The 71,655-nt window shown below is 48.0% G+C and overlaps 1 protein-coding gene across 3 annotated transcripts; it reads right to left on the bottom strand.

Annotated features, from left to right (window-relative positions):
• Nucleotides 1–33,054: 33,054 nt before the first annotated feature.
• On the bottom strand, nt 33,055–54,280 carry TFAP2A (transcription factor AP-2 alpha; the record flags this gene model as incomplete). 3 transcript variants are annotated; one of them, XM_082847411.1, is made up of 7 exons in its annotated part: nt 33,055–33,343; nt 35,228–35,369; nt 37,290–37,408; nt 39,269–39,500; nt 41,597–41,648; nt 44,737–45,171; nt 54,248–54,280. In XM_082847411.1, the coding sequence occupies 7 exons, from the start codon at nt 54,278–54,280 to the stop codon at nt 33,055–33,057; spliced, it is 1,302 nt and encodes a 433-aa protein (XP_082703537.1). The 3 variants fall into 3 exon arrangements, with proteins under 3 accessions (XP_082703537.1, XP_082703536.1, XP_082703538.1); XM_082847410.1 differs by lacking the exon at nt 54,248–54,280 and adding an exon at nt 49,774–49,824; XM_082847412.1 differs by lacking the exon at nt 54,248–54,280 and adding an exon at nt 46,399–46,425.
• Nucleotides 54,281–71,655: the final 17,375 nt, after the last annotated feature.

Genomic DNA, 71,655 nt, shown 5'->3' with positions numbered 1-71,655 from the left:
CAGTTCCCCTGTCCAGACCGTGCTTCCCAGAGTCACTTCCTCAGCCCATTTTGGGGGTGACCAACTTTGCTGTTTAAGTAGCAGCCGCAAAACAATCCCGTGGCTGTTCATACGGCTGATGGAAAGTGCTGGGTCAGAAGAACTTCTAAAAGCAAACATGCTCCAGAAAAACTCAGGTTACCATGATGTACAACTGTGTACTACCTCCATGCCTCAAACAAATGGAGGCCAAAAAATGTTTACCTGAAACTAGAATAGGAGCTAACATTTCCAAGCCCTTCACCCATGCTAGACACCTTGCTCAGAGCTTAAATGCGTTCACTCACTTAATCTTCCCAAAAACCCTATGAAGGAATTACTATTATTATCTCATTTTATATGTGAACAGATTGATATGTTGGCAAATCAAGTAATTTGTCTAAAGTCATACAGCTATGAAGTATGGGAATCCGAATTCAGAGCCAGAATTCAAACACAAGCCTCAACCCTGGTGTACCAGCTGGGTTCTCCAGAGAAACAGGACCAATTAGATGATGATAGGTGGAAAGATAGATGATTAGATAGATAGATAGATGGATAGATAGATAATAGATAGATAGATAGATAGACAGATCATAGAGATTTATTTTAAAGGAATTGTGTGGGCTGACAAGTTTGGAATCTGTAGGGCAGTTTGGCAGACTAGAAACTCAGGCAGATGTTGGTATTACAGTCTTGAGGCAGAATTTCTTCTTCCCTGGGGAACCTCAGGTTTTGCTCTTAAGACCTTCGAATTATTGGACGAGGTCCACCCACGTTACCAAGGGTAGTCTCTTTTACTTAGAGTCAACTGATCGTAGAAGGTAACTACACCTACAAAACACGTTTGCAGCAACATCTAGACTCATGTGTTTGATTACGTAACTGGGTAACATGGCCTGGCCAAGGTGACACATAAACGAAGCATCACTCCTGGTCGTTTGATTAATGAGCTGCATTCTCATCCCCTGTACTATGCTGCCCAGCGATGGTATTGGTCTTCAAGCTGATGGAATTGACTGTCATTTCTGCATCTGGAAAAATGCAAAAGATCGGTCTTTTCACGCAAGTTGGGTATTTTAGCCAGTCTTCTATCATTGGCAAACTGTCCCCAAACTTTCAAAACCCAGTCCACATGTCACCTCGTCCTTCAGTAGCCCCAACAATAAGATAAGTTCAAAAAGACCATCCAGAAATTAAATTAAAGAAGGATGTTCTTTACCTTACTATTAAATACTCTTACTGAGGCACTGCAATGATCTGTCTCCCAAAGCAGAAGGATAATACCGCAAGAGAAAAGGACTCTAGCGATTTTGTCTCTCCATGATCCAGCAAAATACCTGAAGTAGTAGGTGATAAATAAATATATGCCAAGTCACTGAAAGAACAAATAAAAGCCCAAAAAAGTAGCAGGATTTCTGGCATAAAGTAAATGACAGAATCTCCAAATCAGAGATTTTTTTTTGGCCTTAAGTCCCTCCCTGGAATTTAGCTGGGTTTCTGGATTGGCTTCAGGGGATCTCCATGAAACCCCAAAACATATATGCACAATATTGTGAGCATGTTCCTATGTAAATTATTTAGAGAATGTTCAGATCTTTCCATTTTCATACTTCCTGGTACAGTCCCAATTTGTTCCTATTGTAGTTCAATGAACTTTTAAATTGTTTTTGGTATGTCCCGTCACTCTCGAAAGGATTCTTGTTTGTACAAGATTGAAAACCACCATATAGAGCTTTACCCACCTGTCTACCTTCACAGCCAGGTGAATTTAAGACTCCTGAAGCAAGAAGAAAAGCATTCCTGGCCTTTTCCTTCATTGACTTGTGTAGCCAGCACCTCCGTCTGCACTGAGGCTGGTGCAAGTTAGATCAAAGTTACAGCTTGGTAATAGGGGCCTCAGGTTCTCACCCAAAGCTTCAGACCCCAGACTCTGGTTGCACCCTTGACACTGGGCTATTGATCATAAATGAAACCAGATCAGCAAAAGAACCAACAACATTCCTGGGAACAACTGAAAATTACGTGTCCTGCTGACAAGGGATCAGTAAAACCAACGCAATAGCACATTCTTTTAAGGGAGGTGACCTGAGGCTTTTCTTCATGGAAACTTACCTTGATAGATGATGATGAGAATGTGATTTGCTGACTAGCAGAGAAGGGACCAGTGTGGACCACTGTGCTTGTTTCTCCCGTGGGAGGAGGGTATCGGCTGTTACAACTGACTTGGAAATTGTTCAGTGATCAACCCGTCAATAAAGATTGATATATCGGAGAAATTTCTATAATGAGGTACACTGATCATATTTTCTGGGTCAAACACTGACACTCCTGTGCTAAGCATTCATGGGAGAAAGTTGGGACTGTCTCAGTTTATCAAGAACCTAGAATTTCCAAGGATGACATATAGAAAAATCAAGTATTTATTAATTCATTCACACTACATGAAAGGCACTAAAAGGAAAACAAACAAGCAAAAATTAAATTAAAATATAGTCCCTACCACTAGATACTGTCAGTGCACTGGCGGGGGAAGATGAGACACAGAGAGAGACAATAAAATAGATAAATAGGGCTTCCCTGGTGGCGCAGTGGTTGAGAGTCCGCCTGCCGATGCAGGCGACGCAGGTTCGGGTCCCGGTCCGGGAAGATCCCACATGCCGCGGAGCGGCTGGGCCCGTGAGCCATGGCCGCTGAGCCTGCGCGTCCAGGGTCTGTGCTCCGCAGCGGGAGAGGCCACAACAGTGAGAGGCCCGCGTACTGCAAGAAAAAAAAAAAAAGATGAATAGCCAAGATGAGGGGTACCATGAGAATTAGTTCTAAAGATCCAACTAGGGGAAGATCAATGGATATTGGAATATTCAAGGAAAAGATTATGGAACTGGAGGAATCTTTAGAAATGAGCACAATTTGCACAGGCAAAGAGAAAAGGAAAAGGCAGACCCAGCAGTGGTCCCTGCAGAGTTCCCACCTGGGAATGCTTCATGAATAACGATGTGCAACAGCCCCCCTCCATGTTATACAGCGGCCATGGGTGCACCCAGGAACCAGGGAAATGAGGAGGGGAGACGTTTCCCCATTGTCAGCACAAGCTGAAACAACCCAGTCGGCCTCTGCCTGAGGTGGGGAAATTGGGCTCACCGTCTATCTATGCTTCCCAAGGCTCTGAGTAGTTCATCTGTCAAGATCCCAAACTCCTCCAACAGGTCTTGGGGCATATGATTCATGTCATTTCTGACTCTCCCAGGGATCAGTTCCATTTCTTCTTTGGTATTTAACCCCATAACAACACACCTGAAGAACTTTCTTCTTTCGAGCCTAGAAGACAACGACACATTCCACCAGTGAAGGCTCAAGTGCAGCATAAATGTTTTCGTCGACGGTTGTGATTCGTCGTTTCAAGCAGGAGGCTACTTCAAAGCTCATTGTTCAGTGTTTTATTTTACCTTTCTGCATGTTCAAGACTTTACATCTTTTACAACATAAAGGTACAATGCCAGAAAATGTCTAATATTTCAGTAGCTCGTATCCACACTAAAAGAATCCGGTCCATTTTACTGGTTCCTTGATCCCATCTTTCTAGAGATTTTTAGATCAAGGCTGTTGACCCTAAAGATAATAATTCATTGGAAGAGCTTGAAACCTTCTTATCTGATGTTTTTTCAAAGCAGTTATTGCTATCATACCCTAGAGAATAACATTCGTGATCAGAAGTATTCATTATAAGGAAAATGTTAAGGAGATCTGTTTTGTCATATAAATCAAAGAAATTCAACTTCAGGGATTGAAACAATAAGGTTGCACATTTCCATGAGAAAAGATCAGTGGTAGCCTTTGAAGAGTGTTAGAAATCAGATGAGGGCTTCCCTGGTGGCACAGTGGTTGAGAGTCTGCCTGCCAATGCAGGGGACACGGGTTCGTGCCCCAGTCCGGGAAGATCCCACATGCTGCAGAGAGGCTGGGCCCGTGAGCCATGGCCGCTGAGCCTGCGCGTCTGGAGCCTGTGCTCCGCAACGGGAGAGGCCGCAACAGTGAGAGGCCTGTGTACCGCAAAAAAAAAAAAAAAGAAATCAGATGAGCTTCTGGAAGATCAGATCAAAATATAGGTTTCTACAAAAGATGATACTCTGAAATTTTTAGATCAGTGAATCCGGCATCTTTCACTGGCAAAATTCTAGAAAAGTAAACAGAGGGGAGGGAAATCTTGTGAACACAGGAAAAATAAGATCACAGCAAATCAGTAAGAGTTCACTGAGAATACCCAAGAGAGTTCATTTCCTTTTCATGTAAGGTTATCAGCCTAAAGAATATTTTCAACAGCAATACCTCAACTTTCTAAATTTTGGATAAAACCTCTTACCCCTGTGGTGTTGATGGAGAAATGCAAGCTGGATGATAATATAATTCTAGGTGAATCAAACTTAGACAACTTTACGCAAGAGCACTTGCTTCCTGTGGGTGAGTTGTCCTTCGATGTGCATGAGGCTGGGGTTATCGCCAAGCCTCAATTTCTTCTGGGCTCTATATTATGGTCCAAGAGGAGGCTTCTCAGCTCAACTCTTGTCCAGGTTGTCCCTCCTACCCCATCCTCATGAGGCAAACTTGACATTAAAATGCCTGAGGACTGGGCTTCCCTGGTGGCGCAGTGGTTGGGAGTCCGCCTGCCGATGCGGGGGACGCGGGTTCGTGCCCCGGTCCGGGAAGATCCCACATGCCGCGGAGCGGCTGGGCCCGTGAGCCATGGCCGCTGGGCCTGCGCAGCCGGAGCCTGTGCTCCGCAGCGGGAGAGGCCACAGCAGTGAGAGGCCCGCATACCGCAAAAAAAAAAAAAAAAAAAAAATGCCTGAGGACCTAAGGTGTTGGAAATTATGACCCTGTAATGGGATAGAAGCATATTATTTTGACAATGTGAAATGCTGATTGATATACAAGTATGCTCACTCGGTGCTTTGTAACCACCTAGAAGGGTGGGATAGTGAGGGTGGGAGGGAGACACAAGAGGGAGGAGATATGGGGATATATGTATACATATAGCTGATTCACTGTGTTATACAGCAGAAACTATCACACCATTGTAAAGCAATTACACTCCAATAAAGATGCTAAAATATATATATATATATACAAGTATGCTCTTTTTAATGTTGTATTATGTAAATATACATATTCTATTTCTCAGACCTCCTAAGAGATTTTTCCTCATATAGCTATCATTCTTGAGAAGCCTAACATACACAAGTAACTCAGTGAACAGTGGCTGAATGAACAGACAAATGGTGTGTTGCTCATACTACTATCATTCTTTCCTTGAACTGATTTTTCCAAATATCTGAATTAAGGGACTCTTGCCCTAAAAAAAGATGCAAGGAGAACTTCTGTATAAGAATTTTTGAGGGTTTCAATTCTAATTACATTTAGTTTTAATGGGGATCATGAGATCCCCATTAAAGCATCTCTAAGAGATTCTTTGAAAATCCCTAAGAGCACATATTGTGAATTCTGTAGCTCCCCAGCCACTTGGCTGATGTGATGTTGAAAGGCAACATTTTTGTGAACTTATGAAGTGCTCTACTACCCGTTCTAGGCAATATGGAAGTTTACTAGAGCAGTCAGGATCTGAACAAAGGACAAACATGAAGATAATCACTGCAACTGGCAACGCTGTCAGTGGATGGTGGGTACAAAACGGACTGGAGGTGACGGCCCACCATGAGACATCAAAGATCAAGTGACCCAGCATCTTGTAGATGTCAAGATTGCAGAAATGGGACTTCCCTGGTGGCGCAATGGTTAAGAATCCACCTGCCAATGCAAGGGACACGGGTTCAATCCCTGGTCTGGGAAGATCCCACATGCCTCGGAGCAACTAAGCCCGTGCACCACAACTACTGAGCCCGCGCGCCTCAACTACTGAAGCCCTCGCGCCTAGAGCCCTACTAGCTCTGCAACAAAAGAAGCCACCGCAATGAGAAGCCCGTGCACCGCAACGAAGACCCAACGCAGCCCAAAATAAATAAATAAATTTATTTTAAAAAGAAAAGATTGCAAAAATGACCAACAATCATGACAAAAAATAACTGGTACTTATTTGCATATAATTTCTTATATGTTTCATAAGTCAATTGAGATCAAAATGAACGCAAATTCCTCTCTGTGTACCTTCATCTTATGTATCCCCAGTTCCCACCAGTTTCTGCTGAAGGAGATGAGGCTAATCCACTCCGAAAAAAAATCAAAAGACAAAACAACCCCTCCTTGGCCCAGCCTAAGCCACTGGCTCTCAGTTTTCATCCGGCAGCATTGTTGAGTGTCTTTTGCTCCAAGATCTCTGGCCTCACCTTCATCTCCCCATCACCACCTTGACATTACAGCGTCGAGAGAGTATTAACACTCAAGCCAGTGATTTCCTTTACTCCTCATCACAGTCCTCATTCTGCAGATGCTGAGTCTGAAATACAGAGAGGTTTAGTAACCAGGCCAAGTCATCCAGCTGCTAACAGGAATTCAAATCTGATTCCAATGCTTTTAATCAACCCCCGTGTTCTATTGTCCTCTTCCTCCTCAAATCAGAAAATCAGAAAATCTGAAGCCTACCATGATTGAATGGCAAAGATCTGGACGCCTGGTTCTCTCTGAGCATCCCACCTGAACATGAGGTCTCCCAGGAGACAGTGGAGACACAGAAGGCCAACTCATTCGTGCCCACCTCATCCACTACCACCAACCCCAAGAGGCTACTCGGGGCCTGGAAGCTTGAGTCCCACCCAATCCTGATTTCCCTGAATCTGTAGCTGCCGAAGTGAGGAGCCTTGGTCTCGGCATTCCAGCCTCGACTGACATATTCCTTCTACAGCCTAGGAGCCCATAAGTACAGACACTAGGAAGTCAGCCCAATTCTGAAGCTGAGATGGAAGGTGACCTTAACTAAGTCCACACTTTCTTTCTCCTTAACGCTGAAGCAGTAACAATATTTATCAGTTTCCATGCCAGAGCACTTTGATTGGAAAGTACTTGTTTATCAGAAAAAAATAAAGACAAAGTGAAGAACAATGGTATGACAGATTCTTGCTATGTAAAGGGGAGATAAAAATCTATAATATGTAGTGCATAAATTAACTAATAACGTGAATGGCCATAGTGGAAAGACAGCATAGGGCAAGATGGGAAATGGGCAGATGAGGGACAGAATAAGAGAGAGACTTTTTTTTACTGTATAACTTCTTGTGTATTTTTTTAATCGTGTAAGAAGGTTTATTAGTTTCCTTTTATCAGTCTTGAGCTTATGATATTTTATTGAGGTAATGTTGGTTTATAACATTATATAAATTTCATCTGGACAACATTATATTTGACTTCTGTATACACTATGGTTTCCATTCGTCACCATACAGTTGACCCCCTTTATCCATTTCAGCCTATGCCCACCCCAACCCCCGGTACCCAGTACTCTGAATCTATGTGCTTGTTTTGGTTTGGTTTGTTCATTTTTTTTTTTTTGTATTCCACATATAAGTGAAATTACGCAGTATTTGTCTTTCTCCATCTGACTTATTTCACTTAGCATTATACCCTCAATGTCCATCCATGTTATCACAAATGACAAGATTTCGTCTTTTATAGGGCTGACTATTTTGAGTAATTTTTTACCCATTTGAATGCACTATCTATTCAAAAATCAATCACATTGATTTTCAAATTAAAATAAAGTATTACCACCAGACATGTTAACATTGATTGCCTCTGGACAGAGAAACCAAAAGGCAAGAAGATGGTATATATTTGTTTTCTAGGGCTGCTGTAACAAAGTACCACAAACTGGATGGTTTAAAACAACAGAAATTTATTCTCCTACAGTTCTGGAGGCTAGAAGTCCAAAACCAAGGTATCAGCAAGGCCTTGCTCCCTCTAAAACTCTGAGTAGATCCTTCCTTGCCTCTTCCTAACTTCTAGTGGTGGTTGGCAATCCTTGGTGTTCCCTTGGTTTGCAACTGCATCACTCCAATCTCTGCCTCTGTCGACACATGGCATTCTCCTAGTCAGTGTCTATGTCCAAATTTCCCTCCTTCTCTAAGGACATGGATCATATTGCATGAAGGGCCCACCGTACTCCAATATGACCTCAACTTAACTAATCACATCTGCAATGACCCTATTTCCAAGTAAGGTCACATTCTGTGGTCCTGGAGTTAGGACTTCAACATATCTTTAGCGGGGACATCATACAACACATAACAGATGGAATGGGAAATTTTTTCTTAGCTATCTCCTTTCTATTTTTTCATGCCATGTGCAAAAGAGAAATGCACAACATTTAAAATTTGTAAAGACTACCATCACAAACAAACCAGTGCACTCTTGGAAAAAGGGTGGTCTCCATTCAGGCTGTATTCTGAAACCTTGCTGTATGAGAGTTCTGCCTGCACTTGTGCTTACTTGGGGATTGGGTTGTTTTGTTGTTGCTGTTTTTCCCAGCATGCTAAAAGAAAAGTAAAAAATACATGCTAGGGAAATGTATGCATGTTTACAAAAGTCCTCAGAAGCCCTGATCTTTTCATGACCTCAGTGCAGTCAGAGTGGGACCCCACTGGCCCAGAGTCATTTTAGTACAGCTGGCCCAAAGCATCCTTCATTTCTGGTTTACATTCCTCTTCTGTAAATACAAAAAGATGCACATATGTATCACCCAGGATCCCCCTCCCCAGCATTTATTAATTACCCAATAAAATCAAATGGCTTCATCATTAATTCAGATGATGTTCATTTACCTAGAAAGCCATAGGAAATTTCAGCAGCAAAAAGGCAATGGGCCACGCAGCAGTAGATATTTCAACTGCGATATCCTGGAGGAGTTTGTTTGTCAAAATGAAAAAGGAGTTAAATTGTTTACTGGCAACAATTCAAACTTGTAGGAGGTTTCAGGGAGATGGCAAGGCTGTGAGTATTCTCTGCTCACTATAAACCCAACATGGAAACACGGGGGTTTCCTTAAAAAGATCTCCTATTAAATTGAAAACTCAGGACCAATTTTCAAATGTAAAGAAATCTAATTAAGTCATATACTTTCAGGAGCACATCTTTTCTCAAAGTACAGTTGATCCTTGAACGGTGAGGGAGTTAGGGGAGCCCACCCACACGGAGTTGAAAATCGCTGCATAACTTTACGGTCAGCCCTCCTTATCCGTGGTTCCACATCCTTGGATTCAACCAACCACAGATCACATGGTACATACTTATTGAGAAAAACATGTATAAGTGGACCCGAGTTGTTCAGAGGTCAACTATATACCCACTTCCAAATCACTTTTGATTATTGCCCTTTGTTTAACATTTTTCACACCAAAAGAGCCAGACCTTCATAAAATGTACCTTCTTAACCTAATAGATTTTTGTTACTAATATATGCAAGGCTCTTTGCCAAATGCTATAAAGAACACAGATACAAAAGCATAGGCCCTGACCTCAATCTACTTGTCATTGGTGAAGGAGAGAGACATAAATAACTAACTGAACACAAAGTGGAGTGAGAATGTTCCTCGTGCTTCATTAAACAGGCCTCGCTGTACCTGAGGCATGCACAGGATTACGTTAATTAGCTTTATTATAAAGATATAGGATGTTCAACAAGTAATGATGATCAGCAAAGGGGGTTAAACAGAATTAAAGCGGGGTTAAATAAAGTTATGCTAAAAGAAGTCAGGAGAAGAGACAATTGTTTCTTTTTTTTCTACTCTTCATACCTTTTATTTTATGAGACAATTGTTTCTGACTGGAGAGATTAGAGATGCTTTGTGAGATGAATTTGTAAGCTGGGATTTAAAGCATGAGAATTAAGGCTTCCCTGGTGGCGCAGTGGTTGGGAGTCCGCCTGCCGATGCAGGGGACGCGGGTTCGTGCCCCGATCCGGGAAGATCCTGCATGCCGCGGAGCGGCTGGGCCCGTGCCCATGGCCCGTGCTCCGCAGCGGGAGAGGCCACAACAGTGAGAGGCCCGCATACCGCAAAAAAAAAAAAAAAAAAAACAACTAGTTTCCAGACTTCCCTGGTGGTGCACTGGTTACGAATCTGCCTGCCAGCTCTGCGCTTTGTGACCACCTAGAGGGGTGGGATAGGGAGGGTGGGAGGGAGATGCAAGAGGGAGGAGATATGGGGATGTATGTATACGTATAGCTGATTCACTTTGTTATACAGCGGCAACTAACACACCATTGTAAAGCAATTATACTCCAATAAAGATGTTAAAAAAAAAAAAAGAATCTGCCTGCCAATACAGGGGACATGGGTTCGAGCCCTGGTCCGGGAAGATCCCACATGCCACGGAACAGCTAAGCCCGCGCACCACAACTACTGAGCCTGCGCTCCAGAGCCCGCGAGCCACAACTACTGAAGCCCGTGCGCCTAGAGCCCGAGCTCCACCACAAGAGAAGCCACGGCAATGAGAAGCCTGCGCACTGCAACGAAGAGTAGCCCCGCTGGCTGCAACTAGAGAAAGCCCGCACGCAGCAACGAAGACCCAACGCAGCCCAAAAATAAATACATAACAAATAAATGTATTTAAAATAAATACACAAAAATAAAAAGTAGTTTCCTTTCGATGAAATTGCCTCTTGGGTCATTCTTGTGTGTGAGACACACACCCAAAACACTTTAACACCAAGATTTAAAGTGAAGCAAATGTTAGCAGTCAACTTTTAAACTTTTGAAAATGGTGTCATTAAAGGAATAACACCCACAATAACAAGGCTGCAGTAAGGCAGTCAATATTCATACGGTGTGAATGAGAAGAACTGTTTGTTACATTCCCTTAGGAATGTGGGTCAACCTTCTCATGGCTCCCCCTCAGCCTCGTCTGAAGCATTAACAAATGGCTTTTGTGTCCCCGTCTGTGTGACTGTGGTATGTGACTGGGGCAGCAGCGACTTCACACGAGAAGGGTTTATACAGAAAGGCTTGTATCTGCAGTGGCCACTTCTAACTTCTGACCCACTGTGCGGTCCCAGCCCCCTCCCTGCTCGGCTCCGTCTGGGGAGGTCACTGACCAGCTGGCCAGCTCTGTCCTCTGCTGGCAATGAGTCCTAAGCCAGCTTTTCTGCCAGCCCCCCCCCAACGTGTCCTTAGGACTACCCAGGACGTCATTGTGGGTGGTAGGGGCTTTTTATTGTTGTAAACTTTCATGGACGGGGGAACAGGAAGTTCTACTACAGTAAGTCCCCTACCTACGAACCTTCAAGTTGCGAACTTTGAAAGATGTGAACATGTGTTCACAAGTCCAATCACGTAAGTTAGTTCACATGTCTGGCGTACATTGTCACATGTGTGCATCCTTTACAAGTGGTTGTGCTTTCGTGTACTTTACTGTACAGTACTGTATAGAGTACAGTAGTACAGTATCTTTATTTCCAGCCCAGGATGTCCGGAAGCAAGTGGAAAAGCAGAGGTGATGTAGCTGGTACTGCTAAGCAGCACCAGCTGTTGTACTGTACTATGGTGCTTTTCAAGGTACTGTACTGTAAGGTTAAAGATGTTGTCTTTATTTTTTGTGTTTGTTTGTTTTTATGTATTATTTGCGTGAAAAGTATTATATTCAGGTAAAGCTATGTTTGTGACCATTTTCATCCCCCTCCCCCCTCGGGCCACCATACTTTCACTCAAGTGGGTCAGTAATTATCATCGTTTCTGCTCTCTTGATTGTTAGAGTCCAACTATTAGTACATTTTCCAACTAGTCTTATGTTCTTCTTATGTTCTACTACTGAAATGTCTTTATACAGTGAAAAATTCCTTCCAAAGCTATATCCAAAAATCTCAGACATTGGGCCCAACAATTTCTTAGGTTAAGCTTTGGGCAAGATATAGAAGTGGTAATTACAGTTACCCAAAGGATAAGAACTGCAAACCAAAAGAATAAATTACTTACAACCTTGTGAAGGGATTGTATTGCTTTCTCTGTGTATTAAAATCTGATATCTTAACCTCTGCATGAATGAAAGGAATCATGTTTGCAAATTCAACAACCATCTATTTGTAACTAATAACATAACATATCATCTGTGCAAAACTTCTCCCTTCTTGGGGTGTCAACATCTTATCTAGCAGCTTCCTCTTGCAGCAGGGAAACTGACACCAAAAGTTGGTCTTCCATGCTTCTCCAGAGTTAACTAATTTCTGAGAGAACAAGAAGAATATTGGAGAATTCACCTTTTTATTCTGAGACCCGGAGGGGAGTAGGGCAGGCATCTCTCTATATCAAGACATGAATCAGGAAAATTTTTATCAGTAAAATAATGAGAAAGTTTTGGACAAGTTAGCCAAACCAACTGCTGCTTTTTAACTAACTGAATAACCAACCTGGCAGTCTTAGACAGTTAGTAAGGGAAACTCACCTATCTAGCCCAGTGATTATCCATCTTTTTCTCATTATCATTCCCTCCAAGAAGAAAAAATAAGTTTGACTTAAAGTCTATCTAACAAGAGAAATTAAATACAAAGGAATAAGATTTTGTCGAGTATCACTGATCTTGGAGGATCACAAACCATTGTAATAGCTAAGAATTTTTTGCCCCGCCAAGAAACAACTTTTGCCTTTTTGAGGCCAACATCACTCCAACTGAGAATGCATGCTCTAGCCTAATTCCATATATCAAAATTATCAACTGGTCTCCCGATACTGTGCATATAAATTTCTATTAAAACCTACCTCGCCGGTGCTTCCCTGGTGACGCAGTGGTTGAGAGTCCGCCTGCCGATGCAGGGGACACGGGTTCGTGCCCCGGTCCGGGAAGATCCCACATGCCGCGGAGCGGCTGGGCCCGTGAGCCATGGCCGCTGAGCTTGCGTGTCCGGAGACTGTGCTCCACAACGGGAGAGGCCACAACAGTGAGAGCCCGCGTACCGCAAAAAAAAAAAAAACAAAACTTACCTCACTGTTCTGTAATTATATTTTCCCTCTTCTGCCTCCCCACCAGCCTGGAAGCTTCTCAATGGAATTTTTGAATTTCTAGCAAAGAGCTCGGAAGTGTTGGATAAATGAATGCACACATGAGCGAATGAAATATAAAGACTGGTTACTACAACAATTAAGAAGCCAGTATGTCCTTAATAGCTCTGCTTCTTTATGCCTTGGCTAACTGACCCAAGTTTCAAACATTAAAGACATCTCCAGGTGTCGCCCCAAACAGTGACTCATAGGAAAAGGCACTAAAGGTTTTCAAACACCCACAAGGTCTTGCCCACTTTTTGGAGAATGACAGGTGCAGTAGGCGGTGACAGAGACTTGATGCTTGTTTGATGTCTTTGTGACCACTTCTCTACCAGACACAATAAGGTGCGGGAAGTAGTAATTATGTTGTCTCAAGGCAGCATTGCAAACCTACTTACCAAAATGAACACTTAACCTTTCTCACCACTGTGCCCGGACTGGCTGCTATGAGTGACGGCCAGCAGCAGGGCTGATGGCCCAGGCAAGGCAGAAGAGAGCACCCTGCAATTGACAGGGAGGCTACCCTAGGGAAGACTGTGGAGGGTGGGCAGGGGGCCTCAGATCCACTCCTGCCAGACCCTGAGATCCCACAGGAGGGAGGGAGACTCAACAGGAAGGGCCAAGTCATCTTCAGTAGCATTTTCTCCATTTAACCAGCACATTAAATGTGCTCCCTCATTCCCACCAGATCCATCACCACCCGCATCCCAAAACAGCCACCTAGCCAAAGTTCAGCCAATTCCGGTGATCGCTGCTGCAGAGGAGGTTATGGGAGGTAGTAGCGATTATGAGTAAGGAACAGCATACAGCAGTGATAACAAAAACCGGTTGCACACTCATGCAGCATCTTAACATTTTCATAATGTTCCTGAATTTTATCTTCACCGCGCTGTGAACCATAGAGACTAGACAGGTATTAGTTGCATTTTATAGATAAGAAAGCTGAGGGCAAATGACCTGCCCTAGATCACAATGGCTGAAAGCCGTATGGTGCATTCTCCATTCTAGTGCCAGGGGTTCAAGATCGGGCATTGTCAGTTACTCACTGGTGGCCTAAGATTCATTACTTAGACTCTCTCAGCCTTGGTTCCCCATTTAAAAAATAAAGATACCAACAGTAGCACTTATTTCAAAGGGTTGTTGAGGGTTTGAACGAGGTAACGCCTATAAGGTACTGAGCACAGTAACTGGCGAAAGATAAGGGCTAAAAAAAATGAGAGTTATTAGTATTAGTACTCATATTTAGATGACATGAAATGTTAAGCAATGTGTGCGAAGCCAGAATGACTTGATTTCAGCAACTCTCAAAGGCAAGAGGAAAATACTCAAATTGTCCTAAGTATTTACAAAAATAAATAAATAAATCTTTTTTCTCCTTCAGAAATAAAGCCAGAAGACAAAACGATCACATTAAAGGAATATAAAGCATCTTCCTTCAAAAAATATCTTTTAAAATGTTGTGAATATTATTCAGCATTAAAAGAAGGCAATCTTGCCATTTGTGACAACATGGATGAAACTGGAGGACATGATGCTAAGTGAAACAAGCCAGACACAGAAAGACAAATACTGCATGAGCTCACTTATATGTGGAATCTAAATTAGTTGAACTCATAGAAGCAGAGGATAGAATGCTGGCTGCCAGGGGCTGTGGGGGAGGGGATGGGGAGAAGATAGTCAAAGGATACAAAGTTTCAATTTTGCAAGATGAGCAAACTCTAGAGATCTAATGTACAGCATGGGGACTACAGTTAACCATACTGAATTATATACTTGAAATTTGCTAAGAAGGTAGGGCTTAAGTATTGTCACCGAAAAGAAAAATAAAAAGATAACTATGTGAAGTGATGGATATGTTAATTAGCTTGAGTATTGTTATCATTTCACAATGAAGACGTATATAAAAACATCAAGTTGTACACCTTAAATACGTACCATTCCTATTTGTCAATTACATGTCAATAAAGCAGGGGGTGGGGGAGGAAGCATATTCTTTATATAATGAATTTCAGTAGTTGAGCTCACATCTCCAAAACTCCATTTAATAAAGCGGAATCCAGAAGGTGGAAATTGAAGTATTTTTCCAGAGTTAGTTAGGAGGCCATTTGCCCAGTCGTGTAAAACAATACATCTACAAAAACATCCCAAATCAAAAAGGTAAGCTTCATGAGGTGAGGGATTTTTGTCTGTTTTGTTTGTTTGCTGTGTCCCCGGGGCCAAGAACACTTCCACACATAGTAAGTTATCCAAAAAAAAAAATGTGTTGAATCTTGAAGGTATTGAGTGCTTGAGCATCTCAGTTAGATGTCATCAAGTAGATTGTCCATCGAGTTATTTAACTTTCTGTTATTGGTCCATTCAGTCATTCACTTACTCAGCACACACCTAGTCAACACCTACTGTGTACCAAACACTGGGCTGGGTGCTGAGGATAGAAATAGCAGAATAAGATGGCTTGCTCTAGGAGCTTACGGTCTGATGCGCAAAGAGGAAGGGAAAAGCAATGATGTCCCGCAAGCGGTGGAAGCCAACGAACTTGCCAGTCTCTCCTCTTTTTCTTCAGGTGTCTCCGTTGGGCTGCTTTTACAGCATGAACTTTGAGGACGTTTTAGTCAATAGTAAGCACTCTGTTGCAAAAGAAAAGAGACAGAGGAGCATTTCATTTTTCTTTTCACTCTGATCCACCAGCTGCTGCACCTCTACGTTTTTGGCTGTCGTTGCTGCGGCAGTCACGCTGTAGTTGGCGCTCCTTTCCGGGGAAACAGCAGCGGCCAACCCAGATCGGATCTAAAGGTGCGACGCAGGACGGGGCTCCAGCCACATTAGCCATAGGCCGTACTGTTGCTGCCGCTGCTGCTGTTACTTTTATGATGATTGTACGTTAACCACCACCTTCTTTCCTCTGCCTCCCTTCAGCTGCCATGATGTATGTTACTTTTTGGTAACTGGATTTCATTAACATTTATGAACTCTCACAAAGTAGTAGAAAAAGCAATTTGTGTGGAAAAATTTTCCACCTCATTAAACAGTGTTCTTTTGGGGGTCAAGCTGATACTTTGCTGTTGTTGTTGTTGGATTTTTTTATAGGTCCTTTGTCCTTCCCTGAGTCCGGGGTGGGGGGTGGGGGGGTGGCGGGGATGAAAGGAGAGCGGTCCACGCTCGGCGGGGCTGGTGGGACCTATAGAGGGCGCTAGACCGAGCGCGGGCTCCTCGCTCACTTCCGCCCGGCTTTCCCCGCAGGCCGCTCGTACGCCCCAGGTCCCTGGTAGCCACTCTGGGTTTCTGTGGCCTTGTCCCTCCTTGGCCAGGTCTGACACCTCTGTCTCCTGCGCTACAGAGGAGCCGGATGGTGTCGCCCGGCTAAGGAGAGCGTGCGGCTGGTCCTCGGGCCCAAATGCTGTTCACGCCTGGGGCCTAAGAGGATGCTCCGGACTTTCTCCGGGGCCGAGGTGCTGAGCATCCCGGCGCCCGGTGAGCACAGTCCCCAGCTCGGCTCTCGCCCTTCGACGATCCCCTTGGCACGAGTGCACTGGCTTCCCCCATCCCCTCGCCTTTGAACGCAGCTCCAACCCCGGGAACACAGGCCTGGGAAAGTGGGAGGAGAGACCCGACCGGGGCCCCGGCTCGGTCTTTTTAAAACCCTTCGCGGTGTTTCAAGCCTAGTTGCATCTTCTAGCCACGGTCTCCCGGCCCAAAGAGACTGCGTTTCTCCTCGACCCCGCCACCCCCGGGACTGCAGGCGGAGCCCGCCTCGGTGCGCCCGCAAAGCTCCGTCCGACCGCAGGCGACCACTCCACTCCCCAGCCGCCCCCCATATCCCTCATCCACCCTCCGGGCCTGGGCCCCGAGACGAGCCAGCGGGCGCGGTGGAGCCACTGAAGAGGGCGGGTCGGGCGGGGGGGGCGGAGGGGGGAGCCACGGCCGCAAGAGGAGCCTCCCCCCACGGCTGGGCCCGGGGAACTGGGGAATTTGGGGCGAGGGGCCTTGGTTAGGGCCGCGCTCTGTCCCAAGCTGGGCCCAATAACCCGCCTCCGGGCCCCGGGGAAAGAAGTAAAAAGGTCTCGGCGGCCTTGACGCTCGGGGGAATAAAGCGGAAACCCGAAGACGCCGAGGCCTGAGGGCGCAGTAAAGCAACCTTTAGGGGCCAGGTGACAGGTGCTGGGGGAAATTAACACGTGAGGACCGCCTTTCTCTATGCTAGATGTAAAAATGTACAGCAACAGTTCCAACTCAAGAATCTGCGCGTCTACCTCGATTAAGAAACAACACTCAGCTCTCCAAGAAACTGGTTATTTGGTACATGAGACGTTTTTTTACCAGACAGCTCCCAAATCAGATCTTGTGAAAGGAGGCCTCTAAGAGCCGTCTGCAGGTGACCCGGACAGGGGCGGGCCCGCCGTCCAGCCTCGGGAGAGGTGGTTCGCCTGGGCCGGTGTGGACCGGGTCCCGGAGCTTATCCGATTTGCTGAGTCAGCTGCCGGCGCCGCGGGCTCGGCTGTTTCCAACCCAGGCGACTGTTCTTCGCTGACTGGTGGGTCGGCTTGGTGGTGTAATTATTGTTTTGTTTTCTAATATGTAATTACTCTTTGTCGTCGCTATTATGAATCCGCCGAGCCGGACTCGAGCAGCAAGATGGATTCAAGTTTGGGGCTAGGATTCGATGCGTGGGAAATACTGGCTTCTCCCCACGCAGAGGACATTCGGCCCACGCCTCTTCTCCCCAGCAGCCCAGCAAGGAAGAGGGCGCCTGGGGTTCCCTCGCTGGCCCGAGGCCGCGAAGGCGATCCCCAAACGGCAGCTCCCTCTCTCTGAACAGGAATTGCCGAGGCTCTTTTTCTCTCCGGCATATTTATAAAGAGGAAAATAGAGGCAGGGAAGAAGAAAAGGGGGAGAGAAAAGGAAGATAGAAAAAGAGAGAAGGAGAGAGACAGGCTGGAGGGTTGAGGACAGGACGGGGGGTTGATTTAGAGAGTTAAGAGACAGAGTAGAGAGGAAGGGGGGAAGGTAAGAGATACACAGAGATGCTTGCTTATTTTTCAGATGTTTCCTTCTTGGACTTCAGATGAAATTCTGGAAAGTTCTCTGCATTGCCCACTTATTTACCACTCCCTGCTTTAGGAGACCCACCACCAGTGGCTCGCCAGGTCCCCCCCTCCTTGCCTCCCGCTCAGAGCCAGGCCCCCACGGTCAGGTCCCTCCATCGGACCGGGCGACCCCTCGCACGTCCCCAGAGGTGCTTCAATCCGAGGCCCTGAAAGTGCCAGAACAAAGAACTGACGCCGCGAGCGCCTCCCTGGGCTCCGCTCGCAGAGTCCCACCTCCGGGCTAAGCTCTGCCGCGGAGGCCCCGGACCACTTCGCGGACAGAAGCTCACGGCTGGACTGGGCACCGCGGACCCGCCCGGCCCGGCCTTGCCAGCCGCTCTCTGAGGCCCGCTTGGCACGCGGAGCGCAGCCGTCAGCCTTGCAGAGGGACCGACTGCCCGAGGCCGGGAAAGGGGGTCCCCGGCCAAGGAGAGCGATCCATTTTCTCTAACCATTTGCCCGAGAGCTGTCAGGTTAGCGCTGCCGCCTCGGCCGCCCAGAGAAGAATGCGTTTAAATTCTTTGCACGAGAGTCTCCCCAGACCCGAATATACCACGCAGTGGCATTCGCCGCGGCGACCGCCGGTCCCTAACCTCTGGCCACCTTCTCCCGTTGAAATATGCACATCGCTCTTCAATAATTTAGACACCTGGGAGACTGGACAAGTATAATTTTTTTTCCAAACACACGAGCATCGGGGTTGCAATCAATCATGCTTTTGTTTTATGTGAGATAGGCTTTGTGTGTTTAGCTGCCCGGCTCCATCCTATTTGCATGTGGCTATTTAATGGGCATTAATTTTAGCTTTGAAGATCTGCTTAAAAATCTAAACCCAGAGAAGGAGGGAGGGGCACCCCCCTTGTGGTTCGGGTGGATTTGCCTCCGGGGTCCCTTCCTTTGAGGAGGCGGGCCCTCAGATGAATTTTGATTCCGAGGTGGGACTCGTAATGGAACGGAAAAGATATGTTCTTTTTTCCTAAATCTCAGGGTTTCTTTCTAGCAAACAATGCTCCAGTCAGTATTTGTGTATGAGACAAGTAATTGTGCTCCAAATGTTGAAATAAATCATTGATGGGTGAAATTACACATGCTCACTTAAAGTGTAATGTGATTAAGAGATTATGAGATTGAAGCTAATATCTTGTCTCCCAGCTCCTGGCCCCAAATCTTGACACGAGAAATTTGTCAACTGCAACTGTCCTGAAATTTACAGATACAATAGGTTTCTATTGACAACGAATCAAAGACAACCTCTAAAAAATAAAAATATGTATGTGTGTGTCTCTGTGTGGTATTGGTCGTGGTTTTGTTATAAAAGGACAGGAGAAGAGAAGAAGATTGAGATGATGGGGAGGGGCTGTTTGCTTGTTTTATCTTTTATTTTTGAAAAGTAAACGTGTGGGCGAGGGTGGGCCGGGCGGGCGCTACGTCTGCGAGCTGATTACTCCTCGTCTGAAAGCGGCTCCATTTCCCGCACGGCGGGTAAGTCCTTTATCGGGGGACGGCCCGGCCTCGCCCGCAGCCATCCTCCGCCTCGAGGCGCGCGCTGGGCCGGGGCGCGGGAGCCGCTCGGCGACTCCGTAATGACCCGGGTTCGCCGCAGCTGCGCCCTGACCCTTTGTGATGGCGCCGATAGCGCTCGGATGAAATTATGTCCTTCTCCGGGTGTGAAATTACCATGTTTATTAATTGAGCCAGACATTAGCTTTACCTTTTCTTTTTAGGCCGTGGAAATTTGTGATTCAGGGCAAATGATTCTCCGACAGACGCTCGGCTCCGCGTCCCGCCCCGCCCGGCCGGCGCCCCCTCCCCTCGCGGCTCCCCTTCCCCCAGGTCCCGGGCAGTTGGAGAAAGCTTTCTAGGTTTCCACGCCGGAAAGCCCAAGGAGAAAACGCAGGCGGGCCTCTGAGTGTGAGAGCGCGTGTGTGTGTCAGTGCGCACGCGGGGTTTCTCCTCCTCGGGAAGTGTTATCAAACAATAATAACCACCCCGACTCCGAATTACAGCCTTTCCCCCAGAATTCTCCATCAGGAAAACCCAAATCGTTTTCAAGACAAAGAAGCATCAATCAGCGACAAGGACAGATTTAACGTATTAAATCTTTATTAAAGTGAAGTCATTCTTATTGAAATGATATATTGGGTGTGCAAAAAGATGGGAATTTTTTTTTTTTTTAACGATGCTTAAGATGGAGATGGCGGAGGCGAACCATAGCCGCGTCCTGCCCTTATTGTTCTGGGCTGGAGTTGGATTACTGGGGCCCTGCCCTGGGTCCCACGCCGAGAACCCCGCCTTGGACTACGGGAGAAAGACTGACCCGCTTCCTCCTACCGGTCCCCACTTTGATTTCCCGAAGAACAAGTGTCCCCGGTCTCCTCGAAAACTTCCTGGCTTGGTCCGCGCATTAGGGAAACTGAGGTCTCGCACGCAGCCTGGCTGCCCATAAGTGAACGGAGTCAACGGCTCGGGAGGCCTAGAGAGGGGAAGGGACGACCAGGGCGTCCCCTGGTTTTCGGGAACAAGACCCAGTCCTCGAGATGGTCTAAAGAAAGTCCTTGCGCCCCAGGTCTGCAGGGGACAGGGAACGAGCGTTTGCTCTCCGAGGCCTTTCGGGCCGTCCCCACAGTTCTTCCCTCCTCCCGGCAGACTGCAGGCAAGAGCTGACCGCCTTCCCGTCTGGAGTGGACTCGCAACTTTGGACCTCGGGTCCTGCCAGCGGCGAGGAAACCGTGACGAGAGGGAGTTCAGAGAAGAGTCCTTCCCCACCTCACATCCACCCCCCGCGAAGGGCTACCCAGAGTTTTCTGCATTGCACCTTAAATGGCTCAAATTCTTATCTCCCCAGGAGCCGGGAGAGGGCGGAGATCAAAACCTGTGAGCTGCAGCAGTGGCAGCCACAACTTCAACAACATGGATTTGTGTCTCCACCTTCAGACACACAGACATCCACCCAGACTGAAAATGAACTGTTGGAATCAATTTCCTTGGAATACCCAACTTTTTTTTTCTATCGTATTTCAGCAATGGGCTGAACGCTATAGCCCGTTGATTCAATTTAGTATTTGCATAACCAGGAGAGGAGAGGTGGCCTTGCAGACTCAATGAATAGGTCTCTTGTTTGTGTGTGTGTGTGTGTGTGTGTGTGTGTTGTAGGGTTGGATTCTTAAATACATGTAGGGGAGGAGGCCAATAGGAGGGCATTTCTAGGACTATGGAACTGCCCCACCAGTGAGAAACAGAGAAGTTGCTGCTAGGATGGTGACAGACCATTGTTTCCTTGATCCTAGCACTCTCTTCTCATAGCCACCCATAGAATCTTCTACATTCGATTATTCACTAATTGGATCTTTTCTTTCATTTGTTCCAGGCAGTCCTGCTTTTAAAGATAAATTGCTTTGGTAAACTGTGAAATAATTCAGTGCCAAGGAACGATGGCAATGCCGTTTTCCACTCTGCACCCAGGAAAGGAACAAGCAGATTTTTCAGGGCAGTCTTCAGAAATAGAGCCAGTTTTAATAGGATCCCAACCAGTGCACTAATTAAATATTTCACAGCTCCCAAAGTTAATGTGCTAACATTGGGATTCTTTTTCCACCAAATCATACAAATTGGCCTCTGTAACACCATCCCACTCCCACCCACACGCACACTCCCTGACACAAGCTCCTACCGACCTGTTTTCTGAATGGCATTACAAAGAATTTTGTTAAGAAAAGTCAGGCTAATTGCCGCCAGAAGACCCGTCTCTTAGAGAAGTCTGGTTTTCATAAGCCAGATTCAGTAAGGGCTGTGGTTAAATCTAAGCCTAGTAGAAGGTTCTTAAGGTTTTCTCAGCAAAGGAGGGAAATACAAAGAAACACTAAGTTCAACCAAAATATTCAGCAGGGAGAGAGGGAAAGATAGGGAGGGATGGGGATTCAAGAGGATTCTCTGAACTCTTGTTTCCTTCCTGAAGGAACTCTTCTTCTTGTTTCCTTCTTGCTTCCTTTCCTTAGGACTTTCTCCATACTTACTAACACCCACTGAGATAGTTTCCCTAAGTAGCTCTAGCTTTGCACAGTCACAAACCAGTGACTTGATTCTCTTAAAGTGCCACGAACTTCTAAGGGCTGGGAGTTATATTAGAGGGTATAGCGAGGAATTTTCCACCCCCACAATTCTCTGAGGCACCTCCCTGCTCCATGCTTCCCCTCAGACCTCTTGATGGAGTTAGTAGCAAAAGGCCCCTTCAGAAACAAGCAGGTGGATTCTCCCCCTTCCAAGCCACGTCACTGAGGAACACATGGTTTCTCTAGAGCCTAAAGGAGCAGTGCCAGTCCAGGAATCCCTGTCAGCACTCTGCGTGGCTTTCCTGAACCAACCCAGCAAGATGCTTCTCAGCGTTGTAACAGAGCTAGATAACAATGGTATCAGTGGTATTTGGAGAGATCAGTATCTCTTCCAGTGTTTGAAAAAGAAAAATCCCTCTAAGTAGCATCTCCTTATGAAAGGTCTGGTTTAATTTTAGATTTACCTCATCAGAGCTTTCCTCTATTCTCTTGTTCCTGGAACGTCTATAGGCACAGACCCAGGGATGGTTAGAAGCCGCCTGCAATTCATCATCTCCTCACAATGTCTCCCTCATCCCACCTTGTTTCAGGAGCCACCCGCTTATGTCTCATGATGCGAGAGGAGACGCCCACCCAGTTCCTAACCTCCGAACTTAATGGGAAACTTCAAGACCATTTTGCCTTGGAGAAACATCCTCAAGGTTAGAACTCATCACTTCTGTGCTCCCTGATGTTCCAGAAAACAGATTCCTTTCTTGGAACTCATTTTCCCGGGTCCTTCCATTCAACTGACCATGGAGGGTGTGATGAGAACTTGAGGGAATATGTAACAACTGTGTTTCCTGAGCATGGTCTCCCCCACTAGAGGGTCCTTACAGTCCTTGCCATCCTGATCTTTACTTCTTTCTCCTTCCCAAGATTACTGCTTCCTTCTAAATTCCCCTCCTGTCCCCCCTCCCCTCCCCACCTGACTGCAGGGGTGAAAAGAGGGTTGGAGGAGGTCTTCGTGTTACTATGTCTTTCTTTTGTTCAATAATTACAAAAAGATCATAATATCAGCAAATGAATAAAAACTTAAAAATCACTCTCCTTTTCCCTCTGATGATCCTCGTGGTTTAAATTGTGAACGATTTTAACCATTCTTTAGTGTTTCATAATCATAACAAAGTAATTTCTAGTTCTCAAGATATGAAGCTACTTAGCTAAGAAATGTGTCTTATTTTCTGGTTTCCAGGATGAATTGGGACAGCCTTCCCCCAAAAGTCTTATCCCTTCTCATCCCACGCCAGCCTGAACATTTTTAGAGGACTTCAGGCATTACATTTCCAATCACCTATTTAAACTGCAGTCATGGAGGTCTCACTTAAACACCTGGGCCTTGGCATTCACAGCAAACTTGGCTCATCCACTTGGTTAATGGAAGGGACTTCAAGGATTTCATCTGACTTTGGAGGTGGACCATGGCTCCTGGGGTTGGCATTGTAGGGTCTATGTGAGCAGGGAAGAACTTCTCACTTTCCAGCCTTTCAGACTCTTCCTTAGCTTGGACATGTGAGGAGTAAGGGGAGTCACCAAAAAGCCCCATGAAGTTTCATACCGTAAAGACCAGCTGCATTCGAAGACCGTAGAACAAGTGGTCATGTCCATTCACATTGCCTTTCTCCTCCTCGATCATCAGGAAATAAATTGTTGCAGAAGGAAAACTACCGAGGTCCCTGAAATCGCTCTCAGTATGGGGTGATTTGGGATTTGAAGAAAACTGTTCATTATTCTGACGTTCTCATTTTATAAACAAGAAGCAAAGCTGTGTTCCTATAATAGAACTACAATCTCTTCTGTTTGTGTGCATTTGCATAATAATTGCTACACAAAATCAAACCTCGTGTTTTGTCTTTTGCATTTGGCTTCATTACTTTTTTCTACAGCGTCAAAAATATTAAGATCTGCTTCTAAGGTCTTGTCCAAAATTCATGTTTTCAATCTCTTGTTCTCCCTTTCTTATTTCTCCTAATCAGTGAAAGCTTTTTCTCCTGAAGGTGGGAATCCAGTCAAAATATTAAATCAGGAGTGTGTAAGACTTCCATATTTACCAAGAGGGTATCATCATAAGACAGAGATCTTCGGATTCAACTTTCATTTATCCCTGTCACTGGCCACAAAAGAAAGAAATTGGATACTACAGAGGACTCAGCGCTGGGGATTTTTTTGTGAGAGCTTTTGGAGAAAGAGACTACCAACAACATCCTTCAGACATGGTTCTTCCCTCTTCTCTGCCCATTTTCCTAAGCTTGTTTCTGCCTGTCTTTTTAACCCACTGGACTGCCCAAGTACTCCACAGAGGCACTTGATTTCTGTAATTCCAAAGAAAAAAATAACTGAGATGAAACATGTTTTCACTTTGAGGGTGACCTCTGACCTTTCCTTTCCAATACACCTGACACCAAGGGCTTTGGAAAAAGATCCATTTGGATCTAGGATGCAGATATTGCTTTCTTGTTGTTCTCCTCTCTCTCTCTCTCTCCCTCTCTCTCTCTCTCTCCCTCTCTCTCTCCCTCTCTCTCTCTCTCTCTTTCTCTCTCTCTCCCCCCCCCCCGTGTGTGTGTGGGGTGTGTGTGTGTGTGTGCCGCTCTGCCTTCTCAGAGGCTGAACTCAATGAAAAGTTGTTGCAATATCTCAGCTCCCTGCTCCGCCAGGGCCGAAGGAGGCGGGCGGAACACCGAGGGTGTTTTGTTAAATGCCCCGGTCGTTCGCAGGGGCTGGGACTTGATAAAAGGAGACAGTTTTCTGAAAAGATTTGATTGAAATGGCGTGTGCCAGGGCTGATGGGAGCCAGCGAGGGACAAAGCGCCGCGAATCCATGGACACTCGAGCAATTATGCCTCCACGCTGAAGGTGGATTAGCGCGCTGGAAAGAAGCATATGTTTGGCCCGGGGCGACACTTCCCCCCGGCTGAGCTTAGAGAATGGGAGCGCGGAGAGCGGCTGGACCCGGAATATCAACTATCTGCGAAGCCCCCCCTTCCCTGCCCAGCCCAGGCGGCCCCGCCCCAAAAGTCAGAGCGCATTTTTACAAAGAGAGGAGTGGGGGGAGGCGGGGGGAGGAGAAGGATTGGGGGAGGAGGGAGCGGGGAGGCTGAGAGGCAGGGAGGGAGGGAGAGGGAAAACCCAGAGGTGCAAATGGGCCTGGGATTGGCGGGGATCACCGCCCAAGGCCTTCATCTCGGGTCATCCGAACGGAAGATCCACGTTGGGTGTGGAGACCCATGTTGGGTGTGGAGACCCAGAGTGGGTCACATAAATGGTACTCCACAGAATCTCCCACTGCTAGGGCAGTTCTGTCTGGGGTGCTCGCCCAAACGGGTACTGGAAGGTCAACAGAACTGTTGCAATAAAACCAGGTCTTAATGAGTTTGCAAAGATTCAAGTGGCTAATGGTCACTGTCCTGCGGTGGGCACGAGGCGCTGGGCGGGCGGCGCGGGTCCAGGCCGTGCCTTGGGTCCCGGGGAAGGGAAGCCTCGGGGGAGACGTCGGACAGTTAGATATCTGGTGAAATGGGCTGAGAGTGAAAAGCTCGAGGAGGCCTGGTCGGAGAGTAAGGATGCGGGTGCCGGGAGTCGAAGCCCCACGCAGCTCTACCTGCTTGGAGACCCTGGGCAGGGATGCTGAAACTTCGCGCCGCCCTGGGTGTCAGGGAGCAAGAAAGTCTCCCCGCTCCCGCCGCCACTCATTAATTAGGGCGCCATTCCCGTGGAAAGGGCCCGGAAAACTCTGACCCGGAGCCTCCCAGCTCTCGCTCCCTGCACCGGCGAGCGCGCCAAGGGAAGGAGGCAAGTCCCAAACCTCGACCTCAGGCTTTTATTGCAGCTTAATTGGGTCTAACCCGGAGGGGTGCCGCCGGCCGCCCCCCGGGCCGCCCACGCCCAACCCCGCCGCCGTCCCATCCCAGGCTGGGCTCGAACCTCCTACTGCAGACCATCAAAATCAAGCTTCCAATCCAAAGGGGCGCGCGGCGGGATGTTTTAGGGAAACTGAGCCAGGAAGGCTCCCGGGCCGGCGCCGCGGGGGTACGGACTGTGCTGTCCCCTCCCGGGCGGGGTCCTGGGGCCCGGAGCCCAGGATCAGACACTGGAGGCAGACTCCATGCTGCGGACAAAGGCGCAGCCCAGACCCGGGGGCTGCAGAAAAGACAAGGGTGTGGGGGGGGGGGGAAATCCTGAAATAGGATTTGGTAGCTGACAAGGCAAACGGAAATTTGATCCTAGCATTAACTCAGTGCCTCAGGAAAAATTCTTTCAAGCTATGTTAGTTAAATTTAGTTTGACCAGACACCTCAGATATAAATATAAGTAAATGTATATACATATGTGTGTACATTTCCCCAAGATAGGCTGGATGTTAGAAGGGTGATGAGCGGAGAGCAACTCAGGAGAGAGATTGGAGAGGTGTGCGTCCGGAAGAAATCAAGGGCCCTGGGCCTTTCAACTTGCCAAAGTCGAGAGTTGTGATGGACACCCAACAGCGGGCCATGAGTGGACAGAGGGTGGACCACAAGACTCCAACTTCAGTTTGAGGGGTTGTGCTTAAGATTGTTATTGAAACTTAGCAGATATAATCTTTGTTTCCACAGAAAAATCACGTGCAAAAAAAGCATAGCATGGAATTGGGCCACTCTGAGAAAAATCCCTGCCCTGCTGGTGAAAATATTCCCACTTCTAAATGGATGTTAGCGTGGAGAATCAAGCTAATTCTACCAAAGCTTTTCCCCAAAGACATTAAACTTATTCTTGGGTTAGAAAGAGACAGACAGACAGAGACAGAGAGAAAAGGAAGAAAGGGGGGTGGAAAGAGAGGAAGGGAGGGAGGAAGGAAGGAAGGAAGGAAGGAGGGAGGAAGGGAGGATGGAGAGAAATGTATGTATCCATAAGTGTCTACTGTGGAAAGGTCATCTTCCCCTGAGCTTCCTTCTTCTCTAACTAGATTTCTCTAGCAGTATGCTGCGTTGCTCTTTTGTTAACAAATAAATCTCTCTGTGAAAGCAAAGTTGGTTCAACACTGCCCTTTTAGGCATCAAAGATGAAAAAAATACAGTTTTACACAAGATTAACACTTAGAGGGCTCCCAGGTTCAGCCCCAGATCTCTTTTATTCCCTCCTTTCCTTTTCTCAGTCATGGTCCTAAGGAGCAGAACATTTTTTAAACACAAGACCTTCCCTTCCCTAAACACAAGACACGTGAATTGCACAGTTTTCCATTCCAACATCCTTTTCTCTCCCCACTCTGTTGGCCACCCTGCTGTCTTCCATGGGAAACAGCAATTACTTCTCCAGGGAAGGACTTAACGTTCATGATTTGATTGAGAATGTTTCTCGTCTACGTCCGTAGGGGCAAAGATGAGTTTGGGCTACTGCTTTTGTAGACAGAAATCATAGTTTTCTTCAATCATACAATTGTTCTCTGTTAATAAATACTCCACCTTGGACTAATTCATTCCTGCCCTCAGAAAAACCGTTGAGTAAACTCTGATTGTTAACGGAGTCTTTAGTTCTTAACTCATGGTTAACTTGGCAAATAATGTTTTTAAAGACAAGCTTCTAGGAGAAACCCATCACAGGGTCAAATTTTTCAGTTTCTCTCCCACGGTGTGTCACAAGGAGGACAGTATCATCGTGGCAATAACAATGGAAAGCTGACATGGCATACCTGTGCAGCAAGCTAGTTTAATATGAAAAAGAATTGTTCGTTGAAATTCACAAGGAAAAATACCCCTAAGCATCCTAAGAGGTGTGAGAACTACTGTTACCTGGTGTGTTCTGTGGTTTCATTCTTCTGACATGGACTGTTGGGTGATTGCTGGGAGCTGACTTGGGTTTGTCTGTGGCCTGTATGGGTTATTTCTTCTTCTCTCCTCGCATTTTAGATGCCTTTTTACCACATAGCGCTAAGCCATAGGGAAACATAGATGTGTTTCTTCAAATGCCCAACTTGGATAATCAAACAAATTAAAGAACGAGTTCTTGCCTCAGGACCACTGCCATCTCTGCACCTGTAACTCAGAGAATGAAAGTGCTGGTTATTTACGTTGTACTTTCCGCCTCTTGGATCTCTTGTTTTTATAGCCCTTTTACCCAAGTAATGAGGATTCTTCCCCTCACTTCACCTCCCCATCCCCCCGCCCCCCCACCCCCCGCACGACCCCAGAACTGAGTGGCTTAGGAGGAGATCTGTAACTGGGATGAAGCAGCTGTTGGCTTCATGCCGTCCTCTAACTTGATTATTCTTTGGACACGTTAGGCAAGCATTAGTGATTGATAATGACGCTAATTAACCCCTTTCCTTTCCAAACAGTAAACTACTGCCAGCAGGATGCTACAAACAATAAATATAAAACACTGCATACATCAATATCTGTTTAAAGCACAACTTCATTTGGGCACGTTTAACCGCACTGCTTTCAGTTAACAATTTGCTATTTATTCAAGCACTTCTCCAAAAGCCAGAGGGGGGAAGCAGAGGAAGAGAGAGGGTTAAGAAAAGGGGCCTGCGGCTTTAAGACCACAAAATGCTGTCATACCTGTCAGCTGCAGCAAAGTTAAGCTCTAATGGAAACCATGCGTAATTTTTTTTAAAATTTCAGGTCAATACTTTTTTAAAAACTTAATTAATCCAGTTCTGTTCTTAACCTATTTAAACTTAACACAAGGCTGATGACCACATATGAGATTTTTTTTCTTTGTGGGGAGAAAGCAGCTCTCCTGCCTGACCTGGAATTATTATGAATTTACTTTTGATTGAGAAAGGAATGGGGAGACATTGTTTTGTAAAGAGTGGTGAAATTTAGATTTTAAGCAGCATTTGGGGAAACCAGGGCAAATTTGATCTGATTGTGCAATCCAACATAACCTGAGTTGTAAAGAAATGTACATTAAATTTGAAATTTTGATAAATGAATATTCCTAGCAAGTGAATACAATGTATTCAATTAACTAAAACCCTGTGCACTTCTGAACTGAAGTGGAATCGACTGTAATTGATTTATTTGAAACCAGAGGTTAAGGACTGAATTAGCTAAGTACAACTGGGTATTTCAAGCCACTGACTTCTCAAATGTCAAATCCCTTCTATTTTAAATATTATTTCAGCTGCGGGGCATTGCAGTCCTGATGGTAGTTCCGTCAAGAACTCAAATTATATTAATATTCGATTTGGGGGAGGAATGGATTGGATTGTGATTTTTAAAGGGTGTTGGAGAATAGAAGGGGTAATGATGACTGCCAAACTGGAAGGAACATTGTGTTCCCGTAAAAATTGGGCGTGGTAATTAGCACAGCCTAACAAGCACCCTCATAATTCAACTGTGTATCCTAACTTGAGTCAATCCAAAGAGAATCACTATTGTCAGTATATAAGTACCTGACCTGTCAAGTAATCACCATGTGTTTTAGAAAATACACGTTGGTCACAACAGAGAAAGCCAAAATCCGTATAGCCATAAAAGTCATTTTTAATAACACCCCCTCCAATCGCCCCACCCCTTAAAAATATGTATAGTTTCTTTAAATGTTTTGTTTAAAAAAAAAAGAAAGAAAATGACAATATCATGATCCTCCGCATGTCCTACTACAGAATAAAAACAACTAATTCTGTGCATTTGGAAGCCATTGTTTATTGTGACCTTGTAATGTTCCAACACACTATTTCCCTTCTATCCTTCTCAGGATGCAAGGATTATACTGGGTTCGGGTTTTCCAACACAACAAACATCTGTAAATCCAGATACGAATGAATCGTATTTAATACGATTGTTTTCGTTTTAAAATGAGTATTTATGTGTCATTGGAGAAAGAGAAGTAAATGTATGGCTGTTTATGAATGCTATTGTGCCTGAGGTTAGGATCCTCACACAATCTGAGATGCAGCCAAGAAAAACAGCCTTGATAGACAATGCTTCACTTCACCTGCTACGGTGCTGTGTGCATTTCATTTCTGTCAAGAGTATGTACAGTTAGGGTTCATTCGCCTCATTATTTTGTTACATCTACGTTACAGTTAACCAGTCTCTCTAGGAAATAATAAATAACCGCTTTAAAAAACAATTGCCGCATCGCGTTCTGAGAGTACACTTTCCATCTGCAATTTTTTTTTTAAACCCACCATTGTTATGAATTCTCTGGCTTCGGAAAATAGAATTTAGAGTCCACCAACTCTCGTTCGTCTGTCGAGATTGATTTTACACCGGCTTCCATAAGGAGATTAGAAAGCAAAAGTCTGCAAAATGGACACTGTCTAATGCTTTGCTTCTTTAGTCCTTCAGAATGTCAAACCGGAAGAACAAATGTTGAATCTCCTCCGGTATGTATGCCTAGATACTTTCCCTATGACGTTTCCTGTGAACCTTCCAGTTAACAACCTCCACTTTCTTCTTTTAAACCATTAAAAATCCCCCTCACTCCCAAAGCAAAGACTTTCCAAATCAGTTTACAAAAGCTCTGAATTCGCCATTTTTATGTACAGGAAGTCCTTCCTTCTGTGAGGGCTAAGCGCTAGGACGGGCCTGCGGGGGGCGGGATCCGCAGCCCTCCCCCTCCCTCCCCGCCCCACCTCAGAGAAGCTTTTGTATTTCTAAAAGGTCCTAGGAGGAGCCCTGTGGTGAGGGAAAGGGGTGGGTGCGCATTTAGGGGTAGGCAGAAAAGATTCTGGGAACCAAGAGAGTTTCCCAGTCCCCTCTGCTACCTCAAGAGCTACTACGAACAGCACAGTAATGAATTCATCTCTAAATGAAATATTAAAATACGTGGGAGACGATGTGTCCTCTCTGTCCCTGCTCCGTGTACATTTCTGCCACTCTTCCCAGAAAACTAGAGCTAGTTTTCACTCATTTGCATGGCTTAGCCACTGAGAAGCCAGAGCAAGTTAAGTGAATTTTGCAGTGGGTATTTCCTTCGTGTTAATGAACTAACAGTTTAAATTTCAGTTATCCTCCGAGACAGATTCCAAAGTAGCTATGGAGGGCAAGCGAGAGGTTCTTCTGTCTGCTCTCCATCTTCCTTGTCATCCTTAATGTTTGGCTCTGAAGGTTTTATATTTTGGTTTTCAAAACACAGATGAAAACCTAAAGGATCAACATAAATAAAACTTTATTTTTAATAATAAAATTAATGTTTCTAGTAAGGAAAAGATAGTATGTCATTCCTTTAGCAGTACAAACAATCTTTTATCCAAAAGAATACATTGGGTTTTATTGTGTCATTTGTCTGAATACAGACTCAGTGGAATATCTAAATGATACCCTGCTCTGAACTCCAAGTTGAAAGTAAGTTTTTATTATACTTGAGGGAAACAATGGGTTCAGCTGCTTATTGCAAGGAGCAATTGCCAAGGGAGAGTTAAACTCAATTACTGTAACCATACTGAATAAAAAATACTGCCAAGAACAAAAATACGCCTGGGCAAAGACAGCCACTGAAAAAAAAATCGACATAAAGCGTATCAAATATTTATTTATCTGGGCAACAAAGGACTATGATACATTGACAGGCATGGAAACTACTGCCAGCACAACTCAGTACAATACAGCTAGAACTGCTTCCAAAATGGCCAGTGAAAATACAGAATACCAGGTGGTCCCAAATGTTTGAAGTTCTTTGAACAAAAAGGGGGGGGGGAATCCCTAACCCTCGGTTTAAAGACAATACTCATTTATTGCTCAAATGATGCTTTTAAGGGAGGACAGTGGAATAAAATAAACTTTTCTTTTTTCTCCCCACAATACATAGAACGGTTATCAAACCACTCAAGTTAAAAATCTTTCCAGGGTCCAATATCACTTTTTTCTTTCAGTTCAATGAAAAGCTAAATGTAATACTAATTATTTATAAAATTTTATTTTACTTTTTTTATTTGTTCAACTGTTTCATTGTCGTCTTTAACATGCTACAACAGGGCTAAATTCATGAATACCAGAGGAAAAAAAAAAATCCCCCAAACCTTGGATTCCTAAATAAGTACCATGAACCACATGAAGAACTAATAGGGAAGATTCAAAACCCACTAAACAGGAGGTAAACGAGATCACCAGATAAATTAAAAAAAAAAAGGCTTAAAACAGACTCACCATATTTACAATTCCCATTAAATTACACATAAATAAATATATACAGAGACGTGAACACTGATTCCCTTATAGAACTGTGAATCGTGTTGCCAGAGAGAGTTCAAGTTGGTCGCTTTACCTTGAAGAGGGAAAACTTCTAGAACTGAAGACAAGACATGGAACTTCGAGTATCTGTGTTCAAGTTTATTCACAATACTGATAAAAATGTCATTAGCCTTTTTTGCCATTTTTTTCTTTTTTTTTTTTTTAGTATGGCTACAATCTGAAGTATGTAAGAGAAGGTGGTGATTCCGTCCCATGAAGCTCATATAATTTTTTTTTAATTTTTACGTTCTTTTTTCTAAAAAAAAAAGTTTTAAATTTTTTTCGTTGTCGTTGTTGATTTGTTAGTTTAAAAAAAAAAAAAGGGGTTCACAAACTCGGACAGAACTTTTCTTTGCTGGCTTCACGGCCTGTTCTGTTCTCTTAGGCTCCACACGAGGGCAAAGGGGAGTTGGTGCTGATGGAGGAGGTCGGGGCCGGGGCCGGGGCCTGAGACTGCGGGGTCGCCCCGCTCACAGTGGAGCGCTGTCCCCGGCACCCCGAGACTCCGGACCGAAGGCGGTGGCGGCAGCGGCGGCAGCAGCAGCAGCAGTAGCAGCAGTGGGGGGTTGCTGATCCCGGAGCTGTCACCTGCCGGTGGTGATCGGTGGTGGGGGAGGGGCGGTGATGGAGATGGAGATGGCGATGATGGAGATGATGGCGATGGAGATGGAGTGGGTGGGCGCGCCGGGGCCGGGGAGGCGGCGCGGGCAGGGGGTGGGGCAGGAAGAGCGCCTCACTTTCTGTGTTTCTCCTCTTTGTCACTGCTTTTGGCGCTGCTGTCCGTGTGGCTGTTCGGGTTGTTGCTGAGGTACATTTTGTCCATGGCCTTGAGGGCCTCGGTGAGATAGTTCTGCAGGGCCGTGACCGCGGCGCACACCGCCGGGCTTCCGAAGCCGTGGGAGATGAGGTTGAAGTGGGTCAAGCAGCTCTGGATGCCCGGCTCCAGGATGGGGTTGGGCCTCGAGTTCCCCAGGGGAGATCGGTCCTGAGCCAGCAGGTCGGTGAACTCCTTGCATATCTGTCTGCAGCACAAGTGGAGCGGAGAGAGAGAGAGAGAGAGATGAGGCTGGGCAGCCAGCAGCATCCGCAGCAAAGAGAAAACCTTGCTCCCTGCCGTTACCTCTGCCTGGATCACGCCGACACCTGACCTGACCCAGAGCCCCAGAGACAGACTGGGGGGGAGGGGCACATGTTGGGAGACCCAGCCACCTGTCAGAGTCCGCCTAAACATCTCCTGCTCTTTAAACACTTCCACACATGCCTCTCTCTTGTCTTTCTGTGTGTGCGTGTGTGTGTCTCTCTCTCACCTCTCAGCTGCACCAAACTTCTAACCCCCTCCTCTCTCGCTCACACCAAGCATCCTAGACGCAAGAAAACATTTCACACGTTAGGAGAGAGACAAAGGTGAGTCAGAGGGGCAAGGAGTCAGAAACGCAAGCATCTCTTCAACAGCCAGTAGCATGCACCCAGCAGCTGTCCTGCTCAAAATACTGTGGAGCCCCCTCTTCCCTAATCTTCTAGAGACCTCGGCAGCGGTTTGGGGGGATGAACTCTCCACTCATTCACCTTCAGATCAGGGTGGATGTGCACAAGAAAGGCAAAACTTTTCTTGGGATTATTTTGCCTTTAAAAATAAAAGTCACCAGAAAAAAAAAATGTTCCTTGGGGATAAGTCAGAGTGGTTTGGGGAAGAAGAAACAGACATTTCAATCGCCCATTCCACCTCTTTTCCCATACACCAAAAGAAATTGTCTAGGGAAATTGTGAATATGGGTGTGTTTAGGAAGCTAAGAGAAGAGGGAAAAGTTGAAATGTGGGCGATGCAGCCTGCACAGGGGAAGCTCAGTCTCTGAATCTGGGAAGCAAGGACTAGGTGGGCCTTCCTGAGGCAGCAGCAGCCTTTGGGTGGGGGGCTGTGAAGGGAGGATGGAGAACAGGAAGCAGCGGCAGGCTACCTCCTCCAAGGCCAGCTGGTGTCCCCAGGCCAGAAACTGCCCTGCCTGAGGCCGCTGCCCCTGCTTCCATGCCCTCCTGTGACATCGACTTTGATAATTAAGGGCTTCCAAACAAGCCTTTTAATTTCCAGAAAACAGATCAAAACAGTCATTTTCTTTTCACACACCACCTGCAGAAGCCTATTCAGCCCAGGCACCAATGGGAATATAACTTGGGCCATTTTGAAACCTATTTGACATCTCGCCTGTAGGCTAGAACTTGTGGTGTGTGTGTGTGTGTGTGTGTGTGTGTGTACACAGCACTTTTGAGGAGGATGGAAAGGAAGGCAAGAAATGGGAGAAGGGATTAGGGTTGAAACTAGGACAGCTTCTGGCTTGAACATTTTGCAGGCCACTGCTTAATCCTTGCCCTTGGAGAACATATTGATAAGAGACAAAAACTGATACAGGCAAGTGTGTCACTCCTTTAAGAACTTGGTTCTGAGAATTTGAAAAGAATAGATACATGTATGTGTACAGCTGAATCACTTTGCTGTACACCTGAAACTATCACAACATTGTTAACCAACTATACTCCAATATAAAACACAAGGTTAAAAAAAAAAAAAAAGAACCTGATTCTGGTCTTTCTGACCAGAAATAGTCGCAAATCCACACTCAGCTTCCATCAAATCCCTACTATACCCCACCCCCATACACGTTAATTTTTTTTAAAAAAATGAGAACGTGGGGTGAAAGAGAGGGGAAAGTGGGAAATACGCACTCACAACCTTCCTTGTATTGCCCCTTTAAGATCAATTATGGTTTATTAGATTGTGTTGTAACTTCAATATTTACAACAGAGCTGATTAACACAAAAGGAAAAGAGGCCAAAAATGAGAGCAAAAATGATTTTGATTTTTGTTTCTCTTGACAGTGAGACACAGAGACCCCGAAGAGGTAATGTCTTACTTTGTAGCCAGGAGCATGTTTTTTCTTGTCACTTGCTCATTGGGATCGGAATGTTGTCGGTTGAGAAATTCAGCTACTGCTTTGGCAGGAAATTCAGTTTCGCACACATACCCAAAGTCCCTGGCGAGGTGGACGGCCTCTCCTGGCAAGAGGTGAGAGGAGGGGGGCGAGGGCAAGAGAATGAAAAAAGTTGGGATCAAAACTGCCTCCCAACTCCCTTATTTTCTTAACCCAGATGTTGTAGGAAACACACACTACTTGTTTTCCCATTTCAGGCATTTTCTTTCCTTCTCTGTAGGATATGGTGGCTGCACTTCCCAGGGAAAATGGCCACTTAGCCTAGAAGGCCCAGGCGATTGGAAAATATAAAATCCCATCAACTCCCCTCCAGCCTCATCCCCACCCCCGATGACGTTCCCCCACCTTCTCTTTCAAAATGTTTCTTGTATTCCAACCTCACACCTATCAACACATTCATAAATGATATTCATAATTACTCCTTGAGCTTTTCTGCAAGGGAACGACGAAGGGTTTACATTTTAACTTTATCGCATATAATTATCTGTTCATCCAAACCGATTAACCAAGAGGATTCGAGGGTCACTCCACTGAGTCTGCCTGTGTTGTTGATTTTCGAATCTTTGGTTTTAATTTCCTGAACCAGTTGGTTTTTACTGCAGGGCTTCCTGCCATTAGCTCCAGCTCCGGAAGAACGCATGCGCCAATTAGAGCATCAAAGCCCTCTCCGCTGAGCTTGTTTCCATAAAATGGAGCGGATCACAAACAATAACAGTTCTCCAGAAACTGCTTCCCTGCTACAGGACTCAACCCCAAAACCATGCACACTCTCACACTACACCCAAAGCCGCTACTACCATTTTCTCTGCGTATAATTGTTTCGGGGTCTGAACGGTGGGTTCCCAATGTACTGGTATTATTTTTAATATAATGCTACTGTAGCTGAGTTTCTGGCACTGAACAATTGCTTATGACTTAACAGTCACATTAGTATCATTTTGGGCACCATTAACGAATGGTTCATAGGGTTTCTCCTCAATTTTATGTTTTTAAATATTTTAAAAATTATTTACAAAGCTAGAACTTGAGTTCAATTATACTATGTCTCCTCAAATACAAGATATAAATAAGATTAAGTGCCTTCTTTAAATATAAATGGTAGTTTTGAAATCTGCGCCATAACTTAAGTGCCTCTCTTTTTCCTGTAAGCATAAGACATTTCCAACGGAGCACAAAGGAAAATGCAAAAGAACGATACATTCATTCCAACACACCCAAACTTAAGCCAATTTAGTATCGGACAAACTTAACAGGGATCTAGAGGAAGTAGGGATGTGACTGCTGTGACTGGATTCTGATGTATCTAGAACAGCGAGTGAGGACAGGGTGAGCCTTTGTTTTGAGGGGTTTAGAAGCGAGTGTGTGTGTGTGTGTGTGTGTGTGTGTGTGTGTGTGTAAAAAGCTGACATGAGACACTTTCTGCAATGCTTATATTTCTTTTTTCTTTTCCTATCCAAATAACTCAAAGTCTAAAATTGCTCACTTTTCTTCCTCTCCAGTAGAGAAGCACAATTAAATGAGAGATAAGGGAGCATATGTTTGGAAAACAAAAACCTAAAAGGGCATATAACCCTGAGCTTTCAGGATGGTCTTAAATCAGGATGCAGGTCAAAGATTCCCAAATTAATTCAGGAAGTAATGGTCACGCATTTCTCAAACGCAGATGTCAGAATAGCTTAAGTGATTTACTGCTGAGCTCTATAAAGGAGACTGGAACTTGAGGAATATGCAGTTCTTAAGTTTTCACATTGTTTAGGTCAGAATTGGGCTAGGGAGGTGTAATTTTGTGGCAGAGGGGAAGAGGAAAGGAGGACAGGAGTAAATGCAAATAGTTTTTTGACACGAATTCCGTTCACTTCTGGTTATGTTTTCTGGAAAAATGAAACTGCCCAACTGACAAAATACAGCCAAACATCTGGCCACTGAATATTAGCCATTTTCTCAGAAGAAACTTCCCTTCTCTTTAGCAAGGGAACTCACTTACCCTCCACTAGTGATGTAAGCAGGGTGACATTGGCAGCTTTACGCCTCCCTGCTGGCAGATTTAATCCTATCTTGTCCAGTTTTTCTCTTAAAGATCTTCCTCCATTTTTAGACTTCGCCCTGTTTCACAAATACATGTGAGAAAGGGATTCAGAAAAACATTTGGTTGCTCTGCATCACACTGTAGTCATTTTGACAACTTCCTAAAATGTACTTTTAAAAATTAAGGATCCTGGCCCCGAGATATGTAAGGAAGGGAAACCTAGGAAGGAATGGTACAGAAAGAACATAGGCGATAAATGCTTGTTAAACTCTAAAGCACCCCCTGTGTTCAGTTATTACTGCAACTATTGTGGCAGGTTGGAAGGTTCTGATTTCCCAACTCTCTGAAGAAGAACCACAAACAAATAAACACAGCTCTCATCTCTAGGGTGTGAAGTATTTTTGAGTTCAGCTGATGACTGTATATTTTCCCTGTTGTTACAATCACACAAATCCCAATGGGGTCTTTAAATTGTCTTTGCAAGATCTGCTGTGAGGTTATTCAGAGTAACCAAAGTTATCATCACTCTTACGTTTCTTGCTCTGGCTTTAGCCCCAGTGGGAAATTCATTTCACCAACTGTTTACATGCCATGTCACCAGCCTAACTAGAAAAGTCAAAAGTTGATATCAGCCTTTAAAAATTTCCCTGATTTCAGAGACGATGGAGGTGGTTCTAAATAGATGTCTAAATAGACTCCCATAATCAGAAAGTGGTTAAGATAAATTGTTTAAATAAAACAGCAAATTAATTAATTTCAGATTTTATTCCCTACTCAAGTGCTCTTTAATTGTGTGGATTAGATTATACTCCCCTAGGTAAACAGTCTCCAATATTGGGGAGGGGGGAAGGGGGAGAAAAAGGCAGAGGGCGGATTCAGATCTGTGTCAGTGAAAGATTACAAAGGGACAGCAAATGACCGTGAAGGAGGAAGGAAAGAGTGGAATAGCTGATGTTAAACTGTAGCCTTTGTATGGGATATACCCATCACAGCAGAACTCTGGGTCTATAAACAGATATACGAATAAATGTCAAAAGAATGAAGTTTTGGTCCACTTTCTCATTAAAAATTAAAAAGGAGGAAAAAGTAGAAAATATTATCTGGGAAAGTTCAACGCAAGACCCACCACACACAAAGCTGGGTGGAACCCTAGGAGCAAAAAGCCCAGAGGAGGGACAAACCTGCCCTGAGGGAAGGTGCTTCACCTCGCTGACCCTTATAAAATCTCATCTACGAAATGAATCATTCCGACCTCGCGCGGGTGAGACAAGAATCCCTGGCCACATATGCAACATGCAATCGTCGGTAGCGACCACACATAATGCACGTAAACGTGCCTCGCACGCTGCCTGGCACACACGGGGACGCGGCACGTCGGAACCATTAGTGCGAGCACCTCGCGCGGGAGGGTCTGCTTCTGGTGACCCGGGGGCGTGGCACGGAGACTCTAGAGAAAACCATTGTCTTCTACTTAAACCCTATTCAAGGGACGGCGGGCTGCAATCGGAGACCCTATATGGAGGTAAGGCAAAGTGAGGCGCCTGAGAGGAAGTTTTCCTAGGCTTGCAAGGTGTGAGCGAGTAGGGAAAAGGCGGGCGCGCGGCGCCCCGCGGCTGCAGCGGCCGGGACTGAGCCCGCGGCGGGGCGAACTGCGCGTGCGCCCGGGGAGGGGGTGGGAGGAGGCAGAGGTCCCATTGAGCGCGCTGCGCCGGCCGACCCGGGCGCGCCCCCGGAACGACGGAGCGCGCGGGAACGCGGCGGAGTGCGCAGGCGCCCGCCGCCTCACCCCGCCCCCAGCTCCCACCCACCGGGTTCTACGCTCTTCTCCCCGCCCCTTTCTTTTCCCGCGAAGGGAGGGCCCTGGCGCGAGGCCCGTCCGCGTCGCCGGCCCGGCGCAGGCGCAATGCTTGGCGGGCAGGGCCTCGCTCGGGCCTCACCTCCGCAGCACTCCGCCCAGCAGCGAAGCGTTGAGACACTCCGGCGGTGAGAGGCGCCGCTGTACTTCCGCCACCGTGACCTTGTACTTCGAGGTGGAGCTGAGGAGTGAGAGACGACCCGGAACTGAACAAAAGACTTCGTTGGGGTTCACGACGCCGCCGAAGAGGTTGTCCTTGTTGATGGGGATGGCGGAGACGGCGTTGCTGTTGGACTTGGACAGGGACACGGGGCCTGCGGAGACAGACGGGGAGGCCGCGTGTGGGCGCCGAGGATCCCTCCCGAGCCCTGCCCGACCCCGGCCCTCGTCCCGGCCCGGGCCGGCTCCCAGGCTTGCGCCGCAACCGCCGCTTTTCTTCCAGCCCTGACAATTCCGTGGCTCCTTCCCCATCTCCTGCCCTAGTCCCTGCTCCATCCCGGTACTGGGGATGGAGCCTGTGCCCCTCGGCGCGTCTCACCGGCGGCCGGGGGGCGGCCCAGCCCCGCCAGCCAGCCCTGTGCTTCTCCCTGGACCCTTGCCATTTAACCGCTGGGGCGCTGTCTAGAGATGGTGGTGAACTCGTGACCCTCCCGGCTCTCAGCATCCGAGGGAAGTGGCCCCCAGACGGGGTGCTGGAGCACGGGCTTGGGGTGCAGCGGAGGGGGTGACGTTTGTAAACCGAGAGCAAGCTATGTAGGCTCGGGAGTTTTCGTGGGGCGAGGGGTTTAGCGTTGGGGAAAAACTGCTTCACAGACCTATAATTAAAATCAGCCGAGAGTTTAGATGGCTAAAGCGGCCTGTAAATGAGCACTTCATTCAAGGCACCAAGCCGGGAAGTGGTGGATTCTGTTGTCACACCCCGTCCTTTTGATAAATAGGCCCTTTCCTATGTTTATCTGTGAAAAAGACTCGAGTTTTGGAAATCCCTTCCAAGCCCCGTTTTGAACTGGGAGAAAGAAGGATAAACAGGCCTACCATGGAAAACTAGCAGTGTGTTCTTTTGATGAGCAAAGAGTTAATAGTCTTATGCTTAAGCGTCTTCTTTGGGAAGGGGGGAAGGGGAGGATATGTTCTTGTTAGTTAAAATCATAAGCTCTTCATCGTTGGATCCACCATACTTAGAAGAAAATTCAAGGCCAGCAGAAAGTGTACTAACATGTTACATTTCTAACACCAGTATAATTCAGATGCATTCATAACCATTTAAGTACAGTATGCATTTGTATCTTAAAATTCCACATGGAGACATAATAATACATGTATGCATAATAATACATGTATACAGTACTCCTCCCTCTTGAATGGGGATATTTTAGACGTATAGGGAGGTGGGGGGGGCTCTAGGTTTTGGATAGATCACTTGTGACATTAATAGCTCTGGGGAGGCTAATAGAGACAATAGGAGTTAAACGAACTCTTGAGAGATTACTAATAAAAGAGCCAATTATCATGTCGACTTGGAAAGAGCATCTCTTAAGATTTATCCCTTGCACATCTAATTTGACGTGACAAAGACTTCACAGATGCAAAAATGAAACTTTAAACTCGCTAACAATATACTGATTGGGGTTAGAAATGGGAACAGTTTTATATAGCATCGTCCTCTGGTGGTGCCTAGAATCCTGAAATGTAACATTGCCACCATAACAACAACAAAAAAAAGCTGCTGTGAATAGCATTTAATCCGGTAAACTTTATTTCTACTCACTAAACACAACACAAATTACAAATCCATCCAAATCACTTGACACTTTTTAAAAACAATTTCTGCTCCAAACATTTATGCTAATAAACCTGACATCTTCAAAAAGCTAATTTTAACCAAAAGCCAAATTTTGTTAACCTAATTCACAAAGTTTAAAAAACCCTTAACAGCTAATGAGAAATTAAAGAACATGAAAGACTTTTTCCCCCTCTGCTAAGGAGTGCTATGTCTTTTTATCATCTGCTCCTATATTAATATTAAATTACTTGCACTGCTTTTAGCATTATACACTTCTTAACACTCATGGCCACTCACGCAATGGATTAACTGAACTGTTAAAACCGTTCCAAAATTGAAATGCCACTTCCAAATCTGTTCAACTATTACACATTTCATGTGTTTGTCCAGATATCATTAAACTAAATTAAATGTTCAAGTCATGAATCAGAACAAAGCTAGCCTGTTGCCATTACTAACATACTGAAAGCCGATCATTTAAGCATTGCTGTTCTATGCCTATCTATTCGCTAATTCTGAGCCTTTAGGAAATCCTACTTGGAAAAAAATAAACACAGCTCTGCAAGTTCTTTTAAATAGCACTGTGCCTGTAAGGACATGCTTGGAATGCAGAAGGAAATGGCTTACCTTTCTTAATTACAGTTTGATCTGGGATGTTAATACCCGGGTCTTCTACATGCTGCAACAAAAGGATACACATGGATGTAAATGTATAATCAAAACAAAAGGAAATGAATATTTCGTGCAAGACAGGGGGAGGGGAAGGTGTAGACTCAAAACTCCCCCCTCCCATCTAGTGACATTTATACATAAACATCTCATCTTGGCTCATTGGAATTGGGGGTTTTGCAGCTCAAGAGGTTCCACTGTACACCCACGGCCAATTTCTCGTTCCCCAGCAAATAATCCACATTTGAAGGAGCTGGGGGTGGGGAATAAAACTTTCTTTGGAAATTAAACCGAGTTTTGATCTTTCTCACAGTCAGTTCAACCTTTAAAAATACACCTAGCTTTAGTTTGGCGCCTCAGCGGCTTCGGACTTCAGCAATTCCAGCGTGCAGGCAGCAAAAGCCAGAGAAACAATAGAAATGACAGTCGGGAGTAACAGGGGAGTATTGGAAACGTTTTAGGTGATGTGATAAAGAGCAAACGTATATACACACCTTCACTTATGGATAAATGAAAAAAATTTAAAAAGGACTACTGTCTAAATTGGATATCAGATAGGGATATGAAAATGATAAAAAGAAACAAACAAACAAAAATCCTTTGAGGTTTTCCCGTGTCCAGTAGCAGATTTGGATTTGTTAGTGTGGGTTTCTTTTTTCCTTTTTTTTTTTTCTACAGATGGATGGGTATACGTGTGTGCTAGAGTCAAAACGTGATTAGAAAGTAAAATGAAATCGTGTTTTCTAATGCAGAAACTGACAGGCAATATAATGTCTGCCTGTGTTTACAAATTAGCACCAGGGCTGCTGAGATAGAAGATTTCACAATCGTTACCAAACACAGGCATTACCATTAAAAAAACTATTACTTCCTTCTCTAGTCTTTGTCCAACAATAATACTGATTCGAACATTTTCCATTCTGTCTTGGATTTATGCTCCTGTTAATTGTGCCTGATCGCAATGATTCCGGGTGGATGGCACTAAGTTGCTTTATTACAGGTTTTATTATACTCAATGCTCTCATTTGTAACTTGCCTAAAGTGCTTCTGGATTTAAGTATAATTAAATTGAGAAATGTTCAGAAATGACTACTGCTGCAGTTCTTGTGTTTTAACTATATGGGGAAATATGATCCCTTTATGCACGCACCCTAAACCCATAAAGTAAATGTAATGTGGTATAATACTTTTATTTGTGTTATTTCTAGACCTTGTCCATACAGGGCAGACTGTTAAGTTTAAAACCCCACTGAGATATTAATGATTAAATAATTTTCACCATCGATTTGATTTTCTTAAATATTTGGCAGTCGTTCTTATTAAAGGTTAACTGTTGCAGCAATGGGAAAATTGAAAACAACCCTTTTCCTGACCCAAATTCCTTTGAAAGAATTTTTTTTCTTAAAAGGTGGGGGAGGGAAAGGGGAAGAGCAGCAACTGGGTTTCCTTGTTTTTATTTGATCTTTTGATGAATTTCTCCTATAGGCCAATCTCACCACGAAGAGTGACTATACCGGTGTCAAGAATTCACACCAGCCACTTCGGAATTTTTGCAAAGTAGAGCAATTCTAATTCACAGTAGTTCCAAAAGCTCGCAACGTTATTTTGCAATTCAGATATTTCCAAGGAGCAGACTAGGATAAGGATTCAGAGAATCTTTGGGAAGGGGAACTAAAATGATCACAACTTCCAGGTTTGTTTTTTAATGGCCCTTTCCTCAGCTATTGCTCCTCTCATTTCACTTTCCAAGAAATGCACCGTTCAGTATCAGTTTCTAAAAACATGTATGAAAACACACACACACACACACACACACACACTGCTTACTAAACCCCACATTGGATCAACTGCCTACTTTCCTGCTTTCCATGTTACGCTGCTAAACATAACCAACAAATTTCAGTGATTAACTAGGCCAAATGAGAGATGTAATAAATTTTCTATTTTCCTATGTAACTTAAATAATGTTTTAAATTCACCGAGCAAGCAGGTAAGTTCATCTGACCATTTTCTTTGCAATCTAATGCAGTAATCATTAAACTGTCAACGGACATATTGCTGCAATATTTGATGCAGTAATTTGAAATAGCATTTTAGCAAAAATCACATCCAGATACATTTCCTCTCCAAAGAAAAGCAGCATTAACAGAGCCTTTACAGCTTTAATAAAATTATTGGCTTGCTCTAATTCCATTTCAGGAAGGTTGTGAGCAAACCATAAATATGTAGAATTGAAGCAAGAGATGCTGGTTTAAATTTAATTTCATAAAGTATTTTCAAATTATCAGTAGCCTGGTTTGCATTGTAAACAGTAAATGCGCTAATACCATGCTTATTTAGAAATCATTTCAAACTGCATTTATTGATAACTGAATTAGAACTCAAAGAATGCATTGCCCGATAGTCTGAAAACATTCATTTAATATGGGGGTGTAGCGGGTTCTGAAAGGCGTTGGGAACCCAGTTAATGATTTATGAGGTCAGCACTTAGCACCCCTAGGAAGAGAAAAAGGCTGCATTCAATGTCCTCCTCCTCGGACTTGCTACTTACTATTCTTTAATCAGGGTAGGGTATACACATAACGTTCAGATATCACTAGCACTCATAAAATCCAGTAAAAATAATTTTCCTAGTGTGTCTTTCACACTTTCTTTTAAATGGCCAGGGCATTTCAATGAGCCCTTTTGGTTGACTCTAACATGTTTTTCAGGACAGGGAGAAATCCCCACGACAGACACAGTGGTGGAATTAGATCCTCTCCCCGTCGAAACAGTTTACTGTCGTCGAGAGGGGACGGTACCGTCAACGGTGACATTCGTCTAATTTCTCAATGGTAATATGCAGGCATTGTTTGAAGGAGCTCCAGGAGCCATTGTTCTAGGGGCAGGACCCTCAAGTACAATTCTTTTCCATTTTTTTAAGGCGGCTGTCTCGGTGGGTCCTTAAGTGTCCACCCGAAAAACCAAAAGGAGATTTCGAGAAAGTAAACGCCGGGCAGGAAAGCCCGGGCCCCCCGGGCTGCACGTTCCGGGCGTTTTCTCGCGGGTGGGTGAGGAGGGTCTGCGTTTTCTCTCCCGCCGCCCGCGGGGCCTCTTACCGGAACGTCCTCGATGGCGTGAGGTAAGGAGTGGATCGGGAGGTCTCCGAGTCCTGAGCCAAGCCCATGGGGGCCGTGCAGGAGGTCCTCGTGCCGCCGGTAGTCCCTGCGGGGATCCAGGCCCGACAGCTGGTGGGGCAGCCCCCGGTGCGCGTGCAGGAGCCCAGACTCCTGGCTCTGCCTCTGGCCGGGCCAGCCCGGGTGCTGCGGCTGCGGCTGGGCGTGCAGTGGGTTCAGGCTGTAGGGGTCGTTGACGTGGGAGTAAGGGTCTTGCGACTGGGGGTAGATAGGCTGGTAGGGCGGGGGGAAGTAGGGGGGCTGGAAGTCGGCATTGGGGGTGTGGGACAGCGGCGGGGCGCTCGTGTAGGGAGATTGACCTACAGTGCCCAGTTGGGGCAACCGTGCCGTCCCGTTGCTGGTGCCGTCGTGACGGTCCTGGAAGAGAGCGAGGGCAAGGGCAGAGAACAAGAAATCAGGCGTCGAGTTACAGCTGCCACACTGAGTGCACGGCTCAGGGCTGCGTGGGAAACGGCCCGTCCCCGTCCGTAGGCCGCCGCGAGAAAGGAGCCCTAGGCGGTTCTTTTCAGAAAATAACTCCGGGAGTGAAAAGGGCCCTTCCCCAAACGCAGGGAATTCGACTGTGCCAGTGAGGGGGCATAAGAGACTCTCCTTAGGCGTTTCTTCAAAGGGGGGAAAAGGCGAAAAAGGGCCTCCCGGAACGCAGCCCGTTAAGCTGCGGAGTGGAACCTCCCTTACGCAAAATTAAAATTCCTACTAAATATTAAACAGCAGAAGCGGCCTTTTCTCTGTCCCTGCATTTGAACCTGCCTGCCACTGCGTTATTGTTTACCCTGTTCCATTTATGTGGAGGAAAACAGTCAAACCCATTTAAAGGCTATTACCATTTCATGACTATTTGAATAGAGCATATTTCGTAGAGGGCTGTAAGGAAAGCCCACGTTTAAGTTACCAGCTTAAAGAAGGTCTTAGCTGCGGGATGGGGGTCTGTCTTATCCGCTTCCTCAGTTAGGAGCCTTTTTCTGGACAGGGTCGATTTGTGATAGAGACGGGGAGAGAGGGACGTCAAGCCAAGGTTTAAAATGGAAAGATCCAGCCTTGTCTTGGGTTTAAAAGAGAGAGGTGCACCCCGGGGCGGAGGCCCCCGCCCCTTCCACCCCAGCCCCAAAGGGCAGAAGAAACGCCTGACTTGGGTTCCTCTATTGCAATTCGCTTGCAAAACAAGCGAACAGAGTTGATTGCAGGCAATGCGAGCCCTCGGAGGTACAGTCCCGGACCCCGAGGGGAAGAAGGGGCACACCGGGCAGCATTTTTCCTGTAGCCGGATTAAGCATCAAATGTTGAGAACATCTCGGGAACACGTGAAGAGGCGAGGAAATAAAGACAAACGTGGCAAGAAACACGCCTTGGGAAGTAGCAGCGAGGTAGGGCTGCGCGCCGGGAGAGGTCGAGCGGGGGATGGGGGGTACCGCATTCGGCTGAAGGATGGAAGAGAGGGAGAGATACGAGGAGCGAGGGCAATGCAGACGGAAAGGGGGTGCCCTGAAGGAAAGCCGGGCGAGGAGGACGGGCCGCTCCGCAGCCCCAGGTTCTCCAGAGTAAAATTCCTAAGGAAACAGGGATGGGGGTGGGGATGGGACTCACCATAGCTGAAAAACTGTGAACTAACATCTGCGAAGAGTCTGGGGTAACGAGTCAGGGTGGAAAACAACAAGCAAGCCCGGAGAGCCCGGCTGCCCCGCTGCCCGAGCGCGCCCCACACAAAAGGCGCCGAGAGCCCCGCGCCACCCGGGACTCCGGTCACGGCGCCGCCGCTCCCCCGAGCGCTGGAGCCCCGCTCTGGTCCATCCGAACTTGAACCACCGATTCGAGCGGCGCCTTCAGCTGGTCGAACCCACGGTCTCTATCCTGCCGTGAGCGGGTAGGATTCAAAGTTCCTTAAAAAATGAAAAACCTCAAAAAGGCAAAAAGCAAGATGTGTGTGTGTGTGTGTCTGTGTGTGTGTCTGTGTGTGCGCGCGCGCGCGCGTGTTCCTTAATCCGTGTCTCCCCCTCTTTTCTTAGCGGCGGCTTCGCTTGAGCTTCTAATAACCGCGCTGGGCAGCGTTCCTGGAGCCTGCTAATAGCAGATATTCATGACTATTAATATTACACGAATACTTAATAAGGGAAGAATGCCTGGAAATCGAGCGTGAAGCGGAGAGGCAACTCGCGCCGGAGCCGGCTCTCAATGCAGTCCATTGACGGGAGCTTCAGTGTAGCAAATCGGAGGAGGGGAGAGGGAGCGCGAGAGACAAAAAGCGGGCGAGAGAGGGAGCGGGCGAGCGCGCGGGGGGCCGCGGCGCGGCGGCTGGCGAATCACAGGGAAGGGGCAACATTTTAAAAGGTTGCAGGGCAAGCAAAAGTGAAAGAGAAAGAGTGAGAGAGGGAGACCGAGGGCGAGCGCGCAGAAAGGGAGAATGTGTCTGCGTGCGTGTGTGAGAAAGAAAGTGTGGGCGCGAGAGAGGAGCACGGAGTGGGGAGAGGGGAGGGCGGGAAGGAGGGAGAGCCCTAGAGGAGGAAGGGAGGGGGGAGGGGGAGGAGGCCGAACCGGCGCGCACGGAGGGGGAGGCCGCGGGGGAGGGGGAGGGGAGAGGAAGCGAGCGAGGACAATCAGACCTAAAAGGCTGGGGCAGACCTCGGGATGCCGCGGGGGCCGCGCGTCGCGGCCGGGAGCTGCCGGGGCCCGCGTCCGGGCGTTCGTCTGGCTCTCGGCGCCCGAGCTGCTTCCCGGGCGCCTCCGGCCGCGGGCTTCTCTGCTCCGCAGCCGGGCCTGGGGCTCGGGGTTCGGCCGGCCGCCCTCGCGCCGCTCTTCCATGGCCCGGCACCCCGCCCGGGCCCGGCCCTCGCCCGGGCCGCCGCTCGAGCTTCCCGCGGACTCCCGGGGCTGGACACTCCGCGGCGGCGGGGGCCCTGCCCTCGGCTCTCCGGGGCCGGGGCTCGCGGAGGGGGAGCCGGGACGCCGCCCGGGGCGCGCAGAGGCGCAAGACGGCCCAGCCCGGGCGCCGCTGGCACCGGCTCCCGGCTCCCGGCGCAAACCCGTCTGACTGGCTGGGCCACTCCCGCCCGAGGCCCCCCGCCCCCCCGGATGACACGGCTCGCTCTCCCCCAGCCGCCGCTGCCAGTCTGCCCGCCGGGGTGTCGGAACAAGCGGCACCTCGCCTCCTGCGTGTCCCTGCAGAGCCCGACATAATTAGACAGCCCCAAGCCGGTTCGGAAACCCGAAATCCCTGCTCCGGCGCTCGCCCACCGCAAAGTTGTTGAAACAGCCTTCGCTCTATTTATCCTCCTCTCCCTCCTCTCGCTTCTCATCTGTTTTTGTCTCACTCACACGCACATGCACACGCGGCCCCACAGGGTCCCTCTCTGGGGGTGCAAGTGCATCGCCTCCCACCTGGGTCCCACGGGCAGCTCGCGCCGCGCGGAGCTTCGGACCCCGCCCGCCGGGGGTTTCGGCCTCCGACAAGGTGATTGCCCGAGCCCAAGGCCACAGCCCGGATACGACAATCCACCCTGGGAGGCTTAGGGGCTCAGTGTCACCCTGACCAGCTCGGAAAGGGCCCCCCAGCCCTGAAAACAAAGCGACTGGCCCGACATGGAGTCTCTGCGCCCGCACCGCGCACGACACGAGTCCCCAGATAAGCACCCGTCCCCTTGGGAAGTCACCTCTTGCCCCGGGGGAGGGGGGAGGGGAAAAAGGAGGACCCGGGAAACGGGAAAGATTTAAAATAGTCTACAGAAAGGAGAAGAGGAAGGGGACGGGTGACACATCGTTCACATAGCCCAGGTTCTGATTTCAAGTGAAGACCCCGCCGCTGCGCCCACACAGACAGCTTGACATTCCCAGCTCCACATGCCAAAAAGAAAGAAAGAAAGAAAAGAGGAAAGAAAAACTAGCAAAAGCCGGGACTGCCACTTATTATTTACTTAGGTAATCTCTCCGGTCGCGGCCCCCTCCCCTCCCCCTCCCGTGACTCATCGGCTCTTTTTAGCGGGGAGTTGCAAGGGGGTTGGGACAGCGGCCACCAGGCCCTTTCCCAGCGCCTCCCGCCGGCTGGCCGGTAGTCCTGGGGCTTCCCCGGCTGCCCCAAGAAGGCGAGCTCCGGGAATCGTGGCTTTTAAAATGGGCTCCAGTGCGGCGCGCTCTACCGGCCGGGCGGGCTCCCCGCACCGGAGGCTGCGGCAGCCCCGCCAGGATTCCCACGGTCACGCAGCCGAGTGCCCGGCGGTTGTGTAGGGAGCCGGCGGCCAGCCGGCTCCGCCCGGTGCCGCCTCCCATCCCCACCCCAGGGCTGCGCCCACCAAGTAGCTCAGAGAGAGAAACTGCCTAGAACTTCCTGAATAACATAGTGTACCTGGTGGAGCCCCGCAGCACTTTGGGAGATGAGTGTTCCCAAACTGAACCCGCTCACTGGGAGGTGCAGCCCAGCTGAGAGCGAAGTGCGCGGGGGGGCCCCTTCTCCAAATAGAAAAGAGCCTTTCGAGAAAAGTCGGGTGGGGGGATGGTAGGAAGGAAGGAAAGAATGAATACATAAAAGAAGGAATATTAAAGATCAGAGACAAAGTTAAAGAGGGGAAAGAGTTTTCTCGTTCCTTTCTTTTCCTGGTGACTTGGGCCCTCAGAATCTCGTTGGAGAGACACGCAGAGTGCACGGACGCGTGCCCAATTGCCAGCAATTGCTTCGAAAACCCAGCTTGTCTCTCTTCGCTCTACTCTTAGGCACAGTCAAAACCGGTCAGGAGGAAAAGGGGGAAGTGGGACAGGGGCTCCGAAGGAGGGAAATGAAAGAAGGGAACGTCCTCATCCTCCCTCTGCAGCCTCTCCCCTGCTCTCTTTGGGCGAATCGGAGAGGCGGGCGCTGCGCTGGGGAAAGTTTGTCTCACCCGCACCTCGCAGCGGGCTTCGAGGAGGGGAGGAGACGCGGGAAGTACAGCTCCGCGCCTGCGGCCGCGAGGACAACTAAGCTAGCGCCGCGCTTACCTCGCAGTCCTCGTACTTGATATTATCCGTCAGTTTCCAAAGCATTTTCATGGATCGGCGTGAATGGATTTGCCCCCTCTCCGCCTCGCACCCAAGTGGAGCTACTCTCTGGGTAAGCCCAAAGTGCCGGCTGCGGGCGGCGAGCGCCGGAGGAGGAGGAGGGCGAGGAAGAGGGGAGGAGGGCGCAGAGGAGGCGGCGAGAAGGGAAAGAGCTCCCGTGTGCGCTCGGAGATCTCCCTCTAATGGTAGAAACTTTTCCCTTTTCCTGCTCTTTACCAACAGCCTAATCGCCTCATTAGCATATCAACAATAGTCCAATTGCTCGCCAGCACCACAATCTGCCGCCGGCCGCTCCGACCCAGGTATAAAGGCCTCTCCAAGCCGCAAACCTGCTCCTAGAGCGCGCTCCTGCCGGGGAGCCCACGAAATCTCCCTTGAGCCCCGCCGCGCGGCCCTGCCCCGGCGCCCCCGCCCCCATGCCACTCTTCTCTCTCCTCTCCTCTCCTCTCCTCTCCTCTGCTCTCTTCTCCGTCTCCTCCTCGCCGGAGACGACCCGGCAAAAGCCCGGCACTGCGCAGGGTCCGAGCGACCGCGCCGGGGCCCAGCTTTCGGCACCTCTCCCTCATCCCTGCCTCCACCAGCGGCTCTGTCCTTTCGGCTCCGTCCAATCTTATTAGAAATTACTATCCCTTTCGCAATCAGATGTAACCACCAAACGAAGACCGGCGAAGTCACGTCAGGATTTTTGCCCAACAAGAGATCGCCTCCGCTCCCCGGCAGCTGACACCTCCGGCCGCGGCGCCCTGGGACTTTTACTGGCTTCGCGCTTCCCAGCCCAGCCCACCCCACCCCCCCAGGTTGGAGATTTTGCCAGACGGCTTCAGTCGCCCGGCTGGGGTTTGGGATCCTTTAATTGCCGCGTGTAAAATAAAAAGTGTACCCTGAAGAGGTTACTTGACAGCTGCAGGGGTTAAATGATTTTCCTCTCATTTGTATGAAGCTAGGGCCGACTGATAATTCAGCGTGGTATTTGGGCTACGGGCTTCCTGGGTGCAGTGTGGACGGGAATACGGAACTCCTATAGAGACTCACAGTCGCTTCTGGAGTTGAGCCGAAATACCGACATGTGTGCGCCGTGTCATGCATGCATCAAAATAAATCGCAGGGAACCAACCCTTCGCTGTGCTAATCTGCTCCAGTTTTCCCAAGATTCCCCTTTTTAATTAAAGCAGGGAGAGTTCCTTCATGATTTGGTGCTGTTACTAACGCGGGCGCTTTCGCGGCTCAGTGCCCGGCTGGCGCGGAACCCGGAGGCCCGGGAGCCACCCCCGTCGTCCAGGTCCGCCAGTCTCGGCTCTCCCGGTCCACACGGGGGCCTGCTCGCCCCACCGGGGCTCTGTAATTTTTTCTTCTGTGAAACAGAGGTTTTCTTTTAAAGAAAGAGAGACCAAAAAAAAAAAAAAAGACGTGATGCGATCCTTGGAAATACAGAGTAATTAATGAATCTGGCCGAGCTTCCTCGTTTGTCCTAGGTCAAACCCTCCTTTCTCCCTTTCGAATGCGGCAAATCCCCCAACAACAGTAGGTCTCGCCTCAGAGTTGCTCTAGGAACGACCTCTGATGCCATCTGGGCCTGTTGCTTGCAAATCTCCCAGCCTCCCGGGTCTCACGGTGCGTCCTCGCCGTGAGGGTAGAGGCTGTCGCGAATGCGAGCGTTGCCTAACAGGTGGAAGGAAGGCGAGAGGAGGGGGACTTGCTCCCCCCCCCCCGCCCCCAGCCGCCGAAGGGCAACTCTCCCTCCAGACGACCGCAGCCAATTCCCCAAGCCCGGCAGAGTAGGCCAGAAGCCCCCCCCCCAAAAGTTAGGGAGAAGACCAGAGCCGCAAGGGGGGTAGAGAGCCGGAGGGGCTCCCTCCGACGCCCTGGGCGCTCCCCTGCACGCCCGGTCCCCGCCTGCGCAAGGCGGCACAGGCCCCTGGCTGAACCCAGCTCCAGGCTCGGCGCCGCGCTCCGCCCGCAAAAATGGTCAACTTCCAGCGCGAGCGCCACGCACCCTGCGGGCTGGCCTGGGGCCGCCGCCCAACGTGGCGGCTGGAAGTCGGGGGGTGGGCCGCCCGGGGGACCGACACCCTCCCAGCCGCGGCCGCAGCCCCAGAGCGCGATCTGTAGGCCAAAGCCTAGGCCCGGGAGCAGGGGATCTTACACCCCCAAAACGTCGCCACGGTGTGCTTGGGGGAAATCTAGGTTTCGCTTTCTTTCTATCTGTGGGCTGGGGAAGGCATTTCAGGGCCTTCATCCTCTCCACCTTCCCCCCTTGCTGACCCGAGCCCCGCAGATCTCCGGCTCCACACCCGCCAGGGCTGCTAAACTGTTGTTGTTTTCCCGCCGAGGGCGCCTTTGAGGTGCAGATTGGGGCCTGCGGGCTCCGCGCCGCCGCCCGCGTTAGGAGCGCTGAAGAAAGGCCCGAGCGAGCGCCCCGGTCGCCCCTGGAGCCAGCGGAGCCGCGGTAGTGTGTGAGCGTCATTACCACGACAAGTCGCTTCATTGCATGTCAATGCTCCGGCCTCGCCGGGACCCCAGGACAGCAGCGCCAGGCCTGGGGGCAGGAGTCGGGGGTCCAGGCCTGATAGGGGGGCGTGGAGAGGGCGTTGGGAGAAGAGTGAGTATCTGTGTGAGAGACAGAGACACCGAGAGAGACAGAGAGACAACGAGGGAAGGAGAAAGACTCCATTTTCACCAGCTGTTGCCACCCAGTGGGCCCAGGAGCCCAACAGGCAAAAGCCGAAGGAGCCGGCCTCTCCAGGCCCCAAATCCGCGTGCCCCACCCGAGATCCCGGCTTCCCACCCCTAGCCAAACTGTGAACCCACGGGAGCCAGGCCCAAGCTTCACTCCTGTCCCCTTCAGGCTGGAATCTTGCTGCTTCCGAACCTCAGTCGAACCCACTGGAGGCCCAGACCCTGGCCGAGCCTGCACTGCGGGCGTTTTCTCACGCTGAGGAATTCTGCAGCCAAGTTCGCCCGGCTTGAGGGGAAAACCAAAAGCCCTCCGTCAAGGAGTCCCCCAGTCTTCCCCTCCGGAGAAGAGAATGAAGAAGGGCCCTGAGATCCACCGGGGCAAGGGAGGGAAAGGTGTGAATGCCCCAGATTTGAGTTTGGTGTGGGGTTTGCACCCTTAAACCACAAAGTCTAACTCTGGACATGAAATTGCATTTATTTAGGTTTAATTGGGAGGAGAGGTCTAAAAGAGCTCATGGCTGATTAAAAGAATAAGTGCAATGAAAGAAATAAATACTGCAAGATGACTTCCTTTCCCCAACTCCAGAGAATGTAGGGAAGACGGGACTTCTCTGAACTTTACTTCTGATGGCCGAAATCTGAAACAAGCCCAAGAACTCGCCCCGGAAAGAGCAGGGCCTCGAATTTTCTTTGAGAGGATCGGGGGTTTGGTTCAAATCGGCCCGCGGGCTTTTAGGCACATAGACTCTCGCCCTAACCAGGCCTCCGCTTGGCTAGGGCGAAAAGAAGACCCCGCGGTTCCCATTATGAAATCGGCGACAGGGGAGAGGCTGCTATGCTCACCAACCTGGCCAGAGCCGCCCTGGTTCCCTTAGGGGAAACGTCCGGAACGTAAAAGGAGAGAGCGCTGGATGCAGGTTCCCTCGGCCGGGGTCGGGCCCGGGGCTCAGGGGAGAGCAGTGTCTGGAGCCTAGCTGGCCTTGCGGTGCCCGCGGCCTAGCAGGGCCAAGTTCGGGAGGCGTTGGTTTCGACCAGTTCTAGGCCTTCTGCCTCATCACTCGCCACTTACCGCCCCCGTCTAGGCACCCCAACCCGTAGCCCAAGCGGTGAAAAGTGGCTTCGGGAAGAAGACGGAGCGAGAAGCTCAACTTTGCGCAAACTCTTTTGAGCATTCCCCAAAAGAACGTGCTCGCCGGCGCGACCCGTCCAGCCGGACCCCTTTCTATTCTCCACGCTCCCTTTTGGTCCCCCAAACGTGGAGACGAGGAGAGAGACAGGTGCACTGGAAACCCATCTCACGCGCCGCCCTGGGGTCTAGGGCGAGATCGGAGGCGTAGCGAGCAGGGAACCTTCCTGGCGGCGCACCGCACGCCCGCCTGCGCCCTGCCCCCGCCTGAATTAGTCATCTACCCCAGTTTCTACTGGCGGCGGGCGGGGGGTGGCGTCCGTAGCGCAAAGCACCGGTGACCCCCGGGGCCACCTGTGGAGCGTGCGCCGGACTCTCCCCAGCACCGGGCAGGCCGGTGGCGCGCGTGGCCCCCAGCGCCGCGGCCGCCGCCTGCGCCCGTTTTCCTGCCCTCTTTCTCTCCTGGGAACGCTCCTGGGCGCTGCCAGGCGCGCCTCACCTACGACGCTGCAGCCCTGGGCCGCGGCTCTTCCTCTCCGCCTCCCCCCGCCCGGCCCCCTCCCCCGCTCCACCCCCGCCCACCTCAGCCCCGGCCAAGGCAAACCCCCGTACCTGCCAGTCCCCCATTTTGGCAAGTATGGACATCGCGGCTCGGCGCTCCTGGCGACGGGTCCCCGCCGGGCATGGGCTGTAGGGCTCGGCCGGGCCCGCTCCCTGGAATCGCTTAGGCAAATCCTCCTTTTTTACCTGCTCACCAACATCTCACCTGGTCATAAAGAGCTGGGTTGCTACCTGCCGACGCATGCGCGCTAGCCCAGGAATTCACTCCGCCAGCCCTAGTCCCAGCGCCTCGCAGAGCTGACCTGGGAAGTGATGGATTTATAGCCGCGGCAATCTCGCCATCAGCTCCAGCTTTTCCCAGCAGCCCCAACCCGCTTTCCCGGTCAATCCCTAGCCGGAGAACCCAGGCAGACTGCCTGCTGGAGTGTGCTGGGAGCGCCGCGAGTGTGACTTGGTGTGTTTTCGCACTCGAGCCATGGGGGCATCTACACGCTCTTCCCTTGTCTCTCTTCCCCTTCGGAACTTTGGGGCTGGGAGAATCTCCAGCCCTTGGGGGGGGGGGGGAAGGACAAGGCCCGGAGACTGGGTCAGAACCGATAGGTTCCGCGCACCTGGATGCATGCGGTGAAGCCATATCCCCCGTCCAGGCCTCCCCGCCGGCCTGCGAGGTTCAACCTCGCGGATTCGAGTCTGCAACCCCCAGGGCTGCTTCAGCGTCGGATCTCAGATCAAAGTGTTTCCCAGTAGGTGAAGACATTCTCGATTCTGTTTCATTTCTGACTTTTAGGTTTCGTCTCCTCCCTCCGCAGAGTCAAACACGCGTGCACACATACACGCGCACACACACTTGCACACGCATACACTCACACTTCTATTTAAGGTCCGCCCTCTCTTCTCACTTTCACGACTCCCCGCCCCGCCCCCATTCCTCTGTGGCTTCCCGGCTCTGTATCTTTTCCACTAAAACTTTTTAAAGGGAGAAAGGGGCATCGGTGGCTCTGGGATGGTCAGCTGAGGTCTGGGCTGGGGGTGGAGGTTGCTTTCCCATTACAGATGAAATCACCTAAATGATTTCACCGCCGCTCTAATTAGAAGGGAGCTTTACGAGAAGACACCGGACTTGGGGCTCCCGAGGAGCTCACCTCCGTAGGAGCCACACCTGGCCGGGAGGGAAGGGAGGGTCAGGAGCTCAGCCTCGGACCCCGCTGGCGCTGCAACTGCGCCAGCCCCAGTCCGGCAGCCACCAGCCCAGGGCTTGGGCCAGGGACTCCTGGGACAGGCCCAGTTACTCTGCCAGGCTGCCGTCACGGGCACTGCGAGAGGAACAAAGAACCGGTTTCAAATCATCTTCTCTGACTCCTCAGGCAAATGTGTGCAAAAGGCCAGCTCCACGCTGAGGAGTGGAGAAGACTTGTCCCCGCACCAAACCTCCCCTTTCTAATCCCGCGCAAGAGCCTCTATCCCTGGTGGCCGGCCCAGATGGCCTTGCACCCTCCCGGCCTTCTCAGGGGTGGTGTGGTGGTGTCCCTCGGAGTTCCTGTGTCGCCTAGGCATAGTAATCGTGCCTGGGCTGTGGGACTCTCGTCCCGGTGCCGATTCTCTGGTTGATTGGAAACTTTCTTGGACCTGCCTTAGAACCTTGCTCAACAAGTGTGGGTTTTGTTTGCAGGTGTTTTGTTTTGTTTTGTATTTTTCCTTGTGAATTTTAAATACCTTAAATTATGGCGTTTTTAACCCATTCCTGCCTATATTTAACTTCTCCGGCTTTTTCTAGCTCTCGAAATAGTTTGGCGGAAGCCGAGTTCTCCAGAGCGCCGGACACACGCGTAGGACCCGCCTGTAGCTCTGCGAGACTCCGGCGGGAGGTGCTGTGCTGCCTTAGAAACGAGCGCGGTTTCAGGCCCCGGCAGCCTGGCTTCTCCCTCTTACGGGTGCGAGAGCCGGAGGGACCTGGGACCCGGCTGGCTGGGCCAGGCCCTGCCCGGGAAGGACCGGAGGGCTGGTACTGGGGCCGCGGTGGGGCAAGAAGAGTGCCAACTCCAACTTCGGTACTTTTTCGGGGGGAGGGGAGGCAAAGCCTCCAGTGTGCTTAGGTGCGAAGCCAAGCCGCTGTGCAGGGTTGCACGGACGTGGACAGGACGACTTGGAAGTGAAGCAAGCAGCCCAGGCCTTGGGCCTGAGGGCCACTGGTGTCCGCTCAGATGCCGGGCGCGGGGACCAGAGTGGCGGCAGGGGAGAGAAGCGGGGAGGGACGCGAGGAATCCGGGAGCGGCCGGGAGCGAGAATCTAGCTCTGGAGTACGACCACTTGGGGTCCAAACTCAGCTTAGTCGTTGACATTTACCGGATGAGTGATCTAGGGCAAGTGACTGAACTCGTCTGAACGTCAGTTGGCTCCCTTGTAAAATGGGGAATTTGTTGTGAGACTTGGCCAGGAGAATGGACGCAAAGCGCTCAGCACGGCACGCGCGTGCTGCGCCGAGGCCGCGGAGCCTGCCCAGGGACGTGCTGCCCCGTTCCAGTCCCCCCGCTCAGAGCACCCGAGACCGGTTCACGTCTAGTTCGTGTCAACGCCATAGCTGCTTCCCTTTTCCCATCGCAGCCGGGCGCTGTGGCTCAGGGCGCCTCCTGCGACTGCCTCCTCGCAACCCCCGTCTTCCCGAGTGTGCGCCCTCCCCCTTGCTCCACAGACACCTGCTTCGCCCCGCGGGGCCTTTCTCCACCTCGACCTCCTCCGTAGCTCCGAACCTCGATCCTGCCGCCTCCAGGAAGGAGCCCTGGGGGGCGAAGAGAGGGAGGGGACACCTCACAGCTTCATCCAGCGCCCAGGCTCCAGTCAGCCTCCCCAGTGTGCCAGCTGCTCCCAGTGCCAGGGCAGGCCCACGGCCACTAACTGCTCTGGGCGACTGTCACAGCACCCAAGCAGTCTCCAGAACTTCGGCCTCAGGCCTCTTGCAAATCAGGGAAAACTTTGCCTTTCGTCTCGCTCTCTTCTTTTTTTTTTTAACCGGGCCCCTTCCCCCTCCCGGCGCTGCTGCCAAAGAGCAGGCTCCGCAGCGAACAGGTCCTGGGACTCGCTCAGCCCAATCTCAAAACTTTCTGTACGTTGCTCAGTGCAGGCGCCCTGAGCTTCGGGAAGGAGTGGCATGACTTGGTGTCGGGTTGCAGAGAGCTCCCGGCTTCAGATAATGCTGAGCTCAGGTTTTCTGAGGCCCCTGGTGTCCCGGGATAGCTGGCTGGAATCTACTTCTGTACCCGTAAGTAAACCCCCGCTCCCAGCTCCATCACCCCCAAAGTTGCACCGGGAACAATCTTTCCCTCAGGGCAAAAGCTCTGCTGGAGGTGCATCCACTCCACCCCAGAACCTCCAGGAATCTTCTTTTCATTCAAGTACCAAACCCCCAGGGCCCCACTTGAGGCTCCTTAAGGGATTTGGAAATCTAGACCTGAGCAATGGGTTAACTCGGAAGTTCAGGCCTTCGGTGGCCAGCTTCGCCTTCCCCTTAGAGGAGTCGGGATTACTGGGAAATAATGAGTGACCACCTGCTGTGCCTAGCGCCTCTCCTCCTGCAGAGGCTCACCTTCCACGCCCGTTGGGCCTGAGAGAGCCTAAGTCAACGTGGGGTCTTTCCTGGGTCCCTCCGAGGGTAAACTGGCACCCAGGCTGAACAGGGAAGGAGAGGGCTGGACCACTCAGGGGAAAAGTTTGAGGGGAATTGAGCTGCGTCCTGCCGCGCCAAGACCTGAGGCCTTCACCTTGAGCGATTCCTCCCTCCAGCTCACAAAAGCCCCCTCAAACCTCCAGTTGGACTAGGGCAAAGGAATAAGGTTACCAGTAACCACAGAAGAAAGAAGCCAAACCTCTTACCATAGGTGCCAGGGAGAGGGCAGAAGGGCGGCCCCGCGAGCTGACGTGCGCCCACCGCGGCCCCTCCAGGCACGCACTTGCAGCTGGGAGTTCTTGGAGCAGTGGGTACAGCAGGCCTGGGATGTACTGCAAGCCCGGCGGCCCAGAGGCCGAAAGCCGAGACGGCCTGGAGGCCAGAGTATCGCGCGGCGCGCCCCCGCCCAGCGCGGCCCGGGTCCCTCCCGGACCCAGGCGACAGGTGCAGCCGCGGCCCCCGCCGCCCGCTGCGCCAGGGCTGCCGCCGCGCACTGGTGCGGAACCACTATCGGAACGAGTTTGCGCTTCTGTTTACAAAGCAATCCTACCATCAAAAGAGGAACAAAATCACCACTTATCACACCCTGTCATAAAGTAATCTGCCCCGCAGGGAAACCCCAGCGAAGAAGCGCGCGAAGTGTGTGTGTGTGTGTGTGTGTGTGTGTGTGTGTGTGTGTGTGTGTGTGTGTTCGCGCGGGGGAGGGGGGCGGAAAGCGGGGGGGCGGTGAGCGCGCAAAGGAAAGGGGAGCTTTCCCAACTCTTTTCCAGGGAAAATCGCTTGGACACGCCGTGACCCTCCAGGCCAGGGACGCAGAGGGTAGTCCGCACGCTGGCGCGGCGGTGTGACAGGGGAGCCCATGCTGGGACTGCGCCCGGCAGAGCGCCGAATCGCCCTCTGGACTCTGTGGAATCCGCCCATCTGCAGCTCCTCCACTCCAATGTCTACTTTCCTGGTGTCTTCCAAGACGTTCCAAAGCCACGTCCCCCAGCACCGCCATAGACGGGCAGAGAGGGAAAAGAGTGCGTTCTGGGAAACTCCAGGCTCCCTTTTGATCTCTTTCTCCCACAGGGGGACTGCACGGCCCAAAGGATAGTCTCCCGGAGTTCCTGACTAGCGGGTGAGGATTCTGCTCCCCTTACCCCCCATGTGACCCCCGTGCACTTGCTTCTGGATGGGGGGAGGGTTAAGTACCCGCCAAGTGGCCAGGAAAGGCAGAAGTCTTGGGAAGTTATAATCCCTGTGAGGACCCGGTCTCTTGGGTTATTATCTCCATCCCTGTCCTGGTTGGTCTAGAATGAGGTGAGAAACCCTCCAGGCAGCCAAACCCATTCACAGCGGGGTGCCTCTGGGGGGATCCTCTGGGGCGCGGGTGCCTCTGCCTCTCGCGTGGCCCTTCTGAAAGGCGAAGAGAACGCGCTTTCCCACCCTCATCCCCACCCTTCAGTCTTGGTATCAGTAACTCAACACAGTATAGCCGGAGTTTGGGTTCGCGCACGAGCGATCCTGGACAACCAATACCACGCCCACTCACTCCCACTCTTCCAGCCAGAGGCCAGTGAGATTTCCCCACAGCCAATGTTAACGGGGCAGGTCAGCGTTTGGCCAGTTTGGATGCAGTGTCTATGACCCAGCCTGGATTTGGGACTCTCATTCTCCATGGGTCCAGACTGATAAGTCTGTCATCACTAACCCTGAGAGATCTCTCTGGCTCCTCACGGGAGATCCTGAGCCCCGGTGGCTGAAGGGGCTTCTTCTGTACAGTGCAGGCAGAATTATCAATGTTACATTACCATTGTGTCCTTAAGGCCTTGGGGAGAACTGTTTCATCCTTTATAATTCCTGTATGGTTGATAAAAGCGGACATTCAACATCGTGCTTGTGTCAGTGGCAAAACATGTGTAAGGCAAAAGCTTTTCCTTTCCAAAGACTGGGAAGCTAGCTTCAAAGCCAGCAAAGTCACCAAGAGCAGGCTGGGAGAAGGTCCCTGTCCCCTCTCCCCCCACAAAAGTTGTCTGGGGCGATGGACGATTTAAGGCAGTACTGTTCGAACTTTGCTGTATGTTAGAATCACCTGTAGAGTTTTAAAATCCTGATACCCAAGTGGCACCCAAATCAGTTGAATCAGAACTTCTGAGGGTAGGACCCAAGCATAAATATTTTTTTAAGTATTCCAGGTGATTGCACTGTGCAGTCAAATTTGAGAGCCAATGGCTTAGGCAGTGGCTTTCAAAGTGCCGTCCAGGGACCAGCAAGGTCAGCATCACCTAGGAACTTACTAGAAAGGCAAATTCTCAGGCGTCACTTTAGCTCTACTGAAAACTGTGAGGGTTGGGGCCCAGCCAGGAGCACAGTAGCTTCCAACGATGCTCGTGCACGCTCAAACTTGAGAACTACTGGCCTAGGGAAATGTGTGCCTCTACCTGAGGCAGAGTTCGGGGGCTGACTTTCCAATCTGCAGCCATCCTTCATCTTCGGCCTTGTGAAGGACTTGAGACCTCACCTTTAGCTGTCCGGTCTTCGGGAAAACAGGGCGTGTCTCAGTCCTAGGTATGGTGAGGGGTAAATCTCTCAAGCAACTTGCATCAGAATTCACCAACTTGAGAACAAGTTCAACGTCGCCGCTAAACAAGAGCCTACGAGACAGCGTTCCCCCGCCTCTCTCGGCTGGCGTCTGCTGTTTCCGCCGGTTACAGGTTTAGAACCACACCTGGGTTTTTCTTGGGGTCAGATGGGACTCTGAGCTCTGGGCTTCCTCTTCTTCCCGAGTCTTCCCTCGTCCAGCCCTTCTCTCCCCGCGTCCAACTCCTCGAACCCTACTTGGCGTGTCAGTCTCACTCGCTCAGGCCACGTGCGAGTCCTGTGAATCTCAAGTCCGAAAACCGCGAATCCTGCAGTCGCCGCCGACTTCTTCCTGCGTCTGCGGAGGGACATCTCCGCCCTTCCCTCCCTCCTACCCCCAGACTCGTCGGGTTAAGTTTGCCGAGCAGGTGCGCACTCCGTCGCAGCGCCCTTGGGCCTCCCGCAGCTTCCCCGAGGGCAAGTTCGCGGTAGTTGGACCCAAAGTGCGCCGAGCTGGCTGGGAGCGGCTCCCGGACGGTACCGGCTGCAGGCTCGCATCCCGGCGAGCGCGCCCGGCCCTCGGGGCTTCACCCGCAGCTGTCCCTCGGGCCATGACATCTAGAGGAGGGTGTGTGCCCGGGTGGGGCCTGGTCACCCTTCCGGCTACATACAAGTGGCCTTTCTTGGAAACACATCTGGGCAAACAGGTGGGCGGCGCGAGGGGACGCGCGGTGGCCGCTGGCGAGCCGCGCGCTCAGGATCGCAACGCCGCCGCCGCCGCCGCCGCCGCCGCCTCTCAGCGCGGCCGCCCGGGTGAGCTCCCAGGTCCGGGGATGAGGGGCGCCCGGCCGGCAGGACGGTCCCCGCGACGCGCGGCCCTCGGTCGGGAGGGCGCTCTGGCGCCAAACCCGGGCGGGCTGGGGACGGGGAGCCGATGGGGCTCATCCCCACTCAGAATTTAGCGGCCGGTGGAGACAGAGAGTCTCCTCAGCTGATGCAAGTCTCCTACAAGTCTGGGAACAGAGCCTCGAACTTTCTGCCGTGCAGAGCCGGGCAGCGGCGAGCGCTCAGTCCCGGTTCCCTTCGTGCAGGTCCTTCAAGTTCGCCCCGTCGCCCGCTGCCCGGAGCGGTCCCGGGTCTTGGATCGACTCAGACGAGGCTCTGTTTACTTTCAGTTTGTCTTAGTTGCCTATTGGCGGAACAGGCTGAAATGCGTGCTCTGAGATTTTCTCCAGGATCTGTCAGTTTAATTTAGAAATACTGTACGAGGTAAGGCCTTCCTTTAAAAAGTGGAGACAGTCGCTTTGCCTTTTCCCGAAGGAAGCTCCCGAAGATGCGCTCCACGGAACCCGCAGACACCAAACCCCACTGCTTTTACACGCGACCACAGACTTTAAAAGAGCAAACGTCGGTTGCCATTAAAACCTGCCAGACTTCCGTGTCTTAAAGTCTTGTGATTTCCTAATAATGCAGCCTCACTGCTTTCGCACATGATGCCGAAAGGCTGGCTGCACGAAAGTGCTCTGCTGTGAGCGTTTTAAGCTGTGCAAGACTTTTTATCAAGTATCTCAAAATAACAGGCCAGCCTCCTCCGGATTTCCAATTACATACTCAACAGTCAAAGGTGCGGGTATCTTTCTTCTTGAGTCTAGCGAGGTGTTTGGTTTTGGTTTTTTTGGTTTTTTGGAAATCATTATTTTTTCAAAATAAAACAGTACTTAACATGGCTCTGGAATCTTCGAGAGGCATTGTTCAAATGGCATTGTGTTTTTCTGTACTCCTTTCAACATTGCAAGTTGCATTCGAAATTTAAGTTGACAATTTAAAACAAGGCCAGGTCAAATATATAAGTTTTTTCTAAAAAATGGACGTGGTACATTTCATCTGTTTTCAAACTCAAAATGGATTCTTCCTGAATCTTACAACATAAATTGTATGAACAGCCTTTCTAATTAGACCATTTCAGTCCCGACATTGTGGATATGAGAATTATAGAATTTTTCTCTGAAGGGTGGTGCTGAGAAGAATGAAAAGGAAGTTTTCCCTTCAGAAGTGATTGAAAACAAACACCAGAACCTGACAATTTATATTCACAGTTCTGTTTCTGACCGGACTCTTCCTTTTGAGAATTACTAGTTAAACTACCAAAGTTACAGGGTATTAAGTTAACTGTGGTCTTTGGTTTAAATATTTTATTTCTAATTTTGAAAAACTGGTTTTCATTTGCCTCAGGAACTTCTAAAGGTGAAGTTGTCGAGACACTTAGTTGAACCAAGACTCAGATGATAATAGCATTTGACTGCTTTTAATTTCCAGTTATCTTCATTTTTTTAAAATTTAAAAACTACAGCTTGAATGATCCTCTCAAGTGTACTGAATAAAGGAGAAATATCTAAAGACTGTCCAAATACATATTCTTCTCTTTTCATTGTTGGAGCATTCTAGCAACCATTGTATAAAATCCATGTTAAGTAAAAGAGGTAAAAAATACATATCCATTTTACATTATTGCATTCAAATATTTATACCAAAAAAAAACAACCCAGGATATTGACAAGATTTTAAATACTTTTTTTTTTTTTTTTTGCTTTTGCTTTTACTACTAGAAAGAGAAGCTCACAAAGCAAAACTTCTTCAAACAATAGGATTTCCTGGCCTTGGCAGGTCTGGTGTGTCCCAATGCCAGCACTAGACAGAGAAAATCTGACTTGTGATAATCAAGGGCAACCAGACTCAAACCTCCCAAAGAGAGAAAACTCAGTATCTTTCCACAGCTGTATACTGAGAAAGACACAATCAGAATCACAGAATTTTAGAGGCTTAGCGCTCTCACCATAATGCTCTTCACCACAAATATATGTCTTCTGAGCCCAGTACAGGTGTGTATACGGAGGCCAGCACCATTCAGCTTGTTAACGGCCAAAGGGGTCAGAAGAGCTGGGTGTCCAGGCTGGAGCTCTTCTCTTCATCACATCTGTTCCCTACTAACTTAGTCCATGACACTGTGTCCTGTTTGTGTTCAGGATTAAAGGCCTGATTTAAGATACCTTTTTGACTAAATCTTTGTAAACTCAAGCGTCCAGTCTGCCTTAAAGGGGTTGGGATTAAATGTGACCTTTGTGTCCATTGTTAAGTGCAGATGGGAAACAACCAGTGTTGATAGAAATGACCTCCAAAGCCTTGATTCTGGAAGACGTTGGAGAAATGGCTCTTGAGTCTAATGTTGACTTTTCATTGGTGACTCTTTCCCATGGATGAGTGCCACCTCCACTGAAATCACAAGAAAACCGGAAAATGTAAACTTCTGGTCTGAATATGCCTGCAGTTACCTGTTTGTTTAATATCTCTTGAACGTTATCTAGACACATGCCTGGTATGTGATGGCACAAAATTCCAATATGATAATTTCACTTTGAATAACGAGTGATGGAAGGAGAGCAGGAATAATTCCTCAGAAATCACTATTTGGGCGTTACTGAGAGTAATAAGGAACAACTGATGATAAGAAAGAAAATGATAAATGAGTGGGGAAATAAAAAATAGAAGTAACCACAAAAAGAAAACGTTTTATTCATCAGTAACCATAGCAATGAAAATGGGTTATTACAGTAGCTAAAGGAAATCTTCACCAGTAAGTTCTTCTATACTTACTCCAGTCCGTGTGACACAAAATCTCATTAACTTCTATGAGGAAGGTGTGGCTCAATATTAATAAACATTCCGAAGACACGCTTTCTAGTGATAAACGTTGCTTTTCATAATCTCTTTGCAGGGGCACATTTGGAAGCAAAACTGAATCATTTCTCTGAAATCCCCAATACCACGTTGTAACATATGGATCACAAGCAATGTCAATACCATCAAATAAACAAACCAACCCCCCCCAAATATCCCATTTCCAAACATTTTCTCAATATATATTCACAGCCTGCACGTTAGAAGTGTAATTTCTTTTCTAAACATTTGCTGCCCCCATGTGTCCCTTTAGAAAACTGAGTCTTAAACCTAAATCATGTTTATTTAGCCCCTCCTATGCAGTTTAGATAGACAGAACTACAACAGAGAAACTCTCTAATTATTGTAAGAACGAGCACTAAGTGCAGGGCAGGAGAAAAGGTCTTACTTTTGCCACAGACTCCTGATGTAATCTCCAGTAATTGTGTAACTTCTCTGTGCCCCGGTCTCTTCTAATATTAAAATGGGTGGCAGGTTGGCAGGATGGGGGGAGTGTAGGAGCCAGATTTTCTCTAAGTTCCTCTGTAATCTAATATTTGGTCATTCTCATTGAGGATAATAAAACAGAAGTAGGAAAAACTAGCTATCCCATTTCTGGCTAAGCAGTCACTTTGGAGGTATGCCCAATACTCATGAATGAATTTCCTGTTTCATCATTGAAATGCATTACCTTGGTCCTCTGTCATCTTGACAAACCTGCTTCTCAATGTCTGAGTCACTCTGAGCCCAAGAAACAGGAAGGAATTCATTTTCTCTCATGGCCAATGATTATGCCATAGACTGATGTGACTTCAAAAATGAAAATCATCTTCAGTGTTTATAATATTGTATCAGTGAGAGGTGCTTCTAAAACTCGGACTAGTTCTTAAATCTTGTCCATAATACCACGATCAACCTGGCAAAGCCATTCTCTCCTTACTTCCTTGTTAACAGAGCCCCAGTTTTGTTCAGTTATCAGACAACCCAAACATGTCTCAAGAAGGGAGGCTGGTCCCTCCCTTACCCAAGGGGATGAATCTTGATTCATCTAAGAGTTAGACTATTCACTGCTTCTCACCCCACACTATTTTCTTTTATTCAGAAGTTTTTGTTTTATTATTACTATTTTTTAAATTATTATTGAGGTATAATTGACATATAATATTATATTCGTTTCAGGTGTACAACATAATGATTTGATATTTGTCTACATTGTGAAGTGATCATCATAATAAGTTTAGTTAACACCCATCACCATGCACAGTTACACGTTTTTTTTCTTGTGATGAGAACTTTGAAGATCTTCACTCTTAGCAACTTTCAAATATGCAGTTCAGTGTTATTAGCTCTAGTCGCCATATTGTGCATTATATCCCCAGGGCTTATTCATTTTAGAACTGGAATTTTGTACCTTCTGCCCCCCTCCACCCATTTTGCTCACCCCCATCTCCCACTCTGGAAACCACCTATCTGTTCTCTGTATCTGTGAGCTCTTTGTTTGTTTGTTTGTTTCTTAGTTTTTTAGATTCCACTTATAAGTGAGATCATAGAGTAGTTGTCTTTCTTTGTCTGATTACACTTAGCATAATGCCCTCAAAGTCCATCCATGTTGTTGCAAATGGAAGGATTTCCTTTTTTATGGATGAATAATATTGTATTTATAATAATACATGAATAAATAAATGAATAATATCTATTTATATATATCTCACATTTGCTTTATCCTTTCATCAAGTGATGGACACTTAGGTCATTTCCATATCTTGGCTATTATAAATAATGCTGTAATGAACATGAGGGTGCATATATCTTTTCAAGTTAGTGTTTTAGATTTCTTTGAATAAATACCCAGACAAGGAATTACTGGATCACATGGTAGTTATATTTTTAATTTTTTGAGGGACCTTCAGACTGTTTTCCATAGCGGCTGCACCAATTTATATTCCCACCAACAAGGCACAAAGGTTCCCTTTTCTCCACATCCTCGCCAACATGTGTTATTTTTTTCTCTTTTTGATAGTAGCCATTCTAACAGGTGTGATCACCCCTCTGTTCATCAGAATCTTCTGGAGAGCTCTTTGAAAATACTGATGCCCAGGCCCACCTCCGGAGATTCTCACTGATTGGTCTAGAGTTTGACAGTTTTTGAAAACTCTCCAAGTGATGCTAGTGTGCAGCCTGGGTTGAGAATCACTTATTTAAGCCAGCTATGATCAGTCTACTTCTTTCTTTGGTGACTGGTTTAGGAATGAGCACATGATGCAATTTTCGGTCTTATAAGGAACAATCCGATTGGGAGTGGGGTGTTTGGGATAGTTTTCTTCACTCTTAGAAAGGAACAGAAAATAAGGTTATGCCCTTAACTTCTCTTCTAGGTTTTGGGTGTCACCCTGGGGGATATGAGGGATGTGATGTCTGGAGCTGCTGCAGCCACCTTGTAACCATGAAGGAAGCTACCACAAGTAAGGTATAGCAGAATGGAAAGAAGGAAAGAATTCTAAGTCTTTAATGTTTTTTTTTAAGCTGCTAAATTAACTGACTCTGTAGCATCCTACCTCAGAACTTATCTGAGCATGTGAGTAAAAGACATTTTGTTTAGTTGAACCCTAATCATCTTAACCGATACACTGATAGTTATGAAAAAAGTAGGCACACATATCTTAAACTGGGTTCTTCAAACCACGTCCTTGGAACCTGCAAGATCCCATGGAGTTTTGCTAATATTCTACAGGGACGTTTTGTAAGTAGGATTTTGTACGGATGTGTATATGTTTACATGGTAAAATGTGTGAGAATATAATTTCAGAACATTATTTCTTTCACTTTAATCTTCAAACTAAAGCAGTTCGTTTGTTTGTAAATATCAAACAAGGACTGGGGCAGAGATAACCAACAAGTGGGAATTTTCTTATTTGACCTGAGTAAAATTAAACCTAAAAAGGAAAGAGTTTTTTCTTACAACTCATACAAACGTAGTTCCCAAACTGTCCTAATATGTACAATTGTTATATATTTTTTTACTACCAGTATCTTCTGTGTGATTTTTAGTGATATAAACTTTATTACCACTTGCCTTGAACATATAAATCATGAAGGTTTTACTATCAAGTCAAAGTTTCTTGACTGTTTCTTAAGAACTGTTTAGCTTTAGTGGTCGAAATGCTCGAAAACTGTACTGAAATCTGTTTTTCTTTTAAAGAGGTGCTTTTGAGGCCTTCTTTGGCACTTTAGCTTTTGTTATCATTTTCATCATTAGTGTACGCATTACCACTTGATGTACTGTGAAACCCTTTTAACTCTTTTCCTTTGTATCTTATTCTTTGCACACATGAAACATCAATGCAATAGTTATGCATCTAATGCACAGGATTCTGAGTCATTCTCAGATTTATGAACTCTACCTTGAATATCATATATTAGTGCTAGAATATTAACATGTTAGCACACTATGCCTGATAAAACAACTTATATCCCTAGTTGCTTGGAGGAACTTGAGTCTACCATTCTTGTTAGTACCACATGTGCCTTGCTATGCGAATTATATGCATGTGTACCCTCACTTACATGGAGATATATATATATATATATATATATATATATATATATATATATATAGGAGTTATTACTTTTGGCCTGATCACTATCTATTACAATATGAAACTTAAAAATTCAAACCCCAAAGGCAGGCAATGCAACACTTAAGGTTAACTTAGGTGGATTTCCAAACACTTTTTCCATTACCAGATGGCCTAATATCTAGCTGAGTAGAAAACAGATTTATGCTGTAGAAAATATTCATGTGTCCTTACCTAAGTACTAATGGTTCTGTTATTCAACTTTTTCTGTGTACCAAGAAACCAATGAAATTTATAAACATTTTTACCAATTATAATCAGAAATGTGGGGTGAGAGCCACAGACATGTGTCCTTAGAGCCAGATGCAGAGTGACAGGCATGAAGTAATTACCTTCAGAGTCACAGTGCAATTTGGTGGAGGATTAAGGTGCCAGGGCTATATGCGATCCACTTTTCGTTATGAGGGTTTTGTCGTTTCTACAATGATTCTCAAATGTCAGTCCCCATTCTCATGCTGTGACCATTCTTTCCCAAAGCCATATGATCCGTTTACATACAATACATACATCCCTCTAAAAATCGCTACTGTCACAGGTAAGGCAATGCTCAATTTACAGTGTTTTGGAATGTTGGTGGGGTTTCTGAGTAGCATGGGATAAAGGAAAGAGATCGAGACTGGAATTGGAAGAATGGGATTCTAGTGTCAGTTTCGCCACAAGCTACCTGTAACGTCCTTGGGCAAGCTGCTTCATGTCTCCAGGTCACATTTCCCGACTTGTAAAGCAAGAGTGTGGCTCCGATTATCTGAGGCCCCTTCCAGCTCTAAAAGCCCCTGGAGTCAGATTCATGTATCTGTCAGATGAGTTCCAAAACAACACAGCCTGGAAACGATGCTTCTAAAAATGAAACATACAGCTAAGAAACCTTAAGTCACAGCACTAGAAGACATTGTCCAATGTATTTCCCCACCTTCAGATGGACTCTAGGTAAGTAAACAATTTGGTATGTAAGAGACTCAATCCTATTTAAGAGTCATCATTATTAAGCAAAACCTTTTCATCTCTTTGTATTTCACTCTATATCCGAACATAAAATCTGGGTAACTTCCGCCTGACATGGAGATGATATGCCACTTAATCACATTATTGTCTTCATTGAAGACAGCTATATAAACACAGGCCAATAATGGTGCAGGGATATCATAAAAGTTGTGACTTTTCCTTAAGGGAACTGATTCATACAAGCCTATGAGTGGATTCTTTTTTTTGAATTTTTGAATTTTATTTTATTTTTTTATACTATGAGTGTATTCTATACGATAATCTTTACAGGCAAGTCTGCTGTTGTATTTTTTTAAAAAGAGGATTCGTCTTACAATGCTATTCGTTGTCTACAAAATCCTCTAAGCATGTAAGAATATTGCATTTGGATATTTACATGCACAAAAGTCAGATAAACAATACATTTACTTTAGCCATGGATACCTGGACCAGGAAGAGCACAGGAAGCTGACCCGTCCTTCCTTTTGTCTTTCCACACTGCAATGGTAAAAACCAATAAATTCACAATTTATCCTATTTTCCAATGTCTCCAGAGGTTTGATTGTTTTTCTTTAGCTTATGGCAATGCTTAAGAATCCTCAGTGTCCGATCATTGTTTTTATTTCATCTAATCCTTCATGTAGTGGTTTACATCTAACTTTTCTTGTTTTTCTCTGTGTGAGACGTAGACAGCTGCTGGGAATTCTTTGCACAATAACCGTGCTTATTCTTAGTAACTATGTCTAGGTGAGGCAACATGGTATGTTTCTTTCAATGATTCGACCTATACTCATTGAGTATCTTCCAATGTGCCACGTACTGTTCCAGATTTGGGGGTTAGAACAGTGAAAATAAAGGACAAAAATCTCTACCTTCGTGGAGTTTATATTGTAGAGGAAGGAAACATACTATAAACAAGGTAAGTAAAATATACAGTATGTCAGGTAGTGGTGTGGGCTAAAAAGAAACCTAAATGAAGAAGGGAGTTAAGAAGTATTGGGAGACCTGAGATTTACAACTTAGATAGGGATGTCGCAAAGGATAAGGTGACTCCAAAGCCCCTCAGCTCAAGAAAATATTCCAGGCAGAGAAGTCAACAAGTGCAAAGGCCCTGAGGCAGAAACAGGACTGGCTGATGTGGTTGGAGTACTTGAGCAAAGGAAAGATGGAAAACAGATCAGCCCAGAGAGAAATTGAGAAATGGTAGGGGCAGGGGGGTGGAGGTGCACAGAGTGAAGGACCTCATGAGCCATTATCAAGACTTTTGCTTTTCCTCTGAGGTAGAGGAGAGCCACTGGAGGCGTTTGAGCCCAAAAATGACATGATCTGACTCACGTTTTAACAGGGATGACTTGGCTGCTGTGTCACAGTGGGCGCTCAAGCGTGGAGACAAGAAAACCAGTTTGGAGGCTGCAGCAATTAGCAGGAGGCTGGTTGACATCACCTGGGACTGCTTACAGGTAAACAGGGAAGAGGCCCAAGGCTTAAACCCTCGGGTCCTCCAATATTCAGCGTCAAGGAGATCCAGGGACACCAACAAAGCACAGCTGAGAAAGGAACAACCAAAGAAGTAGGAGGAAACCCATTGAGTATGGACTCTGGAAGCCACATTTCCAGAAAAGGGAGCGAACAGCTGAGTCAAACACGGCTGATAGGTTGAGCTCAGTGAAGACAGAAAGTAGACACGTGGCTGCAGCCACGTGGAGGTCACCGTGGTGGAACCAGCAGGGACATTGAGATCAGGGAGCCCTACAGTTTTCGCCAGATTCACCACATGAAAAGCCTGGATTCTGTTAAGCAGTCTACGTCTCCCTTTGACCTTCAGGGCTCTCCTTGGTAAAACAGGTATAATAATTCCTACATCGAGGTGGTGAGAATTAAAGAGGTAATGTTAGGGAAGCCTGTATGAGTCAGCTCGGGCTGCCATACAAAATACCACAGGCTGGGCAGCTTAAATAACACAGATTTACTTTCTCACAGTTCTGGAGTCTAGAAGTCCAAGATCAAGGTGCCGTCAGGGTTGATTACTGGTGACAGCTCTCTTCCTGGCTTATAGACTCCTGCTTTCTTGCTGCGTCCTCACATGACCTTTCCTCCGTGTGCCCACTGAGAGAGAGACCTCTGGTGTCTCTTCCTCTCCTTACAGGAACACCAGTCCTAGTAGGTTAGCCGCCTTCCCTACGCCCCACCCCCTGCCATGATTTAACCTTAATTATCTCCCTAAAGACCCTGTCTCCAAAGGAAGTCACCCTGAGGATAAGGACTTCAACATGTGAACGGGGTGGAGGACACAATTCAGTCCATGACAAATCCCTTAGCCCTTGTTAGCGCTCAGAAATGTTAATTAAGTCCGCAATTACTATATGATTGTTGCTTATGTAATTACCTCTTGAAGGTTTTTTAGTTTTACAATTTAGAGCATAATATAAATACACATTCAATTCTTCTTTTAATTGAAGTATAGTTGATTTACAATATAAAATTGCTTCAGATGTACAACATAGTGATTCAGTGTTTTTATAGGTTATACCCATTTAAAGTTGTTACAAAACAATGGCTGTGTTTCCCTGTGCTGTGCAATATATCCTTGTTGCTTACTTATTTCATGCATAGTCCTTTACATCTCTTAATCCCCTACCCCATTTCCACCTTCCCTCACCCCACTGGTAACCACTCGTAGAACTAGTTTGTTCTCTATATCTGTGAGTCTGTTTCTGTTTTGTTACATGCATTTGTTTGTTTTATTTTTCAGATTCCACATATAAGTGATAACACGGAGTAGTGGTCTTTGTGTGACTTATTTCACTAAACGTAACACACTCTAGGTCCATCCACGTTGTTGCAAATGGAAGAATTTCATTCTTTTTTTATGGCTGAGTATACACATTCAGTTTGTGTTTAGAAAA

Source organism: Leucopleurus acutus, assembly GCF_964270905.1.
Source record: "Leucopleurus acutus genome assembly, chromosome: 10".
Classification (NCBI taxonomy): Eukaryota; Metazoa; Chordata; class Mammalia; order Artiodactyla; family Delphinidae; genus Leucopleurus; species Leucopleurus acutus.
This window is presented reverse-complemented; position numbering and strand designations above follow the sequence as displayed.